This window comes from Benincasa hispida, chromosome 11 (genome assembly GCF_009727055.1).
Source record: "Benincasa hispida cultivar B227 chromosome 11, ASM972705v1, whole genome shotgun sequence".
In the NCBI taxonomy this organism is placed as follows: domain Eukaryota; kingdom Viridiplantae; phylum Streptophyta; class Magnoliopsida; order Cucurbitales; family Cucurbitaceae; genus Benincasa; species Benincasa hispida.
The window spans coordinates 50570075-50635416 of NC_052359.1; the positions used below are offsets into that span (position 1 = coordinate 50570075).

Genomic DNA, 65342 nt, shown 5'->3' on the forward strand with positions numbered 1-65342 from the left:
AGGTCATGATCTAAGGATATTGAGAACTCATTGTCTCGTCCTTTCCTTACTAAGCGAAATTTCTCAACAAGACAAGGATCACCCTATTGTATGATAGCTCTAAAAAAGAGTTATAATTCCTAACTTGATTTAGGCTTGTAAATGGGTTTTTAATGTTTAATTATCCTATTTTGTAGGTAAATTTGTCTTGGGAGACAAGGAAACTAATTAAGAGAATAACGAGCCAAAAATGAACTAATTTGGAGGTTGGATTAACCAAATAGGAAAAACACCCAAAAATTACAATTCTACCATTGATTGGAGCGTCGCACCCTTCATGCAAGCTCCCGTGCAACGTTGTAAGGCAGAATGCATGGATGTAGGGTAGCGTTGCAATACTGCCCAAGAGCAGTGCAATGCTGCGAAGATTGACAGAGTGCACGAGCACGAACGCGTAATGTAACATCGCACCAAAGCCGCAACGCCACCTTGACGCTCGAGGGCTGGATCGACAAGAGCGTTGTAATGCTACTCCAATTTCTATAAATATTTTTTTCATCATTTTAAGGTTAATTTCTATGAAAAAACTAATGGAAGTCGAGGAGTGGCTCCTAGTTCTTCCCATTCCTTTATCTTTTCTGTATCATTAAGTTAGATTTTCATTTTTTCATTTAGATTGTACATGATGTATTGGTTCGCCCTCTTCGATTTGTCTATGGATTGCTTGAGGTAACTTTTATATCCAGTTTTTGGAGCGTTAATTCTTGGCTAATTTCTTGAGGTTTTTGTTTTTTTGAATGAATTGCATGCTAAATTTGTCTCTTCTTTGAATTCGTGTTAATTTCTATAAGCATATTTGTGAGGTTGACTTTTCATGCATGATCATGCTTAGCTAATCAATTCTTAGTTAAGTCATGTTCTTGCCAAAATGTCTAGCTGAAATCAATCAAGTTAGCAATAGATAATTGTGCATTTAATGACCATTCTTAGGATGCATGAATTGCTAGGTTCGAAGAAAAATTTTGGTTAATGAATTAGGCTACTGATAGCTTTAGAAATACAAGCTATTGTAGCCTTTTACTTAGAATTATGAAGAGTTGATGAGTAGAATGTGCGTTGATAATACTAAGAATTCATGTGGAAAGTGAGCTTGCGTCAACCAGTATTGAAAATCCTCACTAACCCTGTATCATGCATTATTCTACGTCAAAATGTCTATTTTTGTAGCTATTGTAGGAATCGATCGCATGCGTTGATCCCAGACCTTTACAAAGTTGATCACATGCGTTAATCTTCATGAAGACTAGGTTCGTCGCATGGAATGTTGCAGCTATAGAGTGATAATCGTGATAGAAGGTTAATCGCAAGGTGGGTAAAATGCGTTGATACTTAAGAAGAAACGATCATGAACACATACCTTAGGAGTATAAAAAAGATAAGATGATGTTGACATTTCACCTACCGTGTCAGTGGCAGTGATTCAAAGCGGGACTACCAATATTGTCGGCGTTAGAGCTCTATAAATAGAGCTTTAAAGCCCAACTTCAATCCATCTGAGTCTCAGCCTTAGGCAGATTCTTGTGATCAGATATGAGAGCGTGAGCAAGACATTCTTTGAGAGTTCTTCACTTTCACAACCCTTTTCGAGTAATTACCGAAGTTTCGCCGGAGATAAAGCTCGAGAGAGACTTCTCCACTACCCATCTATGGCACCACTGGCAACCTTGATGTACATCTGATGGAAGCAAGAGATTGCCTACATCTAGCCCTCCACCTCTCTTCTTATCTCTGTATTGTATTACATTTTGGCTTAACATTAATATATTTGTAAGCAATGTATCTCTTTAGTTCCTTCAGCACCATCTTCTTCTTCTTTATCATCGTTTATGATCATCGTTTAGTTAAGTGTTGATTACAGCTCAAATTAGTAAAACAATGAGAGAAAACAATGATAAAATAGGCAATATCATGTCTGAAAGCGCCAAACTGAAAGGAATTGCAAATGCTAATGCTCATCGCATAAAAGCAGTTAATTTACCTATTTTGTGCAGGTACAATGCGATGGCGCATATGAAATTGCGATCCAAAGGCACAATGCAATGGCGCATATGAAACTGCGATCCAAGGGCACAATGTGATAGCGCGCTTAAAGTTACAATTGTGAGAAGTTTCTCAAAAAGTGATAAGATAAAGACCTCGCATCAAGGCGACAGCATAATAAATCATGATGGGACGTAAAGCTGATAACGGTCGACTCTGAATTTAGTTGACAAGACGTTAAAAGCCATACTATAGCAAGTACATTGAACTTTCGGTGACATTTAAACGGCGCAACAGAGTAGGGGAATTAATGTCTCCCATCATTGCAATCATTAGTAAGAAAAGTTGCTTCACCTTGAAATCTATAAATACCGAATGCCACCAGAGAAAAAATACAGATGCATATACATATACATATACATAGAGGACAGAAAAAGCAAGGAGATGAGGCGAAGCCGAGAGAAATCGCTCCCGGAAAGATCGAGAGACTGTCGAAAAGCAATACAAATGAGAGAAGGCCAACCCTTGTGAGAGCAAGAATCCACAACTAGAACAAAGTTGAAGTGATAAAGAGCAGTGTAAAAGGCCACGAGAAGCAAGACATTGCTTACCGGGCTTGTTATCTCTCAAATCCATTTGTTATTTTGTACTCAGTACTTTAGTTGCAGAAAATAGAAACTTCATTTCAATTTATGTTCAATCACTCCACACCATGCATGAGTAGCTAAATTTCTAAATTGGTTGAGAAGTACTTAGCTAGCATGACTTAAGATATGCATTTTATGCGATCATCTTGTCTTATGTATGCATCATTCACCCTTTGGGCGTACTTGAGAGAGTGGTCTAAAGATAGAATCTAGACTTGAAAGAGTCGGATTAGACTCTAGGCTTGAGAGAGTCGGATTAGATCGCATAAGCAAGAGTAGAAACTTAGAAATAAGTTATATATGCTATTTACACATCGCATGCATCCTAGAAATAGGAATGGTGGTATGCAGTCATCTTGTCTTATGTGTGTGTCATTCATCATTTGGCCATACTTGAGAGAGTAGTCTAAAGATAGAATCTGGGCTTGAGAGAGTCGGATTAGATCGCATAGGCAAGAGTAGAAAATTAGAAATAAGTTCTATCGACTATTTCGCATATACATCGCATGCGTCCTAGAAATAGGAATTGTGGCATTTTGCATTGAGAAATGTAGTACTGATATTTGTGTATAGCTTGATCACATGACTTGTGCACGATCTTGGGAAATGTTAGCTAAACCCCTTCTCAACCCCTTCATCGCATACTTATTGTAATTCTACGCTTTCATCGCTCTGTGTTCAACTCCGTCGCATAGGAAAATCTAAGTCAAAACACCATCCACTTCTTTTTCACTACCGCAATAGAATCAAAGAGTCTATCGCATATCTATTTAGTAGTCCCTGTGTTCAATCCTGGACTTACTAGGAATCTAAGAAGGCTTATACTTGGGCTTTGTTAGAAAAACTTGCATGACCATCGCATACTCATATCACTGCATCATAAATATACGCATCATGTAGCAAAAGCTGCATGATTGCATAGCAAGAGCTACACGATCTTGTAGAACTGCTTCGTCTTCTCCATCGAAACAGTGCTTTGCAACTCTTCTTTGAAGCTTCCTAGGAACAGCACGAGCGACTCAAAGTTAGAATTACAGATTCATAGCAAGATTAATGCCCAAAAAAGCAGGGGCCTTTACAAACCAAATTTGTAAACAAAAAAAGCCTTAAAACAGAGAGTCCTATCCCGAAACATCCATCAACAAAACTACATTCACAACCATTCATCACACGAAACATAATGCAGATAATAAAATCCACCATTACTGTAAAATCGATTCAATAAAAGAATGAAATTTAGAATAAAAAACCTACAATCTAGCTCTGATAATAATTGAAGGGACTCTTTGAGAAGAGAACCTTGAGTAGAAGCGGATCGACCAAAATTCATTTTTCATCGAATATAAATTTTACAGTAAATAAAAAATAAAATATCCATTTTTTTATAAATTACATCATGCTGATGAAAGGGTTTTAGAAACCTCACCTTTGAAGATCTTTCTTTAAGAATTTCCCTCGAACAGAACACGAACCACTTGAAGACTTTCTCCAAGAAAAAACTCAAACAAGTTTGAACACGACCACTGATGACATGCAGAAATGCATGTCATCTTAGGCATTTTATTTAGAATTATGAGGGCTGTTAAGCAGAATATGCGGCAATTATGTTAGGAATTCATGAGAAAATGAGCTTGCGGCGTTCAGAATTGAGAATCTTGGCTAACCCATTATTATGCGTTATTATGCGTTCAATTGTCTATTTTTATAGCTAACGCAGGAAGTGGATGCAAAAGCGGAAGCCGAACTACCGCATAGAAGAACGCATATGGAGAAACTCTCCATCGCAAAGGCGAATGCATTCGATCAATGCATGGGTGTTGTGGTAATCAGCCGCATGCGTCCATCACATAGGAGTTGCGATCGTAAAGCGATTGCGATCATCGTGTAGAAGTTGCGGTATTAAGCGAATGCGGTCACTGCATGATTGCGGCTACAAGATAACGCATAATAGAGGGATCAATGCAAGTTTAATGGAATGAACGCATCAACGCACATCTCGAGAAAATCAAAAGATTATGTTGACATTTCACCTACCACGCCGTTAGCAGCAGAGATTCAGAAAAGGACTAACGCGTCGCGAATGTCAAAGTCAGAGCAGTCCATTAATGTTGTCGGTGATCCAAGCTCTATATAAAGAAGTCGATGAGCAGAATTTCAAATTATCCAGGGTTTTCTCTACGATCCAGTCTAATGCGTGAGAAGAAAGCTTGAGAGTTCTTCATCTCCTTCTTCCATTCCGAGTGACAACCGGAGCTAGATCTCGAGAGAGTCAGCTCCACCGCCCATCCATGGCACCATCGGAAGCCTTTGGAAGCAAGACATTGTTTCCAACTGGTCATTTCATTTTCTTTTCTTTTCTTATATTGTATTGTATTACATTTTGTGATTAAGGAATTAATACGTTATGTGTTCAATGCATTTCTATGTTTTCTTTGATTCCATCTCCATCTTCTCTCCTTAGCATCCTTAACTTTCATTGCATCACTTAGTGAGATTGCTAGAGTATCGCATACTTAGTCATGTGGATTAAAGATATGAAGCATGTAGCAAACCACTGAGAGGTGTGCATTGCGTGAGTGTATGAGAAAACCTTATTTGCTTAGTGTGAAGCTGTAGCAACGGCTGTCTATAGGCGGATGCAACGCTTGTCTATGAGTAAAGTTAGCAACAACTAACTACCCGGGAAGGTAAGTAGTTGGTCGCATTAAGCAATGTAAGCAAGTATTCACTAAAGATAGGAATAATCCTGTGTCAGCCAAGTTTATGTGGTTACCTTGTCTTATAAGCGCATCATTCATCATTTTGGCATACTTGAGAGAGTAGTCTAAAATCCAAATCTAAGACTCGAGAGAGCAAATTGGAACGCATAAGCAAGAATGGGGAACTTAGAGATAAGCTCCATTTGCTATCACATAGCGTATGCACCCTACGGAGAGGATATTGCATGCATCAGGAGGTAGGATATGGTGGTGATTTGTGGCTATCACGCTCATGGGCGAGAGCACGTGAGCGGGTTATGGAGGTTTAGGCATAGGCTTCTCGGCACTATCGCATATACATCGCATGCGTTCTAGAATTAGGCTCACGTGTGTGTAGCATGATCGCATAGCTTGTGTTGGCTGAGGTTGCCCTTGCGGTCAAGCTCAGTGTTGCAATGAAGACATCCTCACATTTTATCTATTTTTCCATGCATTTACTATGCATCAATAATTGTTATGTCTCTACCTTTCATTCATACTTCTCATTGCATTGTCTGTTACTTAGAAATAGGAGTAGTGTTAGCATAGAAACCCCTCTATCATTCTCTTATTCAATTGCCACATGCACATTACTGCATACATTTAGCTACAAGTCCCTGAGTTCGACCTCGGATTACCCGAGAAACTTGCGTTCGCGTTATATTTGGCGTGAGCGCAAGAAAAATTGTGACAGGAACGTATGGTCATAGCATATGTTAACGCATATTGTAAGTCTAACACATGACCACCGACGCATGATAATCAACGCATACATTAAGAACATGAATCGCATTTTGCGTCCATGGAACTTTAGTTGTCAAGTAATTGATAGCTAATTTTCCATCATCAAGTTTTTGGCACCGTTGTCGGGGACTTGGCAGCTAATTGTTTGTTGAGTTTTGTGTCTCTGCAGGCAACCTTTTTATCTTGGGATTATTGCAACTTGTGCGACCAGGTTGCAACCAATATTGAAGTGTAGGCGATGCACTGAAAACCAGTATTGACCCTAAGGTAGAAGGGCAATCAGTCGCATGAGCGGAAGGCAGTTCTAAGCACATGGTGGCCAACATGCGCCCAACAATTGCCGAAAGTTCCAATGGTCAAGGCATCTTGACCCAAGCAGTTGAGAGCAATCTCCTGCATGGAAAACTCCTTGTGGTGACAATACTCCAATTTTTTCAGAGACGTCTTCTACTCTATCTTTACCTTGCTTTCTTAGTTTAGTTTATTTTTATTGTTATTTTGGATATGCGACTGCTTCCTTGGTTGTGGTGCATTTGTTCCTTGTAGGTGCAATAATAAGTCTCCTCAGTGCGCAATACAATAGAAGAATTTCTTTCATCCTTCAATGCATGGCTTCGATCGTGTGGATTCCAACGCATGATCACATGCGTTATTTCACCTAAGGTTCTTTTCTTGTTATCCTTTATGCATTATCCTTTTGAAATTCTTTCTTTCCCGATTGCATTGCTTTTCGGTGTTTCTATGATGGTACGTATAATTCACCGCATCTTCTAACTAAGCATCGCAAGGCGCTCCTTACTTTTAATAGCTTCTTCAAATTTTGAAAGTCTTAAGTTTTATTTTGTGTAAACCTTCGCTCAAACATTTATTACTGCATTCATGTTGATTTTGTTTTTAGCTTTGCGGTGAGAACGTTGCCAACCTCTAAGTTTGGAGCTGGCAGCGGTCTCGGAGAATTGCATTCATTACATTGCATTAATTTATCCAAAAAAAAAAGAAATTTTTTTAAAAAAAAGCGATGGAATTTTGAGAATAACAACTTAACTGTCAACGCATGGGGAAACCTATGTTGATAAGAGTTAAGTTGTGAAAGGCACTTACTCGTAGTTGGATGTCCGCATGACACACGTGGGGGCAAGCCAAAACGAAGGTAAGTCGCCAGGGTCAATGCATAAGAGCAACTCCTCTGTCTGGCGCAAGCCAAATCAAGCAAGACAAGAGTTGAGTTGAATATGAAATGCAACCGAAGTTGGATGTCTGATGACATGCAGAAATGCATGTCATTTTAGGCCTTTTACTTAGAATTATGAAGATTGTTAGGCAAAATATGCGTCGATCACGATAGGAATTCACAAGAATATGAGCTTACGTCGATCAGCATGTCGAATCTCAGCTAACACATTATTTTACGTGAATTATGCATTCAATGTTCTATTTTTGTAGCCAATGCAGGAAATGAATGCAAACGCGAAAATCAGACCATCGCATAGACGACCGCATGCGGAGAAACACTCCATCGCAAGGCAAACGCATCGATCAATGCATAGATGTTGCAGTAATCAGCCGTATGCGTCCATCGCATGGGAGTTGCGCTCGTCAAGCGATTGCAGTCATCATATAGAGTTGCGGTGGTTAAACGAATGCGGCCATTGAATGATTACAGCTACGCAACAACGCATTCTAATGGGATCAATGCAAGGTAGGTGAAATGACGATCAACGCATCTAACTCGAGAACATCCAAAGATGATGTTAACATTTCACCTACCATGCCGTTAGTGGCAGAGGTTCAGAAGGATGAACGCGCCGAAGTCGACTTAGAGCAGTCCAATTAATGTTGTCGGCGACCCAAGCTCTATAAATAGAGGCCGATGAGTTAAATCAATCATCTGGATATTATCCCTCAACCGGGATTTTCCCGCGATCCAGAAAAAATGCATGAGAAGACGCCTGAGAGTTCTTCCCTCTTTCATCCATTCCGAGTGACGCCGAGCCTTCGACCGAACGCAACTGAAGTCTAAAACCCAAAATCTAAGACTTGAGAGAGCGGATTGGAATGCAAAGCAAGAATGGAGAACTTAGAGATAAAGCTTCAATTTGCTATCCACAGCGTGCACCTTATGGAGAGGATATTGCATGCGTCCAGAAGTAGGATATGGTGTGATATGCGGTATCACGCTCATGCGGCGAGAGCAAGTGAGTAGGTTTATAAGGTTTAGGCATAGGCTTCTTGGCACTATCGCATATACATCACATGCGTCCTAGAATTAGGCTCATGTATGTGTAGCATGATTGCATAGCTTGCGTTGGCTGAGGTTGCCCTTGCGGTCAAGCTCAGTGTTGCAGTGAAGACATTCTCACATTTTATCTATTTTTCCATGCATTTACTACGCATCAACAGTTTCTCATTGCATTGTCTGTTACTTAGGAGTAAGAGTAGTGTTAGCATAGAAACCCCTCCATCATTCTTTTATTCAACCGCTGCATGCACATTACCGCATATATTTAGCTACAAATCCCTGAGTTCGACCTCGGATCACCCGAGAAACTTGCGTTTGCGTTATACTTGGCATGAGCGCAAGAAAACTTATGACAGGAATGCATGGTCATCGCATACATTTGTTAACACATATTGTAAGTCTAACGCATGACCACCGACGCATGATAATCAACGCATACATTAAGAACATGTATCGCATATTGCGTCCATGGAACTTTAGTTGTCAAGTAATTGATAGCTAATTTTCCGTTATCAACCACGAAGATTTCCTCGATATTCTCAGGGTGAGAACCCAGGAGTGGTGGGCTCTGGCTATTTTGGATTTGAGGGAATTTTTGTGGAGAGGAAGAAGGAATTGAAAATATTCACCAACAAAATTAAATTCACACTCACAAAACTCTTCTATCATTTTCTCTCCGTATCACAAAATGATCTTCTGACAAAGAAGAAAAAGAACTTTTCTTTTTCTACATGCCAAATATAACCACCACCCACTTACGTGGGTGGAGAGAAAAGAAGGTGAAGAGAATTGTAACTCCCTCCTTTATTATTAAAATAATAATTAATATAAATATAAATATGATAACTAACTTATCAGATTATATATATATATATATGTTATATCAAATATAACATATAACCTATAGTTTTAATATTGTATCACATATAATATAAGCTATAGTTTCTTTTCTCTTTTATATGGCATTTAATATTAATCACATTTATATTAAATTTTACAACTATGAATCCAATTCATAGAAACTATATTTGAATATTATTCAAATATTTATTTCCTCTCATTAAGCTCTAATGTATCAAATACATTATAACAATTATATCATATATAATTGAAACAACTTAATTATATCATATATAATTAAATCCCTCTATTAATTTGAACAATTAAAATTAATTCAAAAACTGATTCTCAATTAATCCTATTAAGCTACCAAGGGGACTTCATGGACCTGTAGCTTGAAGCTTCAACGGTACATGAATAATTCATTAAACTCTTTAATTAAATTATTTTCCATCCGTTAACTATCGGACACTCCACAAAGACCAACAGTTGTACTCTTCGCACTACAGATATATTTCTGTATCCATTGGATATAACCCATCAATAGTACGATGACCCTTCACAAATTGCTCGTAAGTACAGCTAGACCAAATCATTGTTTTACTCTTGTAGTTACATCTAACTCAAGTACCATTGATCCCTCTAATGAACAATAGATCATAATCCTACTATACTAAACCCCTCTCAGGCCAGAAGAGGGTGTGACGCCACATTGTTAAGACCTGAAATCAGCCCTTAATGGAGCAATTTATCTAGTTCCCTACCTCGGGGAAGTAGTGAATTCCATCTTGTGTAGTTATGTTCCCAGCTCCCCAATCAGACGAATCCCCAAAATGGCAAGCTTGTTGAGTCGGCAATCTAGCTACTTTCACTCATACAAATCAAAGAATTGCCCTCATAGGCAGGAGTTCACAACTCACCCAGGATTCAAGCCATGTTACCTATGGTCATCATGGTGAAATGTAATTCTCTAATATGAACGGCGTTATATATTGAGACTAAACATTTCGTAGTCCGATCTTATACAAACTTCTTTGTATAGAATATCCTTACTCACATGTCTATACATGAATGATCAGATTTGTAGTATTTTACAATAATTGTAACACTTACAAAGCGGGTCATACTTGCAGTGTCACCAGGATAAGGTACCTAACCTTATCCATCTACTACAGATCATTTAGTTTATCACTTAAACATGATCCACCTGTATGTCTCTACATACATGTTTAAGTTACAAAGATAACCTTGGATGTTTGTTTATTGGTTTGTGGTTGATGCAACTAAAATATCATATATTTTATTAAATAACAATGAGCTTGTTCGATAATGTTTACAAACTATAGGACCCTACGAGATTTAGGGCATCAACCCCAACACGTCAAACATGAAACTAGACCTGTCGTTGCTCTGGAATAAACATGCATCGGGTTGAGATGGTAGATCGCCTTTACTGATCTAACATACATCACATACATCAACCTCATAAGTGGTTTCATAGCACAAATCATATCATAACATATAGATCTAACATGCTCATAATCCTCATAATTTTCATGCGTAAAAAAGGGTAACACATATTCCAATTCATGCTACCAAAATCCAATAAATAACATGGTAATTCTGAACTAGGGCGCCTGACACAAAGGCCCTGATAATAGTATCACTTACGTCAAATTAAGCCCAAAAGAAAAAAGAGAAAAGAGTATTATCACAGCAACTAACTCCATAAAATTCTCGATTTGGAACCTACAACATCATCCAAAATTTAAACTCAAAGCTTTAAGTCAAATTCCAAAGACCATTTAGCCAATTAGCTCCAACTTGAAATACTTACAAAAATCTTCGTTGAATCAACCCAAAATCGATCTCCAAAACTCCAGACAACACGTTTTCAACCTTAGAAAGCTTGAATCTAAGGCAAAACACATTTGGTAAAACAAATTTAGTCCAAAAACTTAATTGGTAATCAACCAAAATCCAGAGACTTCATGAAAGATCCAAAGACTCGCCAATCCTTTGCCAAACAAAACAAATTGACAAAACATAATTTGTTGGGCACTGCGCTTACGCACCCAAAAACTCCAAATCCCTCTTCAAATGCCATGAGAACAAAGAAATTAAATCCAACACATAATGGGAGTTCAAGAACCAATCAAGAACATACCTAGAAACTTACCCAACCTTCAAGATTCTAGCGAGCAACGACGTCATGGTGGATTGCGTAGGGAGGCGCGGCTAACTACCGGCACACAACATATTTAGTTTATTGTGATTTTGAAGTTTTAATTTTATAACAAATTAAAAAAAAATTATCATTCAGCTTCAAGTTAAAAATAAAATTTAGCTTTGTACAAATTTTATATAATTAGTCAACATTGTTGTTTGTGTAGGAAGTCAATATCACATCGATTATCATAGTTATTCTTTAGGCAAATATTTTAAGAAAAAAGTTTAAAACATACCCATCCTATTTGCTTTATATGACAAGTCAATATCACCGTTATTGTCATATAAATGTTTTAAGGCAAATTTTTGTTTATAAAAAGTATGTACATGACCCTTTTTGCTTTTCTTATAACAAGTCAATAATGTAAATTAACTTCAAATATAAAATTTAACGTTACAAATTTCATTCCAAATAAAGTATTCTCAAAAATTAAAATAATATATATGACAAAGACAACCCAATCATAATATACAAAATATAAATGTACTAACAAAGAAATTAATAACAAAAAAGTCCATGTACAAATGTGAGAGAAGGGAAAATCACATTGCGTAGTGGTGAGTCTATGATTAACTGAGCGTGTGAGGCAAGACAAGATAGGCCTATAAAAAAAAAAAAGCAAAATAAAAAGGTCTATGAGATGGAGTAAGGGAAATAAGATAGAAAATATTGTTGAAAGTCACTACCTTGTATACAATGGGCTCTTTGTCACTTCACGATAGTTGAATGTAAAAGTATTATTAAAGGAATCCACATACACCCAAACAGAATATCAAAGAAGATGAAAAAAAACAAATGCATTAGTTTATGAGGAAAACAATATTATAAGAAAAAATAAGTTAATAATGGCTTTTTAAAAAAAGAAAAAATAAGTTAATAATGGCTTTTTAAAAAAAGAAAAAAAAAAGTTAATAATGGAGAGCAAAGTCTATACAAAGATAGATGGAAGGGAGTTTACCACTTAAAGAGAACATGGAGTGCTACCACCTCAATCTCAATATAGAATAAACTATAGATACAAAAGAGAGAGATGGTGTGTACATGTGATTTATTTATTAAAATAAAGTTTAAGTGGAAGTGATAAACAATATATTACACTTCCAAATTACTCAACCACCATTAGTAAATGAAAAAATGATTATAAGATATTAAAGATAAGTGATAACTTGCAGAAATACAAGTTATTTATACTGTTTTATTTAGATATTGCGGCAAAAAGAGAGGAAAATTACGTCGATAGTATAAGAATTGGCTAAGAAATACGAAAATTATGAAATGTCGTAAACGCACCCACTAACACCATTGCGATGGCGAAATAGAATGTTTCAGTCTCTGTTTTGCAGGAGATAGGTCACCCCATGCGTTAATGGCTCGAAGACAAAATGTACAACGCGTCTACATCACATGCGCCCATCAATAAAAAACGAAGAGATGATCAACACAATGACGGCACATGCAACAATCGATCATGAGCTTTAGCGATCAACACATTTCAACCGCATGCGATAATAAAAAACAACACCGCATGCGGCAATCGATCAAAGATGTGAAGAGCAACGCATTCGCGGACGATTCTGACAAATGTACAACTTTCTGTTGTGCAAGTATGACGGATTGATCGTGGAACAGAGAGGAATTTTCCATAACGCCATTGCAGGAATTACCATAATTAGACAGTGGGGACCACAAATTCAAAGAGCTAAGGTCTTGCCTATAAATAACTTCCTCAAATTCGTTGAAAGATATGCTGATACTGATTCGGGAGAGAGAGGTTGGTCTGAAGAGACTTTACATAGTAAATTCGGGAGAACTACGAGACAAGGCTGAAAAGTGAGTCTCCGAGCAAATAATTCTTCTGATTCCCGAAGCTGAAGCTCTGGGCAAAAGGTCAATTCTACCGGGAAAGCAAGCCCGAGAGGGAAGCTTTCCTCTCCACCACATTCACACACCGACAAGCACAAGTCTCCAATCGGGATCTGTGTCAAGACGTTGACACTCTTTTCATATTTGTTTTTATTCTCTAATTCATCTTCTGTATTCATCTTCTTTAATCCCTCATTCACAAACATGTAACAAACGCTTAATTTTAGAATTAAATGTTATCATCGTCATCATTATCATCTATCTGTCTCTTTCCATACATTTATCATCCATTTTCTCCATGATGTGTTCTTAATCCCTGGAGTAAATAGCGAGAATTAAGCAAGTGAGTCGATCTGTGTCAAGGAATCAATTAAGTTTAGCTAAAGCATGCTCGACGGCATCTTCACTTGTGAGAGCAGAAGTGAAGATGTTATTCCGCCTATCGAAAGAAGGCTGGAAGTATGTGTTAACTAAAGCGAGAAGTATTTCCAGAGATGGAAACAACATTGCATTCATCACGTTCATCTCTATTTCACCATAGACGTATTGGAACGCGGCCGATCACTGAAAGGTCTACGCCAAGGGAAAGCGGAACATTAGTTGCGTCCTTAACGCGATTGACGAACTTGCGATGTTTTTACTCTTTACTCTTTCTCTTTCTGCTTCATTCATAAGATTTTCCATCGCATTCATCGATACTTTTGTACAACTTCACAGCCAGTCCTCGACCCCTGTATCATGCATCATGTATCATAGTAGTTTAGGAATTTACTGTATCAACGCATTTTTACTTTCAGCGTAATTCATATTTCTGTACAAACCAAAATTCTTTATTCATTATTAAAACTGGTCGCATGTATCATATAAGTATCGCATTTAACGACAACGATCCCCGTGTTTGACCTCAGATCATTCTGAGAAACTTGCGTTGGAATTATACTTGGTTTCAGCGCAAGAAAACTTGTGACATGCACTACTACATCGTATACTACGAGCATATCACTATCAACGCATACACCTAGAACGTAGTATCACACAAAATGTCTTTATCGCAAAGCACTTGAGTGCATTTAGAGCATCATTCATTCATTCATCAGCGCAATAGATAAAGATAACATCCTATTTTTACCGCAACAAGTTTATGGCAACATGAGCTTATATTACATTCATCCATCAGTAGTGTGTATAAGCGATACACAACATAACACTTCATTTCTAAAGTTACAATTTTATGGCGCCGTTGTCGGGGATTGGTAACAATTAGTGTTGAATACTTTGTGGTATTTTACAGGACAGATCTCTGTTGTACTATCTGTTTATCGTGAAGAGCAGGCTGACGGTTTATGAGTATTGGAATTGATCCAGAAATTCTAAGTTGACTCAAAGATCAAGTGTATTTTTCATGCAAGAGCACATTAGAACCAAATTAGGCGAAGAAGAAACATGGCAAATAATAATGAGAGGCCCGATGGGAATCAAGGGGTAAATTGGCCAATGCAAGACCCTGTTTTTCTTGTTGTCAACCGCAACATCCCTTTGAGGAACTATACGGCGCCGAATCTTTATAACTTCTCGCCCAGAATTTCAAGACCCACAGTTGCAGAGAATGTAACGTTTGATATAAGGCCGGTCATGCTTCAAATGATCTAAAATGCGGGACAATGGAGATCTACAAGGAGAAGACCTGCATGCTCATTTCACCAGCTTTGTAGAAATATGCAACACATTCTCCATACCTGGTGTGACTCCTGAAGGAATTAGACTTTACCTCTTCACATACACACTGAAGGATGAGGCAAGGAGATGGGCTCAGTCACTAGAGCCAAATGAAATCAACGCATGGGACCAGTTGGTCGAAAGGTTTATGAATAAATTCTTCCCTCTAGCCGTCAACGTAAGGATACGGAGGGATGTGTTGAATTTCGAACAGAAGGGATATGAAACTTTGAGCACCGCCTAAGTGCGATTCAGACAATTAGTGAAGAACTGTCCGCACATCGGGATTCCCGATTGCGTTCTGATGGAGACTTTTTATAACGGCTTAGATCGATCAACTCAAGCAGTTGCTGATGCCTCTGCAGCAGGAGGGTTAATGGAAGCGATGTATATGGAAGAAAAGAGCATCTTAGATCGCATTTCGCAAAATACAGATGAGTTGATAGATAACGGGTATAAGGAAAGAGGTTCAGAACAAAGGAGAGCAGAAAGTGCCATTGTACCAACTGATACAATGAACACCCTGGCCGCCCAGATGGCCACAACAACCTCGCTCCTCTAGATTATTGCTATTAAGCAAAGATATCTCTCCCAAAGTTCAGCGCAAGCCAATGTGCTGACGCAAGTGGCCACAATAAATTGCGTTCGATGCGGAGAGGGGCACTCAGTGGAAGTCTGCCCGTAAATCAACAATCCGTATACTCTATTCGCAATGAATTATTCAGCAACACCTACAACCCTGGTTGGCGGAATCACCCAACTTTCAGTTGGGGAGGGAATCACAACCAGGGGGGCCAAAGTAATCATCACAGCAGTCATCCCGAGAATCGAGGTAATCCTCCGGTTTTCATTAATCAGAATCACTGCCAAGGTAATTTTTAGAGTATACAACCATACGACCAACCATCCTCTTCTGACACCTCTTCTAGTACCTCGTCTTTGGAAACATCATTGAAACAATATATTGAGAAGAATGAGGCAATCAAGAAATTCCAAGCTTCCTCCCTTAGAAATTTGGAGGTACGGATTGAATAGCTTATGATCGAACTTAATAATAGAGAGCCTGGTACGTTACCCAGCAGCTCGGGAGCACCGGGACCATGCAGTAAGGAACAATGTCAAGCAGTGACATTGAGAAGTGGCAAGACAACGGTCCTCGTGTCACCAGTACCAGATTCAGTGAGAAGGCCAGTAGACTCAATCATCAATGATGACCACTCAACCACAAACAACAGAACTACTAGTTTAGAAGAAAATACCTCTACAAAGGATGAATCTCAGCAAGACTCATAACCAAAGTCACCGCAACCTCCAGCTTCTAAAACACAGCAAGCAAAGGACCTCAATGAACAGCTAATTGAATAGGAAGTACGACGAGATCCTCCACCTTTCTCATCCAGGTTGAGAAAGAAAGATGACAGCAAACAATTCAAGAGGTTCCTGGATGTTCTCCGACAATTACATATCAACATTCCCTTAATAGAAGCGTTGGACCAAATACTGAGCTATGTGAAATTTCTCAAGGACATACTTGTCAACAAAAGGAAGATCAGGGAGAATGAAACGGTCGCATTAACATATGAATGTAGTGTGCTGTTTCAGAACAACATCCCCACTAAAATGAAAGATCCCGAGAGTTTCACATTGCCATGCTCAATAGGGGAAAAGAAGTCGGAAATGCGTTGTGTGACTTGGGGGCAAGTATAAATCTGATGCCCTTGTCAATCTTCAAAAAGTTAAATATCGAAAATGCAAGACCCACCACAGTTACGTTGCAGTTGGCTGATAGATTAATAATGCATCCGAGGGCAAAATAGAAGATGTACTTGTGCAAGTGGATAAATTCATCTTCCCTGCGGACTTTTTCATATTAGATTATGAAGCTGACATTAAGGTGCCTATCATCTTGGGTCGCTCGTCTCTTGCAACAGGGCGAGTGTTGATCGATGTACAGAAAGGAGAACTTACCATAAAGGTCGATGATCAGCAAGTCAAGTTCAACGTTCTCAATGCGTTGAAATACCCAAGTGATATGGAAAATTGTCAATATGTTGAAGAATTGCAGGAAGAATATTGGCATGAGTCTCAAGAAGAATTGAAGGAAGAAGAATTTGGGATCAGCACAATGTGGGAGGAAAATTGCGCCGTAATACAAACTGAGCCAGATTTTGAAACAATCAAGTTATCTGAACGAACAACGCAATGTACTAAGCCATCTTTAGAAGAACCATCCATGTTAGAGTTGAAGCCGTTACCAGTGCACCTCAAATATGTTTATTTAGGAGGCAATAACACTTTACAGGTTATAATCTCTACCTCACTGAGCAAAGAAAAAAAGGAAGCACTTATCCAGATCCTTAAAAACAACACAAAAGCTTTGGGATGGACCTTAGCGGATATTCGAGGGATCAGTCCCTCGTATTGTATGCATAAGATTCGTCTTGAATAAGGAAAAACAGGATCTGTAGAGAGGCAACGTTCTTTGAACCCTGCCATGAGGGAGGTTGTGAAGAAAGAGATAGTGAAGTGGCTTGATGCAGGCATCATTTACCCCATATCTGATAGCAGTTGGGTAAGTCCAGTGCAATGCCTTCCAAAGAAAGAGGGTATGATAGTCGTCACCAACAGTAAAAATGAGTTAATTCCTACAAGGACAACCACGAGGTGGAGAATTATATGGATTACCGCAAATTAAATCTAGCCACAAAGAAGAAACGCTTTCCACTCCCTTTTATTGATCAAAATGTTAGATCGACTTGCAAGGAATGAATTCTTTTGCTTTCTTGACGGCCATTCAGGTATAACCAAATTATGATTGCACCGGAAGATCAAGATAAGACAACTTTCACGTGCCCATTCGGCACATTTGCATTCCGTCGCATGCCATTAGGACTCTGTAATGCACCAGGTACCTTCCAAAGGTGTATGATGGCCATATTTTCAGATTTGTTTGAGGAGTCGGTCGAGGTATTTATGGATGACTTTTCAGTTTTCGACAACACTTATGACTCCTGTTTATCAAATCTTGAAAAAGACTTGAAGAGATGCGTTGAAACGAATCTGGTTCTGAACTGGGAGAAATGTCATTTCATGGTTGAAGAAGGAATCATGCTAGGTCACAAGATATCAAAGGCAGGATTGGAAGTTGAACAAGCAAAAATCGACGTAATTTCCAAGTTACCACCACCAGTCAATGTGAAAACACTTAGGAGTTTTCTAGGATATGCGAGGTTCCATCGAAGATTCATCCGCAATTTTTCTCAGATCGCAAGACCCCTAAGTGTGCTCCTCGAGATTGATCGCGAATATGATTTTAATGACACATGCGCTGAAGCATTCCATACGCTAAAAAATGCGCTCATCACTGCACCTATTCTGATTGTGCTAGATTGGACGCAGTCGTTTGCACTGATGTGTGATGCCAGTGGTTATGCAGTGGACTCAGTCTGTAGTAAGCTCATAGATAAGAAATTGCATCCGGTCTATTAAGTTAGCAAAACATTAGATAAATAAAGAAATTAAAGTACAATCCCAGAACGAGCAATACACATCGTGATGCGTGCACGTGCCATAGTTTGACAGTATTTTATACTTAATAATGTACTGCTATATACTAGACAATCTCCTATACCATCCCTAATAATGAAGAATACTCCGAGACAAAGACTAATAAGGTGATTACTACTCCTGCTAACATCTTACTTAGAATCAAATGATCGGTAGACCACTGCCAGCCAATTAGCATATCATCTATCTCGAACTTTGAATCGAGTCCCTTAAAGGAGAATGAATGGAATTGCAGCAGGCTACCCCAACGGGCCTATAATGTCGCTATTCGTTACTGATACTTTTAAAGCGCATATTGTACCATGTTTTGCAATGCGACAGATGTCAGAGAACAGGGAACATGTCCAGAAGGGATGAAATGCCTCTGACTTCGATCTTGGAAATTGAATTGTTTGATGTATAGGGAATCGGCTTTATGGGCTCATTTCTGCCTTCAGAAGGTCATCAATATATTCTGGTCGTGGTTGATTATGTATCAAAATGGGTTGAGGCCATCGCATACGCTAAAAACAATGCGGCCACGATGGCGAAGTTTCTCAAGAAAAATATCTTCACGCGATATGGAACGCCCCATGCCTTAATTAGCGATGAAGGCACACATTTCATCAACCGCATCATCACCAATCTGTTAACCAAATTTAATGTCAGTCATAAAGTTGTAACTGCATATCACCCACAAACCAATGGGCAGGCAGAAATTTCTAACAGAGAGATCAAGACTATCTTTGAGAAGGTAGTCAGTACCTCCTAGAAGGGTTGGTCACCCAAGCTTGACGAAGCATTATGGGCATGCAAGACTGCCTTCGAAACTCCAATCGGCATGTCCCCATGTGCTCTGAACTTCGGAAAAGCTTGTCATCTGCTTCTCGAGTTGGAACACAAAGCAATGTGGGCAAGTAAAAAGATGAACTTTGATCTGTCAAACACGGGGGAAGTCCGGAAGTTGCAGTTGATTGAGTTGGTCGAGTGTCGAATGAATGCCTACAAAAATGCCAAGCTTTATAAAGAGTGAACCAAGAAGTGGCATGACGACCGCATAAGTAAACGGACGTTCTTCGAGGGTCAACAAGTACTTCTATTTAATGCGTGTTTGAGATTGTTTCCAGGAAAGTTGAAGTCTCGCTGGTCTGGGCCATTCCGCATCAAGACTATCTTTCCCCATGGCGTAGTGGAGCTAACAACTGAAGATAGAAGCAGCGCATTCAAAGTCAATGGTCAAAGAATTAAGCCCTACTATGGGGGCAATGTGGAACGACGCATGGAGACCATCGACTTAGGCAAGCAGAATTGACCACTTGCGGGGATGCTATTGCGGTAACTCTGAAAAACTTCTTTCAATCAGCATCCCTACATCTATGTTTAATTGCTTTCTTTACAGTTTTCCTTTACTATTTTCTACATTGCGCTATTTCCTGCTTTATTAAATTAGCCTTTACTGCTTTATAAATTTACTTTCAATTTAATTCAATTACGTTATTTCCATGCCTTGTTCAATTTCTTTACTTTTCTGATTAGTTGCGTTGTTCTTAAAATCGCTGTGAATGAGTGACTAAAAAGAAAATGAACACCGCAAAGTCGTATCGACTTACGTTGATGATGAAAAAAAATGAATGAAAATAATAATAAACTTTAATAAACATCTAGTATGCATTGCGATGATGGTGCATCTTGCACTGACAAGATACACTTTCCATCCATCTTACACAAATGCATGACGCTGAGGGGTGTGTTGCGCGCGTATGTATTATGCGCCCATCCTTAGCGAAAACGCATTATGTCAAGGTAGTGTTGCGCCAGTAGAAATACTGTGCGTCCGTCATCCAGAAATGCGCTAAGTTGAGGAGTGTGTTGCGCTAATGTATGCATTGTTGCCCGTCCTCTACAAATATGCATTTGCGTTAACGGATGCATTGCGTTAATCTTTAACCTTGCGCCCGTCCAGATAAAACACACAAGATAAATTCTTTTTGCGAGAGAGTAATCCAATCATTTAGGCTTCTAAGAAATTATGACTTAGCAGATGAAATGACGTCCTTCTCTGCTAATTCATAAATGTGAGAAGCACGGTGAGCAGGCTTTTTGAGTATCTCAAAGCCTGCCACGTAGAATTTGCATTGGGCCCATCAAGGCCCAACCTATAAATTCCATCCTCCTTCATCTGAGGAAGTCTATTTGAATCTTTTGCAAACAAGAAAACCCTAAGCAAATCCTCTGCATACCCAACCTTCGAACTTTCTTTCTAAGTCCTAAAGAATTTTTTCCAACTCTATCACTCACCAAAGCCATGGCCGAGCAATCCTCACATTCATCTTCCCTACCCTCATCACCTTCCCCAGCCCAAGTAACCGCAAGGGAGGCGGAATTCCTCACAGCAAGCCGCTGCCTCGCCGCCCAGTCGAAACCCATCCAAAGAATCGCCAGAAAACCTGTTGTAGCCAAACCACTCTAAACCCAAGAGGGGCCAAGCACGGAGAGTACCCCACTCCCAACACTGTCATCAGAATGCAAGAAGAAGAGAAAATATGACAGAGAAGTGTTTGGGAGCATTCTAAGTAATATGGAGAAGGAGGGAGGGCTACCCAAAGCCATAGTCGTGAATCAGCCCTTGCCTTCGAAGGAAGAGATGGAAGAAACTTCGCAAAGAAGCACCCTGGCCATTTCGGATCCTAAGAAAACTGTTCACATGAAATCCTATGAGGGGCCCACCAGGGTTGCTTTGGAAGAGGTGTTAGCGGAGAAGCAGCCTGAAACGGCTGAAGGGAAGGAGAAAAGGAAAAACAAAGAGAAGTGGGCAGGAGAAGATGAAGAGGCTCGGCCAAGGAAGGAAAAGAAAGAAAAGAAATCGAATGAGAAGAGGGAATTCAGGCGAGAAGAGAAGCACCTGAAGAAGGAAGAAAAGAGGAAGAGGATTTAAAGCCCGGATGTCTACGAAGAATCAACCACCGCAAGGGTGGAAGAGGGGGTGTCAACGCAGAAAAGAGAATCAGCACAACCTCAAGAGGCATCAACACATATTAGGATGGTTGCGACTGAAGACCGAGAAAATCCATACATCACCCCTCTAATGCGGCGTCGCAAGGAGAATGCGCCACAGGGGTCAACAAGCGACCCACAATTTTTGCAAAGTATAGCAAAAGAGAAGGAAAGAGAAAAATAGAGGAAGAGGGAAAACAAGAAAATATGTTACGTGCGCAACAAATCATCGCAGAAGGCAATTTAAGAAGAAAACTACACGATGAGGAAGTGCGTCGTAACGACGCAATTTTGGCAGAAGAAGAGAGAAAAAGGCTCGAGGATGAACAGCGCATATTGCTGGCCTCAGAGAATTTTGAAAGAGAAATGAAAGAAGAAGAAGGAAGAGAAAGAGAAAAGGCGCAAGGCAAATGTGCAGCGCATTAGAGAGAAGAAGAGAAAAGAAATTGCAGAGTGGGAATGAGAAGAACAGCGCAAGGAACAGGAACGGAAACAAAGACAAAAGGTCCCACCTTGTGTTGGCAAAAGATAAGGGCAAAGCGAAAGTTAAAAGTAGTGAGCCTACGTTGACCAAAGGACGCCCATCAAAGAAAAAGGAAAATGATGACATGATGATGGAAATGGGGTTCTTTCCTGCGGCAACGCCACTACCGGATTTAATTACAAGTGTTGTGCTGGAGCATGAGTGGGAGACATTCTGCCAGTGCCCATCCATCATAATTGCAACAGTAGTGAGAGCTTTCTACAATGGACGACTTCATGGCACTAAAGATGCGGTGATCATGAAAGGGTGGACAGTGCCATTCAGCGCAAGAGACATCAACGAGTTATATAAGATGAAGGACATTCTGAATGCGCCGGGCAACAAAATTATTGATGATCCCGAAGAAGAATAAATGGAGGATGCACTGAGAACATTAACGCAACCGGGCATTCAGTGGTTGATATCTTTGAAAGGCATCAAAACCCTTGCGTCCAACAAACTGCTTCCAGAAGCGCGTCTTTGGGTGTACTTGGTGAAAAGACGACTCATCCCTACATCTCATGACAAAATAGTTTCGAGGGATCGAGTAACGACCGCATATTGGCATGCGCCGTTTGTATTCTTGATCGACGTGGGCCAATTGATCGCAAAGCAAATTCAAGGTTTCATGGGGCGTGAGAGGCCAGTATTTCTTTCCTTGGACAGTTTCGAGCTTATGCCTCTCAGTGGGTGTAGGTATTGAAGAGAAGCCAATGCCAAAAGTCCATGGTCTCATCAACACAAAGATCTTGAGAATGTTTCTCAAAGACTGCCCTCACTTCCACTTAAACGGCCCCTTAAGCAGCACAAAGAAGACAAAGGCAAAGAAAAAGTCCAAGAGCAATCAACGCAAGATCAAATACCTTTGGACCCCTTACCTTTGATTATTTGCCCTCCAAGCCCTCTTACTAAACCCCTTTCCCCACTCCCAGAACACTTTACAAATCTTCTTCTCGCCCTAGATTCACCTAACACATTCCCAGTAGCATCTTCCTCCCCTCCATCTCCACTGCTTTTTTCTCCTCCATCGCTGCATGTTGACGACCCACACGATTTGGGTGAAGGCACTTCTGCTTAACCTCAAACCGTTGATGGTGAAACATTGCAGGCGCAGCCCACCACCGCAACCCTGGCTGCTGACTTAGTAGAGATGCATTCTCTTCTCTCTCAACAATAAGAATTCTTCTGCCAACGAATAACGGAGTTACAAGAGAGCCACACAGAGGTGCAACGCACTGTTGCAATGACATGGCAGGTGTTGATCAACATTTAACACAATCTCTACATGATCCACCTAAACCAAAGACAAATGACAGAACGCAACCATGAGTACTTTAACTTTTTGACAACCTATTTACATGGTCCCATGGTGCCTTCGCATTTACAGCAACCTCTGCATTTTGAAGAAGCTCCTCGAGTTCCTCCGCAAAATCCTCCTCTTGAGCCCCCGCCGCAACTCTAAATTTGAGGGTGTGCCACCTTCTCAATAAATCTACAATTTTTCATTGCGGTCATTCTTTTATTTTATTCAGTTCATTATTTTTATGTATATAAGCTATACCTTGATTTTTTGTACATGCTTAAGTTTTGTGTTGCGATAATTATAATTCTTTGTATATTTAGTTAATTTTAATACAACTGAGTAACTATTCTTTCCCTATGTGTTAACCTCCTTACTTATCATCCTTTGTCAATTATTGCGATATTCCTTGTCTCTTATTTTGCGTTATTAATTGTGCTGCCATGATGAGTAGTATGCATACCCTTAACAAAATTTTTTATACTTTGCACTTTCTGACTAACACTTAGATAATTCATAGCAATAGCACTGCTTTACCTTTTCTATTTCAAGACTCTACTCAAACCTTCTTTTTAAAATTTTGACTAAGTGTTTTATCTTTTCTGTCCAAAACAATGCAATGAGAACCTTGCGCATCTCTAAATTTGAGGTGAGGAAGATTTGAGCAGATGCGATCAAGCAAATGCGGTCATCATTAGGAAAATGCGTTCATTATCAAAATAATATATATATATATATATATATATATATAACTCCAATGTCAGCGGAAGGGAAAATCCCAACCTGATAAGAGTTAAGTCGTGAAAGGAATTTACTCATAGTTGGATGTTTGAATGACACCCATGGGGCTGTCTCTTATACACATCTAGATGTGTATAAGAGACAGTCCAAGATCGACGCAATATGAAAAGAAAAAAAAAAGAGAGAAAATAAGAATATAAGAGACAACTCCTCTGGTAAGCAAAAGTAAAATTTAGCTGAAAATCAAGAGTTGAAGTTGAGATTGGAACATAACTGTAGTTGGATGCTCGCATGACACTCGTGGGAGCAAGTCAAAACAAATGGTGTAACCATGATTAACAGTCTCTAATAAAATGATGTAAACCAGACCACCGCATAAAGACGCACCTAGTTGTTTTTGCAAGAATAGGTAAACATTCTTCTCAAAACAAGAAGAGAATTTTTGGTTAGAGGTTTGTTGTATAAAAGAATGAAATAGAGCATGTTGATGAATTGTTAAAGGATAGAAGGAAATTGCATTGTTAAGTAATGTTGTAGAGGTAGAGCATTCGGAGCAGCCAATCGACGCAAAGTTAGGATAGGAGTTGAGTGAAATTGCCTTAGTCGAAGATATGCTTGAGGACAAGCATATATCTAAATTTGGGGGTGTGATAACTTGTAGAAATACAAGTTATTTATGTTGTTTTATTTAGATATTGCGGCAAAAAGAGAGGAAAGTTGCGTCGATAGTATAAGAATTGGCTAAGAAATATGAAAATTATGAAATGTCGTAAACACACCCACTAACACCATTGCGATGGCGAAATAGAATGTTTCAGTCTTTATTTGCAAGAAATAGGTCACCACATGCATTAATGGCTCGAAGACAAAATGTACAACACGTCTACATCGCATGCGCCCATCAATAAAAAACGAAGAGATGATCAACGCAATGACGGCGCATGCGACAATCGATCATGAGCTTTAGTGATCGACACATTTGAATCGCATGCGGTAATAAAAAAACAACACCGCATGCGGCGATCGATCGAAGATGTGAAGAGCAACGCATTCGTAGACGATTCTGACAAGTGTACAGCTTTCTGTTGTGTAATTCTGACGGATTGATCATGGAACAGAGAGGAATTTTCTATAACACCATTGCAAGAATTACCATAATTAGATAATGGAGACCACAAATTCAAAGAGTCAAGATCTTGCCTATAAATAGCTTCCTTAAATTCGCTTAAAGATATACTGATACTGATTCGGGAGAGAGAGGCTGGTTTGAAGAGACTTTACAGAGTAAATCCGAGAGAACTACGAGACAAGACTGAAAAGTGAGTTTTCGAGCAAAGAATTCTTTCGATTCCCAAATCTGAAGCCTGTGCAAAAGGTCAATTCTACCGAGAAAGCAAGCTGGAGAGGGAAGCTTTCCTCTCCACCACATCCACATGCCGGCAAGCACAAGTCTCCGATCGGGATCTGTGTCAAGACATTGACACTCTTTTCGTATTTGTTTCTATTCTCTAATTCATCTTCTGTGTTCATCTTCTTTAATCTCTCATTCATAAACATGTATCAAATGCTTAATTTTAGAATTAAATGTTATCATCGTCACCATTATCATCTATCTGTTTCTTTCCATACATTTATCATCCATTTTCTTCATGATGTATTCTTAATCCCCAGGGTAAATAGCGAGAATTAAGCGAGTGAGTCGATCTGTGTCAAGGAATCAATTAAGTTTAGCTAAAGCATGCTCGACGATATCTTCACCTATGAGAGCAGAAGTGAAGATGTTATTCTGCCTATCGAAAAAAGCCTGGAAGAATGCATTAACTAAAGCGAGAAGTATTTCCAGAGATGGAAACAACCTTGCGTTCATCACGTTCATATCTGTTTCACCATAGACGTATGGGAACGCGGCCAATCACTAAAAGATGTACGCCAAGGGAAAGCGGAACCTTAGTTGCGTCCTTAACGCGATTAACGAACTTGCGATGTTTTTACTCTTTACTCTTTCTCTTTCTGCTTCATTCATAAGACTTGTCATCGTATTCATCGATACTTTTGTACAACTTCACAGCCAATCCTCGACCCCTGTGTCATGTATCATAGTAGTTTAGGAATTTACTGTATCAACGCATTTTTACTTTCAGCGCAATTTATATTTCTGTACAAATCAAAATTCTTTATTCATTATTAAAACCGGTCGCATGTATCACATAAGTATCGCATTTAACGACAACAATCCCCGTGTTCAACCTCGAATCATTTTGAGAAACTTGCATTGGAATTATACTTAGTTTCAGTGCAAGGAAACTTGTGACACACACTACTTCATCATATACTACGAGCATATTACTATCAACGCATACACTTAGAACGTAGTATCGCACAAAATGTCTTTATCGCAAAGCACTTGAGCGCATTTAGAGCATCATTCATTCATTCATCAGCGCAATAGATAAAGATAACATCCCATTTTTACTGCAACAAGTTGATGGCAACATGAGCTTGTATTACATTCATCCATTAGTAGTGTGTATAAGCGATACACAGCATAACACTTCATTTCTAAAGTTACAATAAGCAATCTCTAAAAATAAACTGTCATTTCCAAATTTAAATCACTCTAACTACCACATATATTAGTTGGAGTATAAATCTGAAAATAATCCTCCGTCAAATCCCATCATATTTATCCAAATTATAAATACAAGTCAATTCTCAATTTAATCCCTATCAACTACCACATAATTGAAAAAATAATAAAAAGATATTTAAAATTAATTAATAATAAATAATACAGTAAAAACCGTTTCTATTGTTAATAAACATGAATCACAAGTTAATAATGTTAATAATAAAAAAATCAAATTGATCATAGCCAAACATCAAACTTCCTAATGGGGATTTAACATAAGAACACTTTAATAACACATTGATAACAATTAAAAAAATATAAAATAAATCAGAATCCACCGCATACATTCAAACGAAACCCAAAAAGTTTAGTATATAAGAATGTTATTAAAAATAATCAGAGGCCTCAAAAAATCAAAACAATCCAAAAAGAATCAACCACATGTAATCCAACAAGAAAAACGAATTGTGTAATTAAAATAACAAAGGTCTCCGGTAGGATTTATAGTCATTGAATAGGATATCCTACAACAAATTACCCATCATTGGCCTTGGGTTAGAAATTAACATGTGCAATGTAGATCAAAGAACCTCACCCACTCAACTTAAATCATCGAAATCTAACCTCCTACCATGCCTCTAAAATTATGAAACCTCAATAAATTTTCTTCTAAGAGGCGGTAAGAGGTGGATTCTGGTCAACCTCAAAGAATCAAAATCATTCAAAAATAATCAACCACATATAGTCCAATAAAGAAAAAATAAATCTTGTAATGAAAATAATAGAGACCTTCGGTAGGATTTGTAGTCATTGAATAGGAAATCCTACAACAAAATACTCATCATCGGTCCTGGATCAGAAACTAACCTGTGCAATGTAGATCAAAGAACCTCACCCACCCAACTTCAATCATCAAAATCCAACCTCCTACCATGCCTCTAAAATTATGGAATCACAATGAATTTTCTTCTAAGAGGCGACAAGAGGTGGATTATGGTCAACGGAATGGAGTTTCTGAGAGAGTGGATCTAAACAAAAAGAGTAGATATGTAGCATCCAAAATAAAGAGAGATCAACTTTGATTTACCCATCAATTGAAACAGATCAAGAGATATCAGAGAAGTTGTAAACATTGATTAGAAGAAAGAAAAACAATTTTTTTTTTTTTTAAAAAAAAGTATAAATTTGAGAATACAAACTGTTGGAATAAAAAAGACAAATCTAAATAAAAAGTATTTGTGATGTTCTTAAAAACTGAACCAATGAACACCATAGACCATGAAACAAACTTTGGCTAAAAAAAAAAGTAAGTAAAATGTTCTAAATTTTGTTAACAAACTGTGCCAAAAAAAAGCGGTAGCGAAAAAAAAGTCAAGAAAAAAGAGAGATGAAATTAGGGTCAACCGAGAAGGAATTTCAAGCAGATTTGAAAAGGAAAAGCCACCAAAACACAAAAAGAAGTAGACTACACTACATGCCTCTAAGTAGGGGTGGTCATTCAAACAGCAAAAATTGAATCGAATCGAAAACTCAGTGAAACCAAAAAATGTGGTTCGATCCGATTTGAAGAAATTTTGAAACGAAATTAGTTCGGTTTGGTTCAGTTTCAATTTTGAAAATCGAATTTGAAACCGAACCAACCATTTTTAACTAATTATATATATATATCTATAATATTTATATATTATATATAAGAGTAAAACTAAACTTAAAAATGAATCATTTTTAATTTAAAGAATAAAATTGAAATTAAAACTGAATCGTTTTTTAATTAAAACAAATATAACATGTATTTTTTTTAAATGCCAAAATTGAATTTGAAACCAAACCAAACTGGTTCGGTTCAGTTTCACATATTAAAAAGTTTGGTTCTGTTCAGTTTGACCACTAAACCAAACTGAACCGAACTGTTTCCAACCTTACCTCTAAGGAGCATCGGTTGATATGCAAGGCAACAAAGAGGAAGGGAGAGTTAGGGTTTTAGTGGAGAATGAGATAATGATAAGAGAAACACATATCTGGGTTTCGCTGGGGAATAAGGAGAAGAGAGATAGAGACCTTTGTGGCACATTAAGCATGAAAATGAAAAATCCTGCCAAATTACCCCATTGGATTCCTAAATGAAAACCGTAGAATATCTACCCCTTATACCCAACGTGGGCTTGGCACAATCAATCCCATGGGCCAAAGGCTCCTAAATATTTTAACAAAGTTATTCGTTAGTAGTTGAGTGCATGTTAATAGTCAAATATATTTTTTATTTAACTACTTATTGTTTTGGTAAGCCTTAAAGGGAGATTTTGATTTTGGATTTTTTGTAAGATTTCATGTTTTAACTCCAAATTTATATATAATTTGTATTAAAGTTTGTTCTTTTCGAACTCAAGAAAACTTCAAAGAAATTGATCACATATTGACTAAAGGAGCGTTTTTATTTTTATTTTCATTTTTAGAATTATTTTTGCAACAAGGTATTGACGGTTCTTATTCATATACTAATGGTGAGGGTGTCTTTAAACTTTCTTTTAAATAAAAAAAATTAAGGGTATTTTTGAAATATTTGAAAGTTCAAGAGTGTTTTTCGATGTTTTCAAAATCCACACCAGTAAGAAAAGTTCTAAAAAACTAAGAATCTTTTCCCACATAAACGAAAACAATAATAAGTCATAAATTTTAAATGGGAAAACAAGATATTATTTGATATATACAACACAATATATTTGGTATATATTTGAATTTTCCAGAAATAAATCATTTTATATTTGATAAGTGCATGAATATAAGACAATTTATCCAATATATTGTTTTATGTGTCGAACACTATATGTGATTTATATTTATATTTTTAAGTATATATGTAAACATGTCAAAAGATAAATAATGATGATATGCAATATATATTCACATTCTTCGATATATTACTAATACATTCGACACATACTTGGAACCATAATGAAGAGGTGGTCGATTTTTAGTTAGAAGTATGCAATAAAATAAATAAAAACTCATAAAATATGCATAATTATGTTTCATGCGACATTTGTTTTTTTGTCGCTAAAGGTGTATAGCGACGTTTAAATTTTGTTGCAAATTTTGCTTTTTGTATACTCACTTAATCAACTAACTAGATATAAAACTTTACAAAACTGTATATCACGTATAAATATTAAAGTTTAACAATTGCCACCTTGCAAAATATATCGTAAATTTGTCTAAATATTTACATGTTAAAGTAAATCTATAAAACAATAATAATTAACCCATATTATCTCTCTTGAATTTAGAAGTTGAAATTCTTGAAACCCTCACTAGCTATTAAAAAAAAAAATCCAAGGTTTTAAAAAAATCAAATTATATCAAATATAAGATTAAAAGGCATTTAACAAGCCTTTGGATTTTTAATTTTATGCCTCTGAAAATGCCAATAAACTATATTCAAAAGTTTGTATTATTTTAATAACTTCCGTTGTCGTCCAGCGGTTAGGATATCTGGCTTTCACCCAGGAGACCCGGGTTCGATTCCCGGCAACGGAATTTTTTCTTTTTACTTATTTACATTTTTCCCCCCATAAAGTCTTTGATGATTTAAACCGAATGTATTTAATAAATAGCAAAATAAATAAATTCAAGCAGTCAATTCAGGGAATCCGGCTGGTCTAATTTTGTTCGTGAATAGCCTCCAAATTTGAAGAAAATAAAGCTTCAAAGATGGGAAAGGTTGTTATTTTAAAACCTAAGTAAAATTCTATTCGACCACTTCATCTACTTCTTTATTTATGCTAAATTGACTTTAAAATATAAATCTCGTGTTAAAATGAGATTAATAAAAATAGATATATCAATAAAGTAAACTTGGTTAATGATATTGACATGATCTCCTTCGATTAAGTAGTTGAGTTATAACTACTTTTACATGGAGCAATTGATATTTTATTGACTAAAATCAATATAATAAAATTACAATTGATTTTGAGCTGTTATTTAAAACATAAAATTATGTAAACTAGTATATGCTTAAATAATTAAAAGAATGTAGATACATATTAAAATTTATTTATTATTTTCTTAATTTGGGGATAATTATGAACAAGTTGGTTGATTATATTGCTGCATCTTGAGGATTTAATGATACATAAATCTGAAAATTGTGGAGATAACGATATTGAGGTAGAAATTGATGAATTGTTTGGAGATAAGTCTAATGCATAACACGAAAATTAGTTGGCATGTTCATGGATATTCATATAAATAGATTGAGAGACTACAAATTCAATTTGTGAATAAGCGTCGACATTAGAGAAAGGGACAAAATGTGTAAAAAAAACTCATGTCTAATATAGAGAGGAAATGTTATTTGGTACCAACTATGTCTACAACTAAAAAAATATTCTGTAACACAATACCCTCGAGTTTTTGTGATAGTATTGAGCAGTGGAACGAGGATTGCAGTTTGAACTTTGTGCTTGTCGTTGTAAAATCCATGGGCTATTTGAAATTATAGAACTTGAAGGAGAACATGTATTCGCATTTAAGTTATCACAAAATCATTCACAGCATGATATTGACTCGTGATTCTGGTATAAAACTCATGAGCTATTTGAAATTGTAATACTATTTTTGTTAATCATTTTCCATATTATGTGTCATTCCAATTTAATTATTACTGAAAAAGATATGGTACACGAGTCAAAATCATATACATAGACGTAGTACACGATATTCAGCATCTTTGTATGTCATATACATAAGTATCCCTAATCCCCCAACTACCTTAGACTCGTCCTTATTTCAACTTTAAATAAAAAAGTTATTTTCTGAATTACATTATTAAGAAAAATCATAACTACTCTAAATTGGTCCCTTTTTAAGAATTAAATAATAGTTGAAGTTTCTCCTATTGTGTCCTCAACCAAAAGTTTTTTTCTTTTTAAAAAACAGATGGAAACACATAGGTAGATGAAGTGATTGAATAAATTTTTATTTATTTGTTTTTATATTAGTACGCTACGAATTCAAATAACCACAAATCTTTTTTGTCGCTAATATTAAATTATGTTTACTTTGACAATTAAATACAGTTTAACTTGAATAGTATAACAATTCCAAATTTTCGTATTAAGTCACGATCACATCGTTTTAAACCTAGAAATTTGTGAAGTATTCAAATGGATTTTTACTCCAAACCAAAATATATTTTTGTAATATTTACAACAGATTAAAAACAATATCGTAATTTTTAAAATAATTTTGGGTATAAAAAAAAGCTTACAAAGTTTTATAATATTTTATTGTAATTTAATCTTAATTTGATCGATTCAAATAATGCATAGTAGGGGATGACGTGGATGCTTGTCTCACCCTTAACATATTGATTCAAATAATGCATAGTAGGAGATGACATGGATGCTTGTCTCACCCTTAACATATTATATGGCTGTCCATTTTTACCAATTTTAGGCATAACATATCATTTTATCGAAGATTGCTTTCCCTTTTATAGGGAATGCGATTGCAAGTACCTCAACTTTAAAGTTTTAAAGGTTATTCCATAATGGTTTAATTATAATTTTTTTCGTTAAAACAATTAAAAAAAAATATCTCTAAATAAACCAACACTATTAAATGCTCGAGGATTGTAATTTGGTTGTGCATTTACTAGTCAGGATGGTTGTTACTCCAATTTTGTATTCTTTTTTAGGCGCTGGTGAGTCTTCCTCCCCTTTGGAAGATTTGAGGGTGTGTTTTTAGGAAATTATATTTTTGTGTCGAACTCTCTACTATTAGTGAAGAGGATGGTTGTGATGGTTTGTTGGTTTAATGAATGATGTCTTCAAAGAAAAAAAAAATCCCTCTAAATATAAAGTTAGTTATAATTATAACGTAAACTTTTAAAAATCCCGTTTTAACTTTTGAAGTGTTAAAGTTTATTTCAAAATAACCATTTTATAGGTTGTGCTAAATTTATCGACATTAAAGTTTGTATTTGTTGATGTGAATAAATATAAACACATACATGGAAAAAAGCGCACACACACACATGATGCATCTATGAATGATATCTATTGTCATTTTTCTCATTTCGACCTCACACTCCCAGTTTGTTATTATTTCGTTTACGGTTTTTTGGCTAATCCTAACTCCAAAAATCTCTTGTCCCATGTGTTAAGACTCGTTCACTTAAACAACATCTAAAAAAAAAAAAAAAAATCAATAAATTTAATGGCTATTTTAATGTTTAAAATAAAAATTTCCAATATTATTTAGGAGTATTTTGAAAATGAAAAAAAAATGAAATCTATATTGAAAAAGATCCTGAAATTAAATTTTTTAAGTTAAAATATCATCTTAATCTCGATACTTTAGGTTTAATTTCATTATAATTTTTTTTTTATTTTGAATGGTCCAATTTTAATAATGGTAGTCTCAAATTCATTAAACAATAAATACTAATAAAGATTATTGTTATTGTTATTTGGCTAATTTTGAGATTTGTTGTGAATAAAAGGATAAAAATTGGACATTTGTAAATCTATTAAATTATTAATCAAAATGAGAAAAAAATATTTGAAGGGAACTTTTATTGATTTAAAAAATATATATATATTTTTAGCCATAAAAGTACCATTATTATATTCGATTTCCCGCAATAAACTTGTTTTCCCTTCACATATTATATTCTTCGAAATTCTAATGAAACAAAATTCTGACTGATCTGATATCTATATATCATCACGTGGACAACCTGTAATAAAAGAACAAGCAATTCTTCAGAGGCCTTTTCTCCTTCCCTTATAAGCACGAAGTCGAAACAAGTGGTCAGGCTCAGGCTTCAGAGCTTCAACCTTTTCTTCCAGGGCCGCCATTAGCGTCGTATCTCTAAGCTTCATCGATTCTTCATTCGTGGTGCTATATTCATTCACGAGCTGTAAGCAATTAGCAAAGCATCAACCATAAAATCCCCAAATGGCGGTTGAGCTTCAGTAACAACACAACGCGAGAGGAAGGTGGACAAGGAAAGAGCGACGATTAAGGGTTTTGGAAAGACCGGAAAAATGGAGAATCAGGAAGCTAGTCGGTCGAATACGGAGCAGAAATCGACCACGAAATCGATTCCTCCATACATGAAGGCGATCTCCGGTTCTCTCGGAGGGGTAATGGAGGCCTGTTGTCTACAGCCGATTGATGTTATCAAGACTAGGTTGCAGCTAGATCGGAGTGGGGCGTACAAGGGGATTGTTCACTGTGGAGCTACGGTCACGCGAACGGAAGGAGTTCGAGCTCTTTGGAAGGGATTGACTCCGTTCGCTACGCATCTGACCTTGAAATATGCGCTTCGCATGGGGTCCAATGCGGTGCTTCAGACCGCGTTTAAGGATTCTGAGACTGGAAAACTCAGCAATCATGCTCGTCTGATTTCTGGATTCGGTGCCGGGGTTTTGGAGGCTCTCGTCATTGTTACTCCATTTGAGGTCAGTTTGCATCTCTCTTTTTTCTCTCGTTGTCAACTAATAGTCTAATTTGCTATAATTCAACTTTCCATTTCATATTCGACGGATTTGAATATGGAATCATGATTGTTTATTCTTTTTATATTATCGAATTTGAGATTACTCTCCCGAGGAAGGACGCCTTACCAGTCAATTATCCTATTATGGGCATTATGAAACTAATTCGTAGAATTAGAAATTGAAAATCGTTAGCTCTGATCGTTGGTCTCAAGGTTGAGTTGAGTGCGCTGGTTCTCCTCTTTAACAATGGGAAACCGTGTCGTGGACGATATTTAGCGCTGACAGGACTGATATAATATAATATAAACACCTTTTCCTATTTTTTTAATGGCGATGTACTTAAATCAATTTTAAATTCTCATCATGGCTTTGTTTTCAACGGAAAACATGGGTTTTATAATGGCAGAATGAGATTCCAACTAAGGCCCTGCCATTGCCTTTTTCGGCTGAGCAGGATTCATATAATATATTACTTGTTGGTTGGTTGGGACTGGTGGTGAACAGTGTTTTGGCCCTTTTAACATTATGAACAGGAATTAATTAGTTTGGAAGGGACACAGCCTTCGTAAAGAGCTAAGAGGTCATGAGTTCAATCCATGATTGACACCTACTGACAATTTAATATCTTACGGTTCTTTTGATACCCAAATGTTGTAGGGTCAGACATGTTGTCTCGTGAGATTAGTCAAAGTGCATGTATGCTGATCTGGACACTCAAGAATATAAAAAAAAGGTTTTCATAACTATGAGGGTCAGAGCCCACTGTTACCCCTATGGGCTTTTAACATTTGAGTATTTCCTCTATAGTGATGATTTAGTATGTGGACTTCTAAAAATATCAGGTTTCTAAGTTCACAATATTAGAAAATTATTCATAGTCATGGACTCACGGTCAGAAAAACAGAATCCATAGATAGTTGGACGAAGTTTAATTCAGACAGCAGAAGCTCTGTCTGCTTCATTTACTCTACCAAACTCCATTTGTAGGTTGCTTCCTTTCCATTAGATCAACATTTGAGAGTTGTTGTTACTCAAGCATGTTTTAGCTTTTCAGAAAAAATCAGTTTCTTTACCATTGTCAAACGGTTTGCCTTGGTTGCTGACTTTCTTCATTTGGGTTTATTTAGCAGCTAAATTAGGGTAGGGGAGAATGCTAAACGAAAATCCATAAATGTTATTGGGAGCGCAAATAGAATCCCACATTTCAAATTTAAAAGATTTGATTGGTATGATATATGGATTAATCTTGGATGCATTATAATGTATAAAAATTCTGATAAGAGCCAAAGTTTCAAATTTGATAGGGAAAGGGAAGATCATAGATACATAAATAATGACTATTATTTACATTAGTACGAGACTTTGGGGTGGAACTAAAGTAAAATCACTTAGACATATTTCCTAAGTGGATAACATTATACCATTGCTAATGTGATTGTTGACCAGGCTATGGTGGCTGGTGGGACAGTGGACGCAATCAATTTGGCATGTTTGCAATTTTGCCAATTGGTTAACTATGAAACTCAAGTTTTCCATTCTCTATATCAAATTAATTTAATGCCTAGTTCCTTACTACCGCCATTCTCCATTTCCTATCTACTTACTATCCTCCTTGTCAGTCAAAATTCATCTTTTCTATTTCTTTTGTATCAGTTGGTGCATCCCCTTTATGTAAATGTAAGTAACTTATTTAAGTAGAAGTTTACGCCAAAGTAGAGAGTTGTGCAATTATTTTATATCTACAGTCAATGTACAGAAGGTCTCAAGATGATGTTGTTGCTAATAAAAAGATATTGGAGAGTTAGATTCACGTTCAAAGGTTTGAGTAGAAGAAAACTATCTTGGCTTAGAGAATGAGATATTTGTTCTCTTACACTTGCTGATACACTACAACTGTGCTGCATGCTATAATTAAATTCGACTGGCCTTCATCTCAAATTTTACTTGTCTTTTGGTTTTTCTGGTCAATCGAAGAGATTTTTCTGCCCCATTTAAACGTTATGCAAGCAGTTCAACTTGAGTTGATTTGTTTAGTCAGTTTTTTCCGTTTCAACTTGCACCCTATTCATGTATGTTCAATAGTAAGAAGTGTGTGACGATTAACATATTGGTATGTATGTTGGTGGTGCAGGTGGTGAAAATTAGATTGCAGCAGCAGAAAGGACTGAGTCCTGAGCTCCTCAAGTATAAGGGTCCAGTGCACTGTGCTCGAATGATTATTCGAGAAGAAGGCTTCCTAGGTCTTTGGGCAGGTGCTGCCCCAACTGTTATGCGCAATGGTACAAACCAGGCTGCCATGTTTACTGCCAAGAATGCTTTTGATATTGTTCTTTGGAACAGACACGAAGGGGATGGAAAAGTCCTCCAGCCATGGCAGTCGATGGTATCGGGATTCCTAGCAGGCACGGCAGGCCCTTTATGCACTGGTCCTTTTGATGTTGTGAAAACTAGGCTAATGGCCCAGAGCCAAGGCACGGGTGAACTCAAGTACAAAGGTATGTTCCATGCTATCAGAACCATATACGCAGAGGAGGGAGTTCTTGCTCTATGGAAAGGGCTGCTGCCCCGACTCATGAGGATTCCACCAGGGCAGGCCATTGTGTGGGCTGTGGCCGATCAAATTATTGGCTTGTATGAGAGGAGACATATTCATGATGCTCCCATATAGATACTGGGCACATTTTTGGCACTGGTTTACTATAAAGTCCACTGCAGGCACAACCTTACTCAAATAAGATCTGTTCTATAGATTTTATTACTGTGTCCTTGCGTTCTAAAGTCCTGTGGACGGTCTTTAGCGTCTCTTATTGCATTCCTCCATTTTCCTGTGTCTGTTTCAGCCACCATCTGAATAACCATGAAGATTTGGCTCCTCATGTCTTCAAATAGATGAAGTTAGATATGGGAAAGTATTTTAGACTGATAGTCCCTTCGAAATTTTAGTGTTGTTTACTTTGAAATTTAGTGTCTGAGCAGTGCTTATTCTTTAATTACAATTCTTGGATTCCTTGGGACTATCAAGACTTCTTGTTGGTAGATGTTGTTTTGTACTCAATAACATAATTCCTTGTAGGCCTTGTATCAGGTAAACATTCTTATCAAAAGGTATTGGATTTTAAGAAAATGAACAATGATTGAATTGGTTGAAAGATGCTGCCTCTGTATATACATAGGCTATGTTGATGAGTTTGGCTGGTAAGTGGTAACTCAAAAGTTTCAGTTTACCAATTGTTCATTTTTCAGGACTCTGATTTTGCAGCTGATGGATGGATTTTATGCACATATTTCACTTGTCAAGAGCTGAAAAACTCTTCTTGTGGATTATATATTTAGTTATTATGCATTTCTGTCCCCCATATATTATATGGAATCTATCTATTAGAGCAACTAGGAAACTTCTTAAGCTTTGATTGCCAAATTGGGCCATTGTCGGCCTCATAGAACAGTTAGCTCAATCTTTCTTTTACTTCATTTGGTCTCATGACATTTCTTATATGCTATATTATAATGGATGAATTAGTTAGCTTAAAGGAATCATTCTGTAGCAGAAATGCTTCCACATCTCAAATTTATGTTTGAGATAGCACCGTATTGCTTTATTCAATGTTATCTATTAGATTCTCAATTACATGTTTGGGAGTGATTTCAAGATTGTTCAAACCTCTTTCGCGGTTTTGAAACTCATCTTTAATCACTCAAAATAAATTTAAGGGTTGTTTTCAAACAGAAGAAAATGAACCAACTTATTTACAAATATAACCAAATTTCATTGTCTATGAATGATAGACATGATAGATATTGATAAACATCTATCATTGTCTATCAGTGTCAAAAATAGTTCTTGCAGTTCTTACGTTTAAAACAATTATCCTAAATTCTAATGTTTAATTTTACACTTTTAAATGTAATTTTTGTATCATCAAAATTGATTTTAAATTATTAAAAAAATAATTTGGAACGAGTTTAAGAAGGACAAAAGTGACTTTAATCATTTCAGAATCTCTTGCAAACATATCCTTAATGGTTGAAAAAATCCATTTGAATTTTGTTCATTAATTTTCTATCACATCACACATCACTTTTATTTAACCAAATGATAGGTATCTTTTTTAAAAAAACTAATATAAGAGCGTACAAAAAAAAAATGAATCCCACAAAAAACAGAACAACGGGTGAATTTTCAATGACACCCTTTTTCTATATTTCTTAAAAATATCTCGAATTGGCAAAGCACTTGTGCTAATTATCGTTTGAGATGGTGGTATTTAGAATATTGTTGTCCTCTGTATTTCTATGAACTTTGATACATTTGATCTTTTTCATGCTAACTAATTTTACAAAGAACACGACAGATTCCTTGATTGTAGTGCTGTGAATTTGGTCTTTAACGTTTGAGGATTCTTAGTAAGTGCTAGCATTTTCATTGTATGTCTGATGACATCTTTGAGTTCATTGGTGGCAATATGTTGCCAATGGTTAATCAAGACAAGTTCAAATTTGCCCACTACAATTTGTTTGTTTGTTATTTGTTGTTTTTGGCACAGGAAACAACTCCATTGGTGCTATGGAATTTACATAAGGAAATATCTTATCCAATTGGATATAAGAGAGGTATACTCATCCAAAGTAAAAAATTGTTTACGCCAATATAGAAGAACATGAAAATGGTATCTGTAAGACTAGGACTTCACGAGGTCTTGCTTTGTCCCTTGTCTTTTTCTTTTTCTTTTCTTTTCTTTTCTTTTTTTTAACAACCCTTGTCATTTTTTTCATTATAAGACTAGAAAGGTTGCTTATATTATGTTGATTTTATGTATCATGCAATATGATGAAACAAACTTAGCCTTTTTGAGACAGACAACCCAACTTATCAATGATCTTTCTTGATTCCTTTTGGATAGATTCATTTGTAGGGGCTTACCATTTTTGCCAGGCCAGACCGAGGTCCATTAGATTTATTTTGGGTTCAACCCAAATATTTTTACCGCACGCCTCTTACCCTTAGGTGTTGTTTAGAAGTCGTTCAAAAGTTAATAATAATAACAATAAAAAAAACTAACTAACTAATGTCGCTTTTTTTTTGGATAAATGTAATAAATGAATGGTTTATGAAAAATGGGTCTCATTTGATTACCTATTGTTTATTTGTGTTCTAATGAAATGTGGAAATATGCAATGCAATCTGAAGCACGGAAGGTAATATTGAGTTTCAAAATTAGTGTGATCCCACTTGTTGATATGATTACTATTACCATTATGGTTATCACGTGGAATCCAATAGCAAATATGATTATTGTCACTGTTATTATTATTGAATTAAACGGTAAACATGATAGGTTTATTAATCAAAAGTAATTGTTTGCAATTGTGGCTTGTTATGATTAATCTATTGATGAAATCTCATTATACCAATTTTTATAATAGTAAAGGTGGCCTAATTGATTAACAAAACAAAAGAAAAAAAAATAAGGGAAATAGTCATAAGGTTGGCAATGCGGCAAGACGGTGTCGCATCTCCGTCTCCATGGGAATGGGATTTTATAACCTTCATCCCCACTCCATTCTCCATTTTCGGAGTTAGAGTCAGGGTCGGGAATCCCTATTTGGAGATCGGATTTCGTGAAAAAAATTCCTATTCCTATTTATATTTTTAATTATTATTTTTATTTAAATTAGTAATTAAAAAACATTAAAGATTTTTATTGTAGAATTAATAAACATTTAAAATTAATTATGTTACTAAATGAAATTAGTTTTTTTTTTTTAAAAAAAAACAGTAGCTTAACTATCCTTATATATATAAATATTCGAAACATCGGAGATGGAGATGGGTGGGGATACCCTTCCTATCCGCACCCAAACACCTATTTTATGTCTCATATTTGATTGATCAAATCGTAGATTTTTCGCCCTAATAGAGATGATATCCGACCTCGCGAATTTTTGCCAACCCATATAGGTAAATAGAAAAATATGCTTTACCCTAAAATCTCATATGGTGGGGTCCGCCCATAGCTGCCATTGGGAAGAAGGTAACCAAAAACCCTAGAACATAATTGGAAATGAAATCTTATATAAGGTAATCTAAGCGCGGCGTCACCGGTTGTAACCCTAAATCGTTCTACTTGGTCTCAGCCACTTTCCTTGCTTCCTTCCTCTTGTTCTCTTTCGAGCTTCACGCCTTTATCCTAATTTGCTTCACTTCTTCTCTTCGCCGTCTTCAATCCCTCCGACTGCTTGTTCTTCGCCGGCGTAGATGATGTCCGACGAGGAAAGGGAGGAGAAGGAGCTCGATCTTACTTCTCCTGAAGTAGTCACCAAATACAAGAGCGCCGCTGAGATTGTCAACAGTAACTCTCTCTCTCTCTCTCTCTTTCGGTGTCTGACTCTATGATTTGGCTCATCGAGTTATGTTTTTTCTGATGTTATATCCTGAAAATTGGTTTATGCTATGCGGAAACGAGTTTTTTAACTGATCAAATGGATAATTTTGCAGAGGCATTACAGTTGGTGATATCGGAATGCAAACCAAAAGCAAAGATTGTTGACATTTGCGAGAAAGGGGATTCGTTCATTAGGGAGTAAGAGTTTAGTTTTCTTAAAGTTAAAAAATCTATCGACTTATTATTCATCGCTCTTATTCAAGTCAATTCAATGGTTTTGATTGTTCTTCACTGTCATTGCTCTTGGTATTTGATTGACTGCCTTATTTAATGGGACTTTCCCTCTGTTTTTCCTTCTTTTTGGACGTATAGACAAACTGGCAATATGTACAAGAATGTTAAGAAGAAGATTGAAAGAGGCGTTGCTTTTCCAACTTGCATTTCTGTTAACAACACTGTATGCCACTTCTCACCGCTGTCCAGTGACGAGACGGTGTTGGAAGAGGGCGATATGGTTAAGATGTAAGCTGTACTGATGTCTTTTGGTAATTCAGTTGTTGCATTAAATGATGGAAACATAAAGCCTTGTGGAATTTTGTCTTATCGCAGTGATTTGGGTTGTCATATTGACGGATTTATTGCTGTAGTCGCGCATACTCATGTGCTGCAAGAAGGTCCCGTTACAGGAAGAGCTGCTGATGTAATTGCAGCTGCTAACACTGCAGCTGAAGTTGCCTTGAGGCTTGTGAGACCTGGAAAAAAGGTAACCTGTTATGCTGTTGAAATTATATATTTTAATTTGTTTGGACTTTCTCTGAACATATGAGTCTTTCAGTTCAATCTAGATCCTAATATATATTTTTCAAAATATCTTGTGAATGTTTAGATATATTAAGTTTTTTTTTTTTTAAAATGAATGTCAAATTTTTCTGTTTATTGGAAAGGCAACTTTGCCGAGGTAATCACTTGGTTCTTTTGATTTCCTCTTTTCCCTGTTGCCTACATGGATTCTGGCCTTATGTGGAGCAAATTTGGTGGGCATATCTATAGTCAAGCCTATTGTGTCCAACATTGGCCTAAATCATATATTGTGGTCTTATCATGGTTTCTCTGTGCTAGTTTTTTTCTCCATCTATTTTGAATTGTCTAAAACAACTGAACTTTTATTAGTAAATACTTGTACAGCTCAGTGGGCTTTCTTTTTTTCCATTTTCTTGATATAAACATCCATATGTTATTAGAACACTTTTTCCTTGCCTTCATGAGGCAATATGGTCTCTACTTGATGATAACTACCATGGCTATGGATTGCATCCAGTGAAGCCCTTTCATGTCATAGTTACACTGATAGAGCATCATGGTTTTGGAACCTGGGAAAAGAAAATATCCCCCCCTCCCCCGGCGTTTTCTCCATATAAATAAAACAATTCCATCCGTTATGAGAACTTTGTTTTCTCCCATATCGCCTTTGTGTGTGGCAACATGGTTTCTACTTGATGATAACTACAATGGCTATGGATTGTATCCAGTGAAGCCCTTTCATGTCATAGTTACACTGATAGAGTATCATGGACTTGAGGTGCCTTTGCTATACAAGGGTTAGGAACCTGGGAAAAGCAATTTCCTCTCCTGTTTTTGGGTTAATAAAATTCCATCTTTCTTCTCCATTGCCTTTGTGTGGCAACATGGTCTCTACTTGATGATAACTACAATGGCTATGGATTGCATCCAATGAAGCCTTTTCATGTCATAGTTACACTGATAGAGGATCATGAACTTGTGATTTGGTTTCAAGGTCTAGGAACTTGGAATAAACAAAACTTTAGATCACATCTTTAAGATGTTTTACTCATTTAAGTATTGCCAATACAATAACCACGTGTGTTGCAATGTTGAGGAAAAAGTCGGTCACTGTTTCAATTCTTTATTTATTTTCTTTTCTATTTCTGTTGTCACTCTTATGATACGGCTTTATTTTCCAGAACAAGGATGTTACAGAAGCAATTCAAAAGGTTGCTGCATCTTATGACTGCAAAATTGTCGAAGGTGTTCTTAGCCATCAGCTGAAGCAGTTTGTGATTGATGGCAACAAGGTTGTATTAAGTGTTGCCAATCCTGACACAAGGGTTGATGAGGCAGAATTTGAGGAGAATGAGGTGTATTCAATAGATATAGTTACAAGCACAGGAGAAGGAAAGCCTAAATTGTTGGATGAGAAACAGACGACTATTTATAAGAGAGCCGTGGACAGGAACTATCATTTGAAGATGAAAGCCTCTAGATTTATATTCAGTGAAATAACTCAAAAGTTTCCTATAATGCCTTTCACAGCAAGGTTTGTGAATGTTCCTTATATGTCTACTGTGGAAAATTTTCGTTTCTGCACCTCTACTGTGATATTAATAATCTCATAATTGCAGGGCTTTGGAAGAGAAAAGGGCTCGACTTGGATTAGTGGAATGTGTTAACCATGATCTTTTGCAGCCATACCCTGTTCTTCATGAAAAGCCTGGTGAGGCTTCTAATTTCTGAGCTTGCCTTTTGGCCTAAACTTTTCAATGTTTGATTTTGCTGCATAACTAAATTCGTGTTTACCAGGTGACTATGTTGCTCATATCAAATTCACTGTTTTGCTGATGCCTAATGGATCCGACCGAGTCACATCTCATCCTCTACAGGATCTTCAGCCTACAAAAACAATTGAAGATCCTGAAATCAAGGCATGGTTAGCATTGGGCACGAAGACAAAGAAAAAGGGTGGTGGAAAGAAGAAGAAAGGTTAGCTATCTGAACTCATGTATTTTACATTTTTCCAACAAGACCCCAGGTTTTAATCTTGGATGGCTTGCATCAGTCTTTATTTTATCGTAATTAGGGGTTGAACTTTGGTTTGGTTTTGTGGACTCGTTTTGTGCTCAAACCGAGTCCACTGACCAAACGTTGGTACTCAGCATGGAAACAAACCCATGAATTTCGAGTTACATTCGAAAACTGGCTTAACGGTTCAGTTTGTTGGTTTCGGTCAGACAAAAAAAAGTCAATTTTTCTGGAAGCGACACTATTTTATTTTCTTAAATTAGATGTGTGTGATGCACCCATACTTATCATGTATAAAAAAAATATAAAACAATTTTCCAGCCACTTCCATAGGAATTTCATCTTCTGAACATTTACTCCATTGTTGCAGGTAAGAAAGGAGATAAGACAGAGGACCCTACGGATGCTGAGCCAATGGATACCACAGCCAATGGTGCTGCATCCCAAGAATGAACAGCCCCATATCCACACCCTAAAAAAAAGGAGAAAAAAAAAAATTAGTAATTCCTCTCCCTTTTCCTTTCTTCAAATTTGGGTCTGCCCCCACCGTTGGATCTCATTTGTATACGATGAGCAGGTGAGTGTGGTTGCCAGATGAAAGTGGTGAACGTTCTTTATTGGGATTATTAATGAATCCAACTTTCTCTTTTGTATGTCGACACATGCTTTTTCATTTCAGACTCCATGGATGCGTTGATTGTCACTCGAGATGAGATGTGCGACTGAATGAGCCTAATTATATTTTCTTTACTAATCTTTTTTCATTCCTTTCTGCTGTCCTTAAACCTTATATTTCTTGTCCATATTTATCTCTGCTCATAGAACCATCCTTTAATTCAACCCCTGACAGCTGAACTTGTATATCTTTCTTATTCTATGCTCTGTGTTGATGTGAATGATCTGAAGAATGAAGAAGAATATCGAGTATTGATATATATAAACCTTGTAGAAATTATTTTTAAAATTTGTCTTGAGGAGTGAGTTGTTTTTAGTTATTAACAATGTTTTAAGTTATTGTATTGTATTCAATATTGGTACTGTTTTGATGTCCTATGTCTATATGGTAAATTGGAAATGTTTGTGTATTTTTTTTTTGTATGTTCAAATAATTTTTTAAATACAATTTATAGACAAACAGCTTGGGAGCACTTTTTTCTTTTCTTTCTTTCGTTCCTTCTTGTTTTCCTCTTTTTATGTTCCCAAGTTATTTTAGGGTTCATTTTTTTAGTTCTGTCTGTCTACTCATCGAGTCATCTTGACAATGTTGTGGAACGTTAGGATTGGAATGGGTAGTTCTGTTTTTCAGCTTTATATATATTTCTCAAGTAAAATCTCTATGTTTATATTTAAATGGCAAAACTTTTCCAATTCAATTCTGGGATAAATAGGTTCATTCAAATAATTTTGGATCTCAGAAAATTTTATTATAATTATTTAAACATAATTTTTTGCCCCCTTTTTTTTTATTCTTTTTCAAAAATTGGAATAGAATGAAATGGACCTCATGGGACAAGGTGAGGACACGATCAAAACACATAAAATTAAAGGACTCGAAGAAAAAGGCCTCAACATACCAAGCAATATGTCAGGCCTTATATCTTAAAATAATTATACGCATTAAAGTGAAAAATCTAACTGAGCTATTTCGACAAGCTGACTATGTGAGAATTTCCACGAGCATATTTTCCTAAACATGGCTCAAACAATTGATAAATAAATAGTTCTTAGTCTCAATTCTACACGTGAGTTAAGAATAGCATAATACCTGCTGACATGGTCACACATCTATAAAAAAATGTCTAGGAACATTACCTCCAAACCAAAAAAGGCTAGACAAAGCCACCACAAGGAGCTTAGGGTGCATGCATAGCGACTAAAAATACTCTTAAGCAATGGGAGTTGAGTCATTCTATCCTCCCTTTCAACTTTAGCCACTATTAGTCAAATTTGCTGAAGAGTTCCAACTCTTTAGAGTTGGAAGGGCTAGTTCAAAGTCTCATCATTATAGAGGAAACTATTGCATAATATGACCCCTTCCTAATCAATAGTCTAATCAAACCGAACAACGACAACCATCTCCAGTAGAGAAATGAAAAGGGCCACAAACTATCTCAAACATGAACCCACCAGCACCAAGACGAAGATCTAAAGGAACTAACTACATAAATACTCTAAGGGCCTCCACTCAAGTGACCCACAAGGGTCCAAAAAGAATAAGAGTAAGTTATAATAGCTTCATGACAACAACGATATTTGAAGGAATATAGCAGATACCAAAACCATCCTTATAATATAGAAGACAAACATTTGACCAAGCAACCTTTACCCCACCAACACTATCCAACTTTCCTTTCCAAAGATGAAGCAAAACACTTTCAATGGCAAAACAAACACACTTACCCTTTATTTATTTGTTTTGATTCATTACTCTTTTTGTTTCGAGCAAACAAGAGTAATAGTATGATAGAATACCAAACTGGGAATGGAGTTTTTATTGTATTCAAGACAAACTGAAAGAGTACATAAACTGAAAGTAAAGATAGTTCTACGAATTTCCCTCACATACGAGAGGAAAGCTTTAACCCAACTACACAACTACCAAAATATTCACTAAAACTCCCCAGTTCTCTCCTCTTCCCCTTTTAACATACCACAAGTTTCCTAACTAACTAAGAGTCCCCAATAGGCATGGTCCCCATCTTCTCAACCGAAGTGCATTCCTCTTTTGTAAGTTTTCCCATATTACCCTTACTCTTCCTCCTTTGATACTAAAATAATATTGGTGGTCTATCATTACCTCCCTCTCTACATTTACTTTGTCCTCAAGGTAAAAAGTCGGAAATTGTTTCTGAAAATCATCCATTATCTCCCAAGTTGCCTCATGCCTCGGTAAACCCTTCCATTTCACCAAAACTTCCCGTCCATTGTGTGAAGTATTAAGACGATATCCCAACACCTCATCTAGTTCAGTCAGCCATTTATGACTCTCATTCACCAATGGATCCACTGTTTGAGCTTCACACTGTTGTCCCACCACTTTCTTCAACTGTGATACATGAAAAACAAGGTGTATGACTGTTGTTGGAGGAAGTTCCAACTTATAGGCAACCAACCCAATCCTCTCTACAATTTTATACGGCCCAAAGTACTTAGGAGATAACTTTACATACCGTTCTTGTCGTATAGAGATTTGTCGATAAGATCTGAGCTTCAACAAGACCCAATCTCCCACATGTAACTCCACATCGCATCTCTTCTTATTGGCATATCTCTTCATTTTGTCTTGAGCCACTCTCAAATATTCCTTGAGAACACGTAAAACCTCATCCCTATCCCTCAATTGATGATCTAAGGTAATTAGAATTACAAATATCTTCATAATAAATCAAGGGCGGTGGCAGCGGTCCATACACAATCTCGAAGGGAGTCATTTCGGTTGATGAATTAAACGTGGTATTATACCAATACTCAGCCTAATGCAGCCAATTAATCCATTCATTTGGTCGTTCTCCACAGAAATAACGCAAATACATCTCAAACTTCAATTAACTATTTCAGTTTGTCCGTCAGATTGAGGATGGTAAGCTGTACTTCGATGTAGTTTAGTACTTGAGAGACGGAAAAGTTCTTGCCAAAAATGACTCATGAACACTTTGTCTCTGTTAGATAAAATGGACTTTGGAATCCCATGAAATTTAACTACTTCCCTACAAAACACATTAGCTATAACTTCAACATTCAAGGGATGTTTTAAGGCTAGAAAATGTCCATACTTACTCAATCTATCCACCACAACTAGGATTATATCATGACCCTTAGCCTTTGGTAACCACCCTATGAAATCCATTTAAATGTTAGCCCAAACCACATCAGGAATGGATAGCGTTATCAACAACCCCGCTAGAGATAAAGCCAAAGTCTTGTTTCTTTGACACACCATGCATTCCTAAGTATTTCTTTACATCCCTCTTCATTCCCTCCCAATACAACTCCCCTGATAAACGTTTATAAGTCCTCAAGTAACTAGAATGACCCTCAAACATTGAATCATGATATGTGTGTAAAATGGTAGGAATCAAAGTAGATGTTTTGGATAGTACTAACCTCCCTTTGTATTTCAACACTTCTTGTTGTAAAGAAAAATCCTTAACTCCCCCTTCCTTCTACAGCACATTGGCTTTGACATCCTGTAATTTAGCATCTCGTTTAACTTCTCTTTGAATGACTGCAATGTCCAACAAAGTAGGGGCAGTCAAGGTCGCGAGCTGTACATTGGGTATCACTCGTGATAATGCATCTGCTGCTCCATTTTCAAGTCCAAACTGATAAATCACTTCAAAATCATACCCCAACGCCTTTGAAACCCACTTATGATGCTACGGTTGTATGGTCCCCTGTTCTAACAAAAATTTCAGTGCCTTCTGATCAGTCTTGATGACAAACTTTCTCCCCAACAAGTATGGTCTCCACCTCTGTACATCCATGACCACAGCCAGTAGCTCCCTTTCATTCACTGGCTTGGCTCGATCTCTCATAGATAAGGTATGACTATAGAAGGCAATCAAATGTTTCTGTTGGACTAACACAACTCTAATTTCGTGACCTGAAGCATCGGTTTTCACCTTAAAAGGCAAGCTAAAATCTAGTAGTGCTAACACGGATAAAGTCATCATAGCATTTTTGAACTTCTAAAATGCCTCTTGAGCTTCTTCCGACAACCGGATCCCAAGCCCACTCCGTAATTTCCAAGAGCAATCCCTTTGCTAACCCTTCAGATATGAAATTAAACATTTCCCTGCAATCAATCAGCACAACGATCGGCCCACCTCTTATTTCTCCTTTGATCTTCATTGTTCGTGGATTGGTCAATCCCACAACCAAATTCAATGAAAGTTCTACCACTGTAGACACTTCTTCTTCCACGGTCAATATTTTCAATTTTGTTACCTCTTCTTTCAAATCATTCTCCTCATACAGTTCTATTTCCTCATCTGACGCATTCACCACCAGCAATCTAAGCTCACGGAGTTCGCGTCCTTTACAATGATGTCCCACCGTATACCTCTCATCATACCTGAAACACAGTACCTTCTCTTTCTTAGCTTGAAATTTAGCGTTCGTAAATTACCTATTCCGAGTTTCCCCAGTTGATACCCTCTCATTCGTTAAATCGTCCTCATCGGAATCGATTCACTAGTCCCCCCCCCCCCCTTTCACCTCTTCGATATTATTTACTTTATTCACAATATCACTATTTATTTTAATACTATTCAGGGTTTGGATCTTACCTCTGAATGTCTTCACCCGACCCGTCTATGATCACGGGTTCTCGCGATCTTCAACTCATTGGGCCAATGACATCATTTGTGCCAATCTGACTGGTTCCCAACATTTCACCTCTGCTTTGACCCACAGAGCAAGCCCATTCATAAATGTTTCCTCCAACACTTCATCAGAGAAATGTGGTAATGGAGCCACCAATTTGTCGAACAAATTCTGATACGCCTTCAACGTTGACTCTTGCTTGATCGCCAAGAATCTTTCGTAGATCGATCCTTCTCTCAACAATCGAAAACGTACCAAGATCCTGTATTTTAAGTCCTGCCAATCTTTAAATGGTTCTCGTTCTTCTTTGGACCGGTACCAATGCAACGCGACTCCATCGAAACTAATCACCACTACCGTCATTTTCTCTAATTTCGTCAGCTTATGGATCTGAAAATACCAATTAGCTCTAAATAGCCACGAATCTGGATCGCTTCCACTGAATACCGACATTTCAACTTTCTTAAATTTACTTCGGTTACTTACCAATTCCTCCACTCCTGATTTAGCTACATTATTCCACGCATCCAGAATTTTGTTATTCGATCCCTCGGTTGTCTTGCTTCTTGATCCCTCCATTTCCTTCGTCGAGATTGTTTTTCCTTTTCGCCATTTCGACCACATATGAAATTAACATCTTTTGGTGCTTCTCCGCTTGCATTCCCAATCGATCAATACTCTTTGCCAAGGATGCTAGATTCTCCTCGATGGTCGACAATTTCTGCATCTCTACTCGAAGGATGAAAATCTCCTGGTCTAATAGTTCCAGCTTCTCCTCAAATCTCTTTTGAGTCATCTTTTTTAGGTGAGAGCTTTGGTACCAATTTGATAGAATACCACATTGGGAATGGAGTTTTTATTGTATTTAAGACGAACTGAAAGAGTACATTGTTGGGATTGGTGTCCTAATTCTCTCAAAGTCTCGTAGTTTGTAAACTTTGTACACATTTTTATTAATAAAATAAGAGTTATTTTATTTACATTTACTCATATCCAATAAACAAAGATATGTGTTTATTTTATGTAAACTTAAGCATGTATACGAGATATACAAGTGGATCATGCCTTTACTTAAGACACCATTTCCCCTTTCATGGTCACAACATCCTTGGTCCATGTAGTCGTCCATTGTAGAAGTCTCGCACTACCTTTGGAATGACGATGGCTGGGCACTGGCAAAATGTTTCCCATCCATGCTCTACTATGACACTTGTAATCAAGTCTGGTAGTGGCATTGGCGCAGGGAAAAATCCCATCTCCATCAGCATATCATCGTTTTCTCTCTTCTTTGATGGACGCCCCTTAGCAAACGCGGGCTCGCTGCTTTCTACAACTGCTTTTCCCTTTTCCTTGGTCAACGCAAGGGGGGATTCTTACCTTTGTTTCCTTTCCCTCTCCTTGCGTTGTTCCTCCTTCTCCCGTTCAGCAAGTTCTTTGAACTTCTTCAACGTTTGCTCGACGCTTCTTTTCCTTCTCCTCTCTCTTCTTCCTTTCTTCTTCTGTCTTCTTCTTCCTTTTTTCTCACTTCTTTTTCAAATTCTTTTTCAAACTACTTAGAGGCCAGCAAAATACGTTGTTCCTCTTCGAGCTTTCTTCTTTTTTCTTCTGTCGAAATCTCATTATTGCGGCGCACCATCTCATCCTGTAATTTTCTTCTTCGACTACCTTCTGCGATGATTAGTTGTTCTCGCAAAATTTTCTCTTGTTTTTCTTCCTCCTCTTTTTTCCTCTTCTCCTGCTCTTCTAACACATCTATCAAAATTGGAGGGTCAAGCGGCGCATTCTCCTTGCGACGCCGCATCAAGGGGGTGATGTCTACATCTTCTCCTTCATCAGTCACAACCGTTTGCGATGTTTTAGGTTGCGCTAATTCTCTCAACTGTGCTGACTCCCCCTTGTCCTCCCTTTCGGAGGTTGATTCTCCGTCTAGTTCTGGGCTCCCAGCCCTCTTTCTTCTCTCTTCCTCCTTCTTTAGGCGCCTCTCCTCTCGCCTACGCTCCTTTCTTTCATTTTTTTCTTGCTTCTTCTTTAGACGGGTTTCCTTGTCTCCTTCAGCTCCTTTCTCTTTGATCTTCTTCTCTGCTTTGATTCGATAGGCTTACTCATCTTCTCCAACCCTCTTCTCTTTGCTCTTCTTCTTCTTCTTCTTCTCCTCAGCCACTTTCGACTGCTTCTCTGCCATCACTTCCTCCAACGCAACTCTGGAGGGTTCTTCATAGGATTCTACGTTTGCAGTTTCCTTAGGATCCATGATTTCCAGAGCGCTTCTCCTTGATGATTCCTCCATTTCCTCCTCCAAAGGCAGTGGTTGGTTCACAACCCCAGCTTCGGGCAGTCCTCCTTCTTTCTCCATGTTGCTGAGTATACTCCCAAACATTTCCTTATCGTCCCGTCTCTTCTTTTCACTTTCAGAGGAAAATGTTGGGAGTGGGGTGCTTTCTGAGCTCTGCCCCATTTTGAACTGGAGTGGCCTGACTACTAAGGGATTTCGCCGGAGTCTTCCAGCGACTCGAGGGATGGTTTGTGGCTGGGCGGCGAGATGACGGCTGGTTGTAAGGAAAGCCGCCTCTCGTATGGTGAGTTGGGCTTTCGAGGGTGATGAGGGTGAAGAAGATGGTTGGGAAGACTGGTCTGCTTTGGATGCCAGAGTAAAAGAATTGGGAAATTCTTTAGGGTTTTGGGAAGGAAGGAAGTCTGGTATGCAAAAGCTGTTAGGGTTTCTGATTGCAAAAGAGATTCAAATGAACTCACAGACGGAGGGAGTGTGAATTTATAGGTTAGGCCTTGATGAGCCCAACGCTATTTCTGCGGTGGCAGGCCTCGAGGAACTCAAAAAGCCTGTCGTTTGCACTCCTCACATTTATGAGGCATCAGAGAAGGACATCCTTTCGTCTGCTAAATCATTATTTCCTTGGAAGACGAAACGATTGGACTTCTCAATTTAAAAAAAGAATTATCTTTAGTGTTTTATTCGAATGGGCGCAAGGTGAAGAATTAACGCAATGAGTTCATCAACACAAATGTATCTTTGTAAAGGACGGGCAACAACGCATGTATGCCTGCAACATACCCCTTAACTCAATGCATTTCTAGAGGACGGGCGCACGGTATTTCTACTAGTGCAACACTACCTCAACATAGTGCATTTTTGCTAAGGATGGGCAAAGAACACACACGAGTGCAACACACCCCTCAGAGCAATGCATTTGAGTTAGATGAACGCAAAGTGTATCTTGTTGGCACAAGATGCACCCATCATAGCAATGCATACCGGGTGTTGATTGTTTTATTATTTTTATTATTTTTATTATGATTATGATTATGATTATTATTATTATTATTATTTTTCATCAACGCAAGTCACAAGGACTTTGCGGCATTAATTTTCTTCTTATTAATCAATCATTCACTAACATTTAAGAATAACGCATTTATGACAGAAAAGTAAGGAAATTAAATAGAACACGAAAATAAAAGTAAGTGAATTAAATGAAGAATAATTTCATAGAGCATTAAAAAAAATTGAATAAAGCAATAAATGACAAAGTTCACAAAGCAATAAAGACAGTAATTAAGAAAGCATGTAAACATAGGATTCAGAGATATGGACCGGAAGACAATTTTTATTTGATGAACGCAATCCACACCTCTGCAGGTGGTCCAGCTTGCCTGCCCAATGTCTTCAGGGACATTGCTCCTTCCCGTGAGATCCAAGGGCTTCAGAATTGCTTGGTAACATTCCGGGTGTTCTATTACATAGCTTAGATGCCAGCTGCCTCACTTGAATCTCCAAATTTCTGATTGAAGATGTCTGCGCCTGCATCACCGTATCGTTTTTATCCATGTATTGCTTGAGCAGGGCCTTCAATGAATTTTCGGAGGTGTTAGAAGATGATGGTTGGTTGTGTGGTTGTCTCTGTTGCCCTTGATTCTAATTGTGGTGAAAAGGTGGAGGGTTTCCTCAATTCCCGGAGTTACTATTCTAATGGTTACTTGGCCCACCTTGGTTATGATTTCCTCCCCAACCGAAGTTAGGGTGGTTCCTCCAACCAGGATTATACGTGTTGTTGTAGGGGTTATTCTGGATAGCGCATACTTGCTGTGGGCTCAATGGGTACATTTTCGCTGCATGGCCCCCTCCATAGTGGACACAACTGATTGCGGTCACTTGTGCCAGCGCATTGGGTTGCGCGGATCCTTGGGAGAGGGCACCTTGATTGAGCGCCATCGACTGAAGGATAGAGGTCACTACGGCCATCTGGATGGCCAGTGTTGTCATTGTCTCCACAGGTACAATGGCAGTTTCATTTCTTCTTCTCTTGGAGCCTCTTCCTCCATACCCATCGTTCACCCAGTCATCCATATTCTGCGAAATGCGGTCAAGGATGACCTTGGCTTCAGTGTATGTTTTATCCAAAACCTCATACCGCGGAGGCGTCAGCAACAGCTTGCGTTGATCTGTTCAGGCCATTATAGAATGTTTCCATCAGAACGCATTCGGGTATCCCAAAATGCGGACAATTCTTCACCAGTCTTCTGAATCGCACCCAGGCGGTGCTAAGGGTCTCATTATCCATATGCTCAAAGTTCAACACGTCCTTTCGCCATTTTGCATCGACTGCCGGAGGGAAGAACTTCTTCATAAACCGTTCAACCAACTGATCCCAGGAAGTTATCTCATTTGGCTCTAATGAATGAGCCCACCTCTTAGCCTCATCCCTCAAGGTGTAAGGGAAGAGGTATAGTCTGATACCTTTTGGGTAATGCCAGGTATAGAGAAGTTACCGCACATCTCGACGAAACTGGTCAGGTGGGCATGTGGGTCCTCACCTTGTAGACCCCCAAATTGCCCCCTATTCTGAATCATTTGGAGCATGACCGGTTAAATCTCGAATCTTGCCTTCTTCTCAACTATTGACCTTGAAATTCTAGGCGAAAAATCATAAAGATTGGGCACTGCTAGTTTCTCATTGGGATGTTGTGGTCAGTGGCAAGAAAAACGGGATCTTGCTCTGGCCGTCCCACCCCTTAATTCACTTTGGGTGCCACATTATCATTGTTGTTATTTGCCATGTTGGCTTTCTTTCACCTTGCTCGGTTCTGGCGTGCCCTTGCGTGAAATGTACGCTCGATCTCTGGGTCAACTTCGAATTCTAGATCAATTCTAGTACTCATAAACCGTCAGACTGCTCTCCGCGATAAACAACCAGTACAAAGAGATCTGTCCTGCAAAATATCACAAACATACTCAGCAATAACTGTTACCAATCCTTGGCAACGGCGTCATAAACTTGTAAGCTTGATATTTATTCTCTATTTATAAGCATATGGACAATGATGAATATGAACCATACAAGCTTATGTTGCCATAAATTTGATGACTTGGGATGGAAATGGAATGTGGATGTTGTGTTAGGCTTATTTACACTTTATGTGATACTACTTCTAGATATGCATTGTTAATGAGATGCTTGTAGTATGCTATGCGTTGTCACAAGTTTCCTTGTGCTGAAACCAAGTATAATTCCAACGCAAGTTTCTTAGAGTAATTCGAGATTGAACACAGGGATTGTTGTCGTTAATGTGTTACTTTTGTGATATATGCAATCAATTTTACAATTAATAAAGATTGTGTGTTTGTACAGTAAATTAAATTGCGATAAACATAAAATGCGATAATAAAATAAAAGGGCGATAAAAGTAAAGTCCTAAACTAGTATGATACAGGATACAAGATACATGATACATGATACATGATACTGAGTTCGAGACTGACTGTGAAGTTTATACAAAGGATTGTGGTATAAGATGGCAAGTCTTTAGGGATGAATCAGAAAGAGGAAGAATAATTAGTACAAACATCGCAAGTTAGTTAATTGCATTACAGATGTAATTAAGGTTCCGCTTTCCCTTGATGTACACCTCTCGGTGATCGGCTGCATTCCCATATCTCTATGGTGAAACAAGGATGAACGTGATGAACGCAAGGTTGCTTCCATCTCTGGAAGTACTTCTCGCTTTAGTTAATGCATTCTTCCAACCCTCTCTCGATAGGCGGAATGGCATCTTCACTTCTGCTCTCACAGGTGAAGATGCCGTCTAGCATGCCTTAGCTAAACATAACTATTTCCTTAACGTAGATTAATTTATTTGCTTAATTCTTACTAATTCTAGGGGATTAAGAAAACATCACGGAGAAAATGAATTATGGATGAACGAAAATAGACAGAGAGATGATAACGAAAATGATCATAACAATTAATACTAAGATTAAACGTCTGATACATGGTGTGAATGATAAAGATTAAGAAGATGAGTACAAGTGATGAAAAGAGATAGAAACAAATACAGAAGAGTGTCAACGTCTTGACACAGATCTGGACGGTGGTTTTGCTTGTCAGTATGTGGAATGAATGAAGAGAAGAGCTTCCCTCTCAGGCTTGCTCGTCCTGTAGAAGTGACATTCGTACAGAGCTTCAACGGTGGGGATTGGAAGGATTCCTTGCCCGGAGACTCACCTCTCGGCCTTGTCTCTTAATTTTTCCCAGATCTACTCTGATCAGCTCTTCAGACCAGTCTCTCTCTCAATATACAAGTATCAAAATATGCTCGTATCAAGTATATTTTGCAATGGAATTGTAGAGGCTATTTATAGGCGAAGCTTTGACTCTTTGCAGTGTGGACCCCACTTTATTGTTAAGGTAGTTCCTGAAATGGTGGAGTGAATATTCCTTCTGTTACGCAATCAATCCCATCATAAATGCACAACGGTTAGCTGTACACGCGTCTGAATCCTCCGCAATTGCGTTGCTCTTTACATCTTCGATCATTTGCCCGCATGCGGTGTTGTTTTTTATTACCGCATGCGGTTGAAGTTAAGCTCTGGATCAATTGTCGCATCTACCGTCATTGCATTGATCATCTCTTCATTCTTGATTGACAGGCGTAATGCGATGGAGATGCGTTGTTCTTTTTCTCTTTGAGTCATGAATGCATGCAGTGACTTAATTTCCTGCAAAGCAGAATTGAAACATCCTTTCTACCATCATAATGGTGTTAGTGGGTGTATTTACGATAATTTATAATTCTCGCATTTCCTAGCTAATTTCTATACATTCGATGCAACTTTTCTTCCTTTTAGCCGCAATATCTAAATAAAACAATATAAATAACTTGTATTTCTACAAGTTATCAATAGTTGAACTATGTTGTATTGTTCATTAGAGGAATCAGTGGTACTTAAGAAGTGAGATGTAATTATAGGGGCAAAACGATAAATTGGCCCAACTGTACTTACGAGCATCTGTGAAGGTCCATTTGTTTGTTGCTATCGTGATTCACTCTCGTAGTGTTTTGTATAAAATAAATTGGAAGAATAAGTTCTAAGTATAAGTGATGCATTTATGATTTGATGCATTTAAGTAATTGTAACGCATTGGAGCGTTAGATATATGCAGCAGAATGCACAAAACTCCTTCTAATGACGTTCAAGTTTTCCTAAACCAAATCCAAGTATAAATCTAATTTAGGTCCTGGTAAATCTAGGGTCGAACTCAAGGATTCAGTTAACCAAACGCAGACCTTGCGTTGTATCTCTGTAGGGGTTTTCCTAAATAAATGTGAGAAATGGGTTATTTACACTAAATTGTTGTGCCTGTGCAAGAGATGCAAAAGAGTTGAGTAGTTAGTGATGGATCATATGAGAATAGAGTTTAATGTAAGTGGATGCGTCGGTCTAAGATGAATGTACACAAACCAGGATGTGATGTAGAAGAGATGGAGTGATTTGCTTATCTTTTGTTTATGCGTTAGACTTCATTCAACATTTCTTAATGCGAATAACATACAAAACCTATCTCTAGGATGGATGCATCTAACACAGAATGCAACAAACACCAGTAAGTTTATCTCTAGTTGTACTAGGCGTCCTACTTGATGCAGCTTAATTATTCTTTCGAACAATCTAAGTTAAAGATGCTTTTTACCAATTTGTCAAGTTGGCTTAAGCGTTGAAATGAAGTTTGCATAAAGTATTAATGCATTCAACATAAACAAGAGACAAACAAGGGCAAAGTGTGATGGATCAAATATATGAATTTTATAAAGAAACAGAGAGTCTTTACAAACGAAATATTTAATCAAATGAAATGAAAGCGATAAATGAGATGAAGGAAACTGAGTCAAGCCAAAGAATACAATCTTTTGTATTTCTTTGGCTCAATCTCGTTGTGTACAATTACTTGTATAGGAATTGGACGAAGTGTCTTTCTCAAGATTGGCTTCCTCCACTCCCTAACCGGTGGTGGTGGTGGTTCTCAACCATTCTGATCGTCTTGGAACCACAACACAGTTTCTAAAAGACTAAAACTATGACTACACTATGTAGAGAGTAAGGATCTTGATAATTTTCCGAACTTTTGATTCTGAAGGGACTTCACCTATTTATAGGCGTTGGTCACGTCCACTTGGTGAATGGGTAGCATTAAAGTCCATGTTCTGGTCAGCATTAAAGTCCATTCCCTAGTTAGCCACCTGACTCTAGGAAGCTTTTCAGACGCCGCCTGCTGCTTGGAAGCTCTTCAGACACCGCCTGCTGCAGGTACCCATACTTGCAAGTGGTGATGTGACACAATCAACCTGGATCAATGAATCTTCTCTGAGTTGAACTCCCTCCGACGCATGGCCCATGCGTTAGAGCTTTCCCTGCGGCACTTGTCTAATACGTTAGCGTTAATCCTCGTGTTGAAATCCTACAATACAGTGCATTAGCGCCGCGATATTTAGTAATAAAACTTCTTTTGTATGAGTTTACTAATGTTTGAATAAATCCATGCGTTTCTTCTAAAAATGAGGAGAATTTATCATTAAAAACCTTAGTTGTTCCAACTTGAGAGCAAAAATAACTTGTATTTCTACAAGTTATCACCACCCCCAAATTTGAACAATGCTTGTCCTCAAGCATTTGAAAATAATTCTTTGTTATGTCCTTTGTCTCAAGTGTGCAGAGTTCGCCTCTCATCATATTCAGTCATAAGCTTGAAATAAGAGTTTGGAAAATATGACTCAGATTGACTCTTTTCTTAAAAGGACTAATGTTTAGTTTCAAGTGCAGAAGGCCTTTTATCACAACTCCTTTCATTTCTCAAAACATTCCCATTTTTTCTAAACCAGCAATGTGTTAGATGCTCTTTTTTTTTAAAAAAAATAGATGTCGGATAAAAAGAAAAAAAATTATGAATTTACTTACCCATGCGTTGTTTCAGGTATCCCAATTTCGTTTTAGCTTGCCCCCACAGGTGTCATGCGAGCATCCAACTACGGGTGAGAACCCTTCACAACTAAACTCATATCTAAGATTCATGCGTTTCAAGATATAATTTCTTCAGACTAGATAGAGGAGTTATATGGGACGCGTTAGTCTAGGAGACTTGACTTCGTTTTGGCTTGCCTCCACGGGTGTCATGCGAGCATCCAACTATGGCTAAGTGCCTGTTTCAACTTAACTCATGTCATTTTAAGGTTTTTCTTTTGAAGTAATGACAGAGGAGTTACGTTTAACATTTTTCTTATTTTGTTCCCTTTTCTTTATGATGTACTTGTTTGACGCATCTTAACTCGGATTTCCCTCATCCCCAAATTTGGAGATGAGCTATACTCATCCCAAATTTAGAGACGAGCTAATTCTCATTGCTCAAAGAGAAACAAAATTCAAAAAGGCTTTGAGAATACAAAAGGAGTTTAAGACTTAAAGCTTGTATGCGTTAGAAAGAAGACATAGTCTTTTTAGAGAAGTTCAGGCCTTGTTGATTTTCCTAACGCCTACTCTATACTTATAGATTTCATATAGTTTTATCATTGAAGTCAGGGAAAGCACAAGACTTTAGAAAATATCTAAAGAACAAAAATCAAGTATGCCAAGGTCAAACGCAAGGATCAAAATGATAAGAATTTCTCATTCATTTTCATAGATTCACATGAAGTAAACAAACAAGTCAAGCCGATACAAAAGAACAATTAAATCAAAATACAAAAATAACCCAACACCCCAAAACTCTATTATGCTGGCGCATCATCTCTGCGTTCTTCCTCAGGGTCTTCATCCATAAAACGCAAGGGGTTTCTAAGATGTGCAGGCAGTGGAGGCAGAGCAAACATTCCAACCAAGACCTGATTGATGTATTGCGTCGTGTAAATGAATTGGTCTTGCATCCGTCTTGTTTTCTGCCTTAGATCATCTCTTAGAACCCAATTTTGTTGTTGGAGACCTTCGATGGACGCGGCCAGTGGTCTGAACTAATCATTGATAAAAGTTTCCCACTCTTCTAAATCAACGCTGCGTCAAGGTGGGGTTGGTTCTTCATTTCTTCCAACTGGGTCTTCAAAATTTGCTGCGTTGCTCGATCCTAACCCAGTTGGTTCAAAGATTATTGGAAGAGGCACAAAGTTGGGAATTGGACTTGGTAGGGGCGAAAGAAGGGAATAAGGGATGTCCTGATCTATATGAGTGGGTTCTTGGTGCGTTTGATCAGGACTCCCTTCTGGCGGGGCCAATGGTGAGTCATGGAGAGTAAGATTAAGGGTTGGTTACGCTTCTTAAGTCTGAAGTTCAAGCTCAGCTTCATGTTCTTCGTGCTCTGAAGCTTCATTGCTGTGTTCAACAATCTGGACGCGTCTTCTTTTGGGGGTGCGTTTTGATGATCGAGGCTTGATTGCCACTTCCTTGGTAGGTAAGGCAGGTTGATACGGCGAACCGCGAAGTAGACGCCTTACTAACTTTATATCTATCAAGCCATCGATATCTTCATGATCATCCTCCAGAGAGATGCCTCCGCGTTCGCATAGTGCACAGATCAGCCATGGAAAGTAGAGTTGCCCTCGTGGCTCAGTCTTGATGACTTTGATCTGATCCCTTATAATTCTTCCAACGTCCAAAAGGATGCACTGCATGACGCAATAGGTAGCCAGGACGCGTTCCTTTGATAATGTTTCATCATGCGTTGTAGGCATGATGCTCCGTTTGATCAAGTAATACCATAAATTCGCGTCTGGAGTTAAATTCCTGGAAGCTAACATTTTTGCCCCGTTTCTAGATGTTTGCCATTTGCTTCCAGGTTTGGCTACCGTCCTTAACGCATCTTTTAACTGGCTTGGTGTTGGCTATTCCAAGATGCGATTTCCTTCTGCATACGAATTACTATCAATGTTGAACACTTTGTTGATCTTATCAGCTGAGAAACGCACTAACACCCCATCAACGAAGACTGTGTTCTTCTCCATATAAAACTCACTGTTGTAGAACATGCGGACGAGGTTGGGCCAAATACGGGTGTGCCCAACACAGAAGTGATTCCACCATAATGCATTTATTGTTTTTGTTATAAATATTGGCAATGGGTGGCGCTCGGGAAAGAAACCTTTTTCTACAAGTATGTCACTAAATTGATGCTTTCTTCCCGAGGTCTTCTTAGGTAACGCATCGGTTACCTTGCATTTTTCTGCCGCGTGCTCTTTGGTTTCCCTTGCCAGTTCTCTCAGTTCATTCTCCAATTCCCTTTGGAGATCCGTCTTCCTTCGCCCTTGCCTTGCGGTTTGATAGTCTTCCAATTCCTGCTCTAGTGCGTCGTGCCTTGAGCTATTTCCATATGCTGCATCCTTAAGGCCGGATGCAGATTGCTCATCTTCTTCCTCCAATATTAACCTTCTTTTCCTTGTTACTCTTTTTTATTTTAAAGGCCCTTCATTCGCGTCAGATGGGCATGATCGAGATGTGTCAGGTCCAATTCTCCCTTCTCTATCTTCTTCTTCCTTTTCTTCTCTTAATTCTTCTTCTAGTTCCTCTTCAAGCATCACAGCATATCGCTCCGCTTCGCCTAATTCAAGTGATGCGTTAGGTAGGTCTGAACGCATCACCTGCTCTTCCTCTTGGCTTTGATTGAGAGACACCAAAATCGTACTAAAAACCTTCTGCTCGTCCAGTTGAGCCAATTTTGCCAACTCTTTAAGATTGTGCTCTGACGTATAACTGTCAGGGGAGGGTATGGGTGGAGTAAATGGAGAGGTGCCCACTGGGGTATGAGGCATCCCAGGGGAGGATACGACGATGGGCGAATGAGGTGGTTGGCTCGACACGTCTAATTCAACTGGATAAATAGTGGCTAAGGGTTGGATTGAAAGTGGAGGTGGTGGACGCACAGCTGGTGACGGTGTATTATGCAGGTAGGCTGGGAATGGATCATGCGTTGCACCCACCATAGTGATGTTAGGAATGATTGGTGGTGGGGCAGGCTTGGTGTAGGGTTTAAAGGCGGTCGTAGATGACGGACGCGTCCTCGGTTTTACAGGTGTTTTGGCCCTTAGCTTAGGGGTAGTTTTGGGTTTTGGTTGAGGGGTCTTAGGTTGAGGTTGCGGTGTCTTGGCCGGAGGGGTAACGATGGCTTTGGAGGTTTTGGAAGGGAGTTTTATGGATGTTGTGGAAGGTTTCGACCTAGACGGCCGCTAAGAAGAAGAGGTGGCTCCGTCGTGCGTGGGTTTGGTTTAGACAAGGGTTTTGGAAGTTTTGCTAGGGCTCAGAGGAAGTGAAATTGAAAAAGAGGAGAGGAATAGGAGCTTACTGGTGATTCTTTCTCGAAGCTCACGGTCTGGTTCTGGCTATCTAAGGCGAATAACATTGTGGTTGGAGAAGCTATAGCAAATCAGAAGGGAGGGAAACGGAAAGGCTAAGTTTTTTTTTTCCTTTTTCGTTTCAGAGAACTCGAGAGTGAAATGAAAAAGAAGAAGGCCCTTAAATCGTTGAGTCTTTTTATAGGCTGAGAGAGAATTGGTGGCTAACGCCAGGCGACGACTAACATCTATAATAAATGTAAAGCTGAAGGGACGTCTCGGGTTTCTAAACACTCGAGTGTTTTTGTATTCTCGAGATGCGTCTCTTCAACTGGGCCATGCGTTAGACGTCGTTATTCCCAACTCGATTATACACAACTTTTAAAGAAAAACAAACAAGTTTCCAACTTTTATGAAGGCAAAAACAAGGTATAATCAATCTTAAAACAGACAAACAAACAAATCTACAAACTCAAGCGCATCGTAAAATACAGAATACAAAAAGACAAGGATAGAGGAAACGTCCCTGGAATATATGGCGATGCAAACGCAGGGATACTTCGACGTGGGCCTCAACTGGCTTCGCGTAGTGCGAGAGATGAATTTTGGCGTTTCAGTTCATCTTCAAAGTAAGGCTTCACTCTTTGGCCATTTATTTTGAATGTGTTGGTGCCATCTTCTCGTGTTATTTCCACTGCTCCATATGGAAAGATTGTCTTAATGATAAAGGGTTCTGACCACCTGGATTTTAGCTTTCTTGGAAACAAATGCAGACGTGAATTGAACAATAGAACTTTTTGGCCAACAACAAGTTCTTTCTTACTGATGCGTTGGTCATGCCAACGTTTTGTTTTCTCTTTGTATACCTTGCTGTTCTCGTACGCTTTCAATCGCCACTCCTCGAGCTCATTGAGCTGAAGTTTGCATTGAGCGTCCGTGGCGTCCAAGTTCATGTTTAGCTTCTTAATTGCCCAAAACGCTTTGTGCTCCAACTCTAAAGGTAAGTGACAAGCTTTTCCAAACACAAGAGAGTATGGGGACATACCTATAGGAGTTTTGTAAGCAGTCTTGTAGGCCCAGAGCGCTTCATCCAACCTTTGCCCAATCCTTCCACGTTGCATTGACGACTTTCTCCAGGATAGATTTGATTTCTTGATTGGACATTTTCGCTTGACCGTTTGTTTGTGGGTGGTAGGTAGTAGCGATCTTGTGCCTAACATTATATTTTGCAAGTAATTTGGAAATGATGCGATTAATGAAGTGCATACCTTCGTCGCTTATCAGGGCTCTTGACGTTCCATAGTGTGTAAAGATGTTCCTGGTAAGAAACTTAGATATAGTGGATGCATCATTCCTAGCACAGGCTACTGCTTCTACCCACTTAGATGCATAGTCTACTACAAGCAGGATATACTGTTGTCCGTAGGATAGGGGAAAAGGTCCCATAAAATCTATGCCCCAAACATCAAACAGCTCAACTTCGAGAATATTGTTCAAGGGCATTGTGTCCCTTGAGGAAATATTCTCGATGCGTTGACAGGGGTCACATTTACAAACAAACTATGGTTCTTTGCCCACCGAAATGCCCTCCGTAAGGAAAGTCATGACACTCAGCTAAGATGCGTTGTGTCTTCTCCTCCAGAACGCATCGACGCATTATGGAGTCAGGGCCTTGTTTATATAGAAACGGTTCATCCCAAAAATAAAACTTGTTGTCACGAACTAACCGTTTCTTTTAATAAGAGCTGAAGTTCCCAGGGAATTGCTTGGTTGTTAAATAATTGACTATGTCCACATACCAAGGTTTCCTACCTTCAACTCTAAACAGGCTTTCATCAGGAAATGCGTCCTTGATTTCACTTTCTTTGTCTTACATTTCTGGATTCTCTAGCCTGGACAGGTAGTCAGCCACCTAATTTTCTGTTCCCTTTCTGTCCTTGATATCAATATCAGACTCTTGTAGTAGCAACACCCATCTTTTCAATCTTGGCTTCGCGTCCTTTTTGCTCATCAGGAATTTTAGGGCTAACTGGTCGGTGTATATGGTGGCTGACACACCAACTAAGTAGGATCGAAACTTTTCAATTCCAAATACTACAGCCAACATTTCTTTTTCAGTAGAGGTGTAGTGTTTCTGAGAGTCATTTAGGGTTTTGGATGAATAAGAGATGGGGTGTATCAAATTACCCTTCTTCTGCCCTAACATTGTTCCTATTGCCACATCATTCACGTCGCACATGAGAATAAAGCGTTGCATCCAGTCCGGTGCTATTAGTACTGGAGCTGTTGTCAACGTATACTTCAAGGTTTCAAACACGTCAGTGCAGTCTTTATTAAAATCATAGGGTCGGTTCGCCTCTAGTAATGCGCTCAGAGGTCGCGTAATTTGAGAGAATCCTCTAACGAACCGTCTATAGAAACCAGCATGCCCTAGAAAACTTCGTAAAGTATTAACATTTAATGGTGGTGGAAGTTTTTCTATGACATCTATTTTGGCTTCATCTACTTCCAGGCCAGCCTTAGATACTTTGTGGCCTAAGACAATTCCTTCAGTCACCATGAAGTGACATTTCTCCCAATTCAGCACCAAGTTTGTTTCCTCGCATCGAGCGAGGATGACCTCCAAATTATCTAGGCATGACTGGAATGAGTCTCCAAAGACTAAAAAATCGTCCATGAAGACTTCAACGGTCTTTTCTAGGAAGTCAGAGAAGATAGCCATCATACATCTTTGAAATGTCTCAGGTGCGTTACACAGCCCAAAGGGCATGCATTTGAATGCAAATGTTCCAAAGGGACAGGTAAATATAGTCTTCTCCTGATCTTCCAGATCTATCAAAATTAGTTGTAACCAGAGTATCCATCGAGAAAGCAATAAAATTCTTTGCCCGCAAGTCTGTCAAGCATTTGATCGATGAAAGGAAAGGAGAAGTGGTCTTTTTTAGTTCCTGCGTTGAGCTTCCTGTAATCCATACAGATGCACCAGCCCATGACAGTCCTCAAGGGTATGAGCTCATTATTACTGTTGACTATCACAGTCGTTCCCCATTTCTTGGGAACGCATTGGACTGGACTTACCCAACTACTGTCGGATATAGGATAGATGACTCCCGCGTCCAACCATTTTAAAATTTCTTTCTTGACCACTTCTTTCATTATGGGGTTCAACCTTCTTTGAGGCTCGATTGACCCCGACTTTCCTTCTTCTAGCCTAATCTTATGCATGCAATAAGATAGACTAATGCCACGGATATCCGCAAGCATCCAACCTATTGTGCGTTTGTGCTTTTTTAACATTTGCAAGAGAGACTACTCATTAGGCTCTGTAAGATTTGCGGAAATGATCACAGGTAAAGTGTTGTTGGTTCCAAGGAATGCATATTTCAGGTATCTAGGTAACTGTTTCAACTCGAGTTCTGGTGGTTCCTTAAGTGATGGGTGCATTGGTTTTGTCCACCACTCACTCAGACTTAGCGGCTCTGATTCTTTCAGGTTCTCCTCCAACGTCAGGACCTCACATACATGGGTCTCTTCTTTAGGCAACTCAATACTGTTTAGTTAACAATCTTCACTATCTGGGAATTTTAATGCGTTAAGCACATAAACTTCACCTCTTCATTATCTACGCGCATAGTCAATTCGTCTTTATACACGTCAATTAAAACTTTCCCAATAGCTAAGAAGGGGCGTCCAAGGATAATTGGTACCTCCCTATCTGCTTCATAGTCCAAGATAATAAAGTCTGTTGGGAATATAAAATTGTCAACCTTCATTAAAACATCTTCAATCTTTCCTTCTAAGTACTTAATTGTTCTATCAGCAAGCTGAAGAGTAACAGAAGTAGGTTGTGCTTCATCAATCCCCAATTTCTTAAAAATTGAACGTGGCATGAGATTGATGCTGGCTCCCAAATCGCACAATGCATGACCCACATCCAATC

The 65342-nt window shown here is 38.1% G+C and overlaps 3 protein-coding genes and 1 non-coding gene across 5 annotated transcripts; 3 read left to right on the forward strand and 1 right to left on the reverse strand.

The window, feature by feature from the left end:
* Positions 1-30231: 30231 nt before the first annotated feature.
* Positions 30232-30303, forward strand: TRNAE-UUC. Its single transcript has one exon. It is a non-coding gene; the product is annotated as a tRNA-Glu (tRNA).
* A 3205-nt stretch (positions 30304-33508) lies between these two features.
* LOC120091999 (mitochondrial succinate-fumarate transporter 1) lies at positions 33509-37428 on the forward strand. The gene is made up of 2 exons (XM_039050185.1): positions 33509-34238; positions 36409-37428. The coding sequence occupies exons 1-2, from the start codon at positions 33822-33824 to the stop codon at positions 36943-36945; spliced, it is 954 nt and encodes a 317-aa protein (XP_038906113.1). The 5' UTR covers positions 33509-33821; the 3' UTR covers positions 36946-37428.
* Positions 37429-40330: 2902 nt separating this feature from the next.
* LOC120091535 (ERBB-3 BINDING PROTEIN 1) lies at positions 40331-44414 on the forward strand. 2 transcript variants are annotated; one of them, XR_005485729.1, is made up of 9 exons: positions 40331-40627; positions 40774-40858; positions 41033-41182; positions 41270-41423; positions 42643-42995; positions 43081-43172; positions 43259-43438; positions 43848-44054; positions 44157-44414. XR_005485729.1 is itself a non-coding variant. In XM_039049610.1 (8 exons), the coding sequence occupies exons 1-8, from the start codon at positions 40534-40536 to the stop codon at positions 43928-43930; spliced, it is 1191 nt and encodes a 396-aa protein (XP_038905538.1). In that variant the 5' UTR covers positions 40331-40533; the 3' UTR covers positions 43931-44245. The 2 variants fall into 2 exon arrangements, 1 of the variants encoding a protein (XP_038905538.1); XM_039049610.1 differs by having other exon boundaries at positions 43848-44245.
* A 17560-nt stretch (positions 44415-61974) lies between these two features.
* LOC120090737 lies at positions 61975-62523 on the reverse strand. Its single transcript, XM_039048450.1, has 2 exons — positions 62269-62523; positions 61975-62154 (listed from the first exon to the last, which is right to left on the reverse strand). Exons 1-2 carry the CDS (start codon positions 62521-62523, stop codon positions 61975-61977), a joined length of 435 nt encoding a protein of 144 aa, XP_038904378.1.
* Positions 62524-65342: the final 2819 nt, after the last annotated feature.

Bases quoted from the DNA above. Each gene is read 5' to 3' on its own strand.
- LOC120091999 (XM_039050185.1), top strand. From the start codon at position 33,822: ATGGAGAATCAGGAAGCTAGTCGGTCGAATACGGAGCAGAAATCGACC. The intron at 34,239-36,408 runs GTCAGTTTGCAT...TTGGTGGTGCAG, and splicing joins TCATTGTTACTCCATTTGAG to GTGGTGAAAATTAGATTGCA.
- LOC120090737 (XM_039048450.1), bottom strand. From the start codon at position 62,523: ATGCAACGTGGAAGGATTGGGCAAAGGTTGGATGAAGCGCTCTGGGCC. The intron at 62,155-62,268 runs GTATACAAAGAG...TTTCCAAGAAAG, and splicing joins AAGCGTACGAGAACAGCAAG to CTAAAATCCAGGTGGTCAGA.
- LOC120091535 (XM_039049610.1), top strand. From the start codon at position 40,534: ATGATGTCCGACGAGGAAAGGGAGGAGAAGGAGCTCGATCTTACTTCT. The intron at 41,183-41,269 runs GTAAGCTGTACT...GTCTTATCGCAG, and splicing joins GAGGGCGATATGGTTAAGAT to TGATTTGGGTTGTCATATTG. The intron at 43,439-43,847 runs GTTAGCTATCTG...CCATTGTTGCAG, and splicing joins TGGTGGAAAGAAGAAGAAAG to GTAAGAAAGGAGATAAGACA.